This window comes from Vidua macroura, chromosome 1 (assembly GCF_024509145.1).
Source record: "Vidua macroura isolate BioBank_ID:100142 chromosome 1, ASM2450914v1, whole genome shotgun sequence".
In the NCBI taxonomy this organism is placed as follows: Eukaryota; Metazoa; Chordata; class Aves; order Passeriformes; family Viduidae; genus Vidua; species Vidua macroura.
In genome coordinates, this window is record NC_071571.1 from 17,831,946 (window position 1) to 17,904,034 (window position 72,089).

A 72,089-nucleotide genomic window follows, 5' to 3' on the forward strand; every position below is an offset into this window, starting at 1 on the left:
TCCTCACCTTCTTTGGTCAGAAAAGGGCAGAGTTTATCCCAAAGTTGTGCCAGATGGAGCCACCACTGACACTGCTCCGCCTTGAGACCTGTGATGGCTGCAAACTCCAGAACCTCCTTTCCAGGGAGGCAGTGTGTTTCCATCCCACTGCTTGCCCCTTTGGTTTATTGAGGAATTCCCATCTCCTGTGACCAAACCAACCTTGGCAGGAGATAAAGTCCAGTTTTAAAGAGCTACTGCCTTGTCTTACAAGCACTGAAAATCAATGAAACTTGTCCTCGCTCATTTAGACAGCCTGTGTATTCTTTCGATTTTTGTCTGAACGACATTCCTAAATTCCTCTCTGGGAATTTAGGAAACTGCCAGCAATTTGGGGGTTGCTATTTCACAGTCAGTATCTCCACACGGACTGGAACAGGGTGTGGTCTCCACAACTCCTCCAGGGGGGCAGTTAGGGCGCCAATTCTCATGCCCAGCTCTCCCCGTCTCCCTCATCCTCCCTGCCAAGGCAGACAGCTGCCTGGAGCGGGGTTTACACTCCACCCAGAGGAATGGGCTGTAGCCGCACAGCCGCCAGGCACAGCTGGGCCGGGGCTTGTCTGGCTTGTCCCTCGCAGTGCCCAGAGCAGTGTCCGAGGGCAGCACACGGCGGCAGTGCCGGGCATGGCCGGCCATGGTCCCCGCGCTGCCTCCGTCGCTCCCGGCTGGCGGAGCCGGCAGCTGCAGCCCAGCTGTCTCGCTCTGACCCCGAAATCAGGCAGCACAGTAAGCGCCGAGCTTCTTTTTAGACCACACAGGCAGTAATCTGGAAATGACACATCTTTTTCTGGACACAGCCCTTCAGCAGAAGAGAGAAAATCCCTCTCCTTGTCCAGGCCCATCCTCGACCTGCTGTCTGGCTTCACTGCATTCAACGTGATAACAAACATCTGGCTGAATTTCTCTTCCCATCTGGCCTGGTCCTGTGGTTTCCCTGCCCCAGCTGACATTTCCTTCCTCTCTTATTTACAAGGAATTCTTATAGTCCTTTCTACATGTTTTTCAGAATGAACAAGAATTAACAAGCGCCCGTCTCCATACTCTGCCTGTAGCTATCTTTCAGCTTAATAGGCCTGGTGCTTCCAGTACCCAGTTTAGGGGGAAATTAAATAGAAACACAACACAGCAGAATCTTGAGGTATCACACAGAAATTAAACATGCTAAATGGGTGGGGAAGTCCAGCTTTCCTATGGGGAAGGCAAAGCATATTCTCTTTGCTAATGCTTGGGGGATTATTTGAACATCTTAACCTTTAGAAAGCCCTAAAGATATAGTACTTTTTTTTTTCTTTTCTTCTCTCTAAAGAAGAACCCTGCTTTTCTACATTGTATATTAAGAACAGAGGCTGAACTATTTTATTTATTTTTTAAGATTGCTCTGAAAGCATATTTCAGTAATACAGCTGAGAATATAGGATGTAGTATTTAGGGGTTTTTCTGGAATGTTACATAGTAGGAGCATCTGGAAGTTATATTTGGGGAACCGAGTGATATATGAAAATAAGGGACAATTTAGGCAACACGGCATCAGGGAACAGCCAAAGACTAGAAAGTCTTCAAGAATTCAGCACAGAAAAGAAAGGTGACTGTGGTTTCTGACCTGCAAGATTAGCAATAAGGATTTAGTGATCTGGATGCTCTTGAGACCATTATATGAGCACGCAGACAAAATGAAAGATACTTTGATCTACAGTTCCCATTTAGGAAACCCTAAAATTAGCTACAGTATATCTGAGGTGCTGAGTGTATCTCATAGACCACTGAGCAGGTCTGTAATTAACTTTGGTTCTCTGAGTGCTAAAGGACATGTGATTGATTATCATTCAGACAACAGGCCTAGAAAATGCACCTCTGTCATGGATATATGAATATATAATGCTCTCTGTTAATTCTAGTTCAGCTATGTGGTTAATATTTGGACAAATTGCTAAATTTTGGAAAACATTATTTTTAATTTCAGATTTTAATATTAGGATACATTGGATAAAAGTGCTCTGGAGAATGAAAGCTAGCAGCAAGTGCTGAAAACACTAGGCAAAGCTCAGGATCAGAGCCAGGGATTTCCATTCTTATGAAAAGAAACTGACTCCAATCAAAGAACATTTTGGGGAATCATCTCAAACCAGCTCTGGCTAAGGGCCAGAAAGTGGTATGGCCCAGGGTTGCCTGATTGTCTGCCCAGGCTTGTGTCTCCAGTGCAGAAGAGGCAACGGGCTGAGGTGAGGGAGGCACTAAATGCACCCTTCTGCCACATCTGCCAAGCACCACTTGAACACCTGCTGAGTTGCAAAGTCCCCAGAAAGGCTCCCAGAGTTAAAAAGTGGCCTGAAACAACTTCAGCAGAGTTCTGGAGTGCCCCATTGTCAGAAAAAAATCTGAGGGAATGTTTTAACTCCTTGTTATTAGACACCATTGAAAGTTTTACTATATTTCTAATTTTTTTTTAACAAAAGGGACAACATATTGAGGTTTCAATTCACTTTACTGAGCTTAGTCCCATTAAATTAAAAATAGTTGCTGAGAAAGGTTCACAGCTCTTCAGCACAGAAATCTTACCTCGTTTATATTACCACTAGGTGGCTCAAAATGAAAGCAAAAAATACACCACTCACCACTCAATCCATCCCCAGAATGAACACACAAGACTTAAAGACTACTACAAGCTATCTCATAATTGTCATGCTTCAAAACTTTCTATAAATCATCAAGTTCCCAGGTTAGTGATAAATACTCACTTGAGAGAGCAGAGCTGTCATAGCCTCAGACATGTTATAGCTCTTAAAAACAGATGTTGCTTGTGAATGTGTGGGAGAGCAACTTCCAAAAGAATAATTTGTATTTTTCACTTTCTTAAAATCAATTGCTATTGAATGAAGTTACCAAGTGACAGAAGGTGATAGAAGTTGTTTAAATACATCTAAAGAACATCATTATCACATTACTGTATTTTAATTTATTTTAACAAATGATCTGAAGATGTAACTTGTTTTCTTTCATAGTGATTGCCTTTATTTATAACAGCAGCTTATGACTTGGGGTTTAGCTTTCCATTACACATTGGTTTAGATTAAGGTCAAAGCTTGCAAATCAAACCCATCCTTACTTGAAAGTAACTTACTGATAGGCAAGACTCCTGGGTATAGATATATATCTGCAATCAATCAAACCTGCTGGCTTAACAGCATTTTGCTCTTTCCAGGTCAAGTAAAATAAATAGAAAGGACAGTTTCTGTAGAACTTCAAGAGGCAGATTATATTATCTACTACCTTACAGCCAGCCATTATCCTACCACTGACATATGAATTGTCTCCTATTGAAGATAATGGGACTTGTTAAATAGCAGGGTGTCAGACAGAGTGAGAGAGGGACACAGAAAGGATTTCTATGTTCTCATAACTCAAATACAGTTAGTGTTGCATGCAGATCTCCCATTTCTTACACGAGGCAAGAAAGGGTATGAGCCACAACGAGTATCTCCTCACAACCATCCTCTCATTTCCCATGCAAATAAAACACTCACAGAAGCTGTAATCTGGGCAGTTAAAATACTCTTGGACAGTAAACATGCTTTCATGTGGTGGCTCACCAAGGAAGATTTTGGTACCCACATGTGATCATCAGGGCTGTAACTGAGAACTATTGAAAGAAAGAGCTCTCCAAGGGACAATATCCAGGCTGATACCAGATTCCCACCTACCCAATCTTCCTTGGCATCTCTAGGAAAACACAGCATGTGCTTGTTTTGTTCATCTTTCCTGTTTGACCAGGCACATTCGGACCTGGGGCACTGTTGTGTCAGAAGCCAGGATGAAGCTGAGGGCCTTAAAACCTGCATCAGACCTCAAATGGATGTTTCCTTGGGCAAGGGAAGCTCCCTGGAGCACACACCAGCACACCTCTAGCCATGGAAGGATAAAAACTCCCTCTGTCCTACTAATATATACTAATATATACTAATTATATACTAATAATGGAAGGATCTTGTATTTTCCCTCCCACAGAGAAAGACATTCAAAGACCAGCAATACCAACATGAAAGAAGCACACAAAATAACACCCCTCCCCTACAACAGATGGAGCAGTGTGTTAAATCAGATACACCTTCAAAATCTTCACAAGTGCTTTGCAAGTTGCCCCCTGGAGACAACATCCCACTTTCTACCAGGGCTGTTGTCCTCACAGTGCACACCAACTTCACCCCCAGTCTCAGAGGCGCAGCACATTCACATACTCTGGGTCCTGGAACAAAGACCCTGCCCAAAGATACCCCAGATGGCTCTGTACACCACACCCTGCTCCACAGCAGAGGTTACAGGCAAGAAGGTAGGAATGGCTCTTTCTTTAGGGATGCTGAGCTATCCGCATTGCTTTGTTTACCCTCCCAAAGGGTTTCCTTGGCATTTTTCCTTATGAGTGAAATTTAGCACTGGCAAAATGCAAGAGAGCTTAACTTCCATGGTGCAAACCTTGTAGTAATGTCATTGGAGGCAAGCGCAGACCTTGTGCAAACCTGCTACAAGAGGTGATAAGCTACAAGATGTAGCAACTTGCTACAAGAAATAACAACTTCCCCTAGATACTTGTTTTTACTAGCTCTTACATGCCTTTCATAGCTCTCATGTTTGTGAAACCTCTCCAACAGTCCTCGCTGGGGACGTCACTGGCGGTCCCCAGATCCATAGAGGCGGGCATGTGGTCTCCTGAGCTGCACACCAAAGCAGCATGCAGGAAAATCATATATCCTCCACAAAATGACTGCACTTTCTGGCTTCCAGTATGCACATCTGAAAACTCTCGTCTCATCAGCAGTATCCTGATGAGGAATAACATATGCTGGTCTTGTTTTGTATGCTATTGTTTTCTCAAACTTCCATTGTGCCATATGCATGTGTGCACACACTCAGGCTTGCTGTACTTTTTGGTTGTCCACCAGCTCACCAGTGCTGCAGCTTCTGTTGATTGAAAATCTGTCTCACCTTGATGCACCACACACTGGGGCACTGCTCAGCACCCTGCTCCTGATGCAGAGCCCACTTCAAAGTCCCTTTCCTGATTGTCAAAGTCTCCATGCCAACTTATGCCTACAATGACAAATGATTTGTCCTTCTCATGAAAACAAAACAAAACAATAAATTCCATGCTAATTTGCTGAACTGGTCACAAAGTTGTGACCAGAAAAGGCTGAACCACCAGACAAGGTCCAAAACAAGTAGAAATAGACACTAACTGCACCAAATCCAAACAAAATCTGAAATCCACCCGTGCTCTCAGTGGTGCAGCTGTTTTCCAGACCAGGTCACATTGCTGCTTCCCAACATGAGTCTGGTTCTTGTGGCTGAGTGCAAAGGCAGATCCCTATCTTAAAAAGCTTTTGAATGCAGTGAAACAACACTATGGTAGATGCAGATGCTGGCTGGAACCCACAAGTTTCCTTCTGAAATGTGTGCATCTGGCCCATAATATTTGGAAAATTAAGCCTTTACTCTGCAGTTAAGTGGTATACAGGCTGTGCAGACATTCAGGATATTGTACTTGCTGTGTGTCCCTAAAGCAGGTGCTGGATACCTCTGGAGCTCTAGGCCATAGTTTCTGAATCCAAAACCTCTCTGCAATATAACCATGACTTCTCATAGGATGAAGGAGCGGCTCTTGGAAAGTGTTCCTGCCTGGAGGCCAGCAGGGCCACCTACAGCACAGTGAGAACAAAGGGGCAAAGTAAAGGACTGAGGAATAGTTTAGGCAAAGATAATCTGAAGGTTTGACTGGAATTCAGGGAGGGCTGAATAACAACCCCCAAATAATTTTGTGTAACGACTGGTTGGTTTAGATGTGTCTCTCTCTGTGCCCTTCTAGTGAGTGTTAGGGGTAGATCTGTGGAAAGTGTATATCCTGTCACAGACCAGACCCATCTGGGAAAGAAAAGTGCTGTAGTTCATGACTCCTCAGCCTGGCATCAAAATGGCTGGACTTTCACACATCCAGCTGACTGCCCTGCCCATGGTGTGGAAAGTCTGCCCACTGTGGGCAGATGTGTGTCTGCTCTGCTGGAAAGGACAAGGAATGCTCTGGTGCTCTCTTCAAAGCTTTCCCACTCTGAGGAAGGAGAAGGAATAGCAAAATGAGAGAAAATATGTGGGAAAATAAGGTTCATGGCTTACAATTGTGCCTTTTTTTTTTTCTTTTTCTTTTCCTTTCTCTTTTTTTTCTTCTTGTTTCCAAAAGAAAGACTAAGCAGGCATTTACCATCTTTTCTAAAAAGGGAAATGTCTGTTCCTACAGTGCCACCTTCAGTCCTTTTTTGCTTATAGTCTTAATTTTACCTAGACTGTTTAATTTTCTAAAGTTCTATTATTTCTGTTAGTAAAGTCTCAAATAAAATAATTTCTGTGTGTTTCTCTTTGACAGTAGCTCATATTGCTAAAACATAACACTCTTCAGATCCAGGAGGCAATATCTGAACATTTCTGAACAGTAGTAAATGAGTCTCTTGCATTCATACATTTTCTGGAGTGACAAAGCAATCAGTTGTTTGCTGAGAAGGTAATGGGTAAGTAGGGGGAGGGGGGCTACATTGAGCCAGTGTATTGCTAAGAAAGTGGGGGTTTACCCAAAAAAAAAGTGGTAGGTTCAGTGTATGCTGTATGTAAGATATGGACCCATGGATATGAATGTGATAACAGTGATAACAGGAATTAATACAAGCAATAACACAGGTGCTTCTGTCAGAGGATCAAACAATTGAGTTATCAAAAAATTATGGCAAACATACACTGGAAAGGTCATGTGCAACTTTTTGCTAACATGCTTATGCTTGGAACTAATAAATTTTATACCCAGAGCATTCAGTGCAACTATAACAACTGTTTTGTTAACAAATGCATAAATAGAATCTACGAGGAATGGGAAATACATTATTAATAGTTTTTGTAATTGGAGCTCATTTTTTTATGGGGATATCTAGTCAACAGCTATACTTACAGAAGTAATGCATTGTTTCCAGGATATAAAGCTGGCGTCACACTCTTCTCCACACCACACACTGACAAAGAGGTCTGTGGTTAGCTTCTCAGAAAACAGAATTTTTTAAAGTTCATTAAGTAGAAATGTTCATGTCAACCCTTCTGCTGTGCTCAGAGGGTCTTGTCCCTGGGCATTGAAGGTGATGTTGCATGTTCACAGTCTGCATCAAAGACCATGGCTGACAGTGACCACGTGGCCTTCAAGAGGCCACAACATAAGGAAAGCAGAAGTTCCCACTTCATGGCAGAGCCTCACTGGAAGGTTTTGTGCCCAGTGCTGACCATTGCCAGAGCCTCTGTCTTCCCTGTTGTGATGAAAGGAGCCACCTCTTCAACACCTTGGGCTCTCAGAGGCAGCACAAATATTCTCTCATTTGTCTCTCAACACAAATATTTGCAGCACCGTCCTGTGCTGGCATGAGGGGCTGAGGCCAGGGCTCTCAGACTCCCCCAGCCAAGCACCAAGGGTAAGGGTGGAAAGAAGCTGTTGTTTACTCATCTGTGAAGAAAGGAGGTGGCAGGAGCTTTCCAAGGAAGCTGGGAAGGGCTGCAGCTCCATGCCTTGGGCATTCCTAAGGACAGAGAAGAGAGATGTCAAGGGGATGCTGGTTTGGAAGTTGGCTACGAGAAATGTCTTTGTTTCATGTTGTGTGTACATACCTCTGTGTGTGTGTTTGTGTATTATGGATATAAACTTATTCAGAGTGCAAAAATGGCTCCTGGTTCTTGCCAGAAACAAAGGTGGAATTCAGTCAGAGATTGAAGTATCTAAATGTAAGCACCAAATCACAAACATTTATTTGTGAGCTGGGCATCTCAGCTCCTACTGTAGTCAGAGATCAGCTGGGATTCAGCTGCAAAGCTCTGGTGCCTGATGATATTAACATGCCCTGGAGTTATTTGGCTGGCCTCCAGCTGCTGCTCCAGAGGGCCTAATGTCTCCTGTAGGTCCTATGTCACATCTGCAAGCCCCATCTTGATGCCTAAGGTAGCCTCAGGCATCTCAGTTACCACTTACTGCTGTTAGTAACAGAGCAACTAAAGGGAACTTCTCAGTGTCTACCTCACTGTGGGCAGACTCAGCCTCCAGACCCCACCACCTCTGCTGAATGTCCCTCCCCTGAGATTTGCAGACTGGATCTTGACCATCAATAGTGGAAGTTTAGAAATTTCATCTACAAATGCATCAGATGACTAATTTTAGTGTCCCAAGCTGAGTCCTACCCAAAGTGTTTGTCACTTGGCAACACACATTCTAGCTCATGACTCGGTTCCAGGAGGAAGCTGTAAAAATCCAGTTGCAGCATGCACAGGGGAAGGGTCTCACCTTCCCCATCTCCCTAGGGATCTATCACACTGTCAAGTGTGGGTGCTGGGGACCACTGCTGCAACTAAGGTCCAGGGAGAGAGTGAGCCTAAGATGAGCAGAGCAAGGGAGGCACAGGCTGCTGCCTGTCTTGGCATCAGGGAACCTCCTGGAGGCTCAGCCAGCAGAGCTTTGCTTGCTTCCAACTCCAGGTAATCTCTGGGGGAGCAGTGGGACCAGCTGGGAATCCATCCAGGCAAATTAAGAAAGGCTCTTTACCCGTCTTTGCTACTGGCAATCACGAACAGGCAAGAGGGGCCAGATGGGCAGAGATAGCTGGCAGGTCACATAGATAGCACTTCTCTTGCTGACAATGCCTAAAGAACTATAGGATGGGAGATCCCAAGGACACTCAGTGCCGCTTTGTGTGTACACATCTGGAGCGTGTGGGAAGTAAAGACACAAACTGTAGCTGTGAACTCCAGCTTGGGATGCTCTGTCCCCTGCAGCAATCTGATAAAGCAGGACACATGGCCAGTGAGTCTGTGACTTCAAACCTCATGCATGCGGGTTCATTCTAGCTAATAAATGTATGCCTTACTTGTCTTCTGCCTTGAAGCAGACATAGCTGTGTTCATGTGCAAATGAATGTGACACACTGTGATTTCTATTTACTAACATTTTATGCCTACACTACCCAGCATAAGTGGTTGAAAATGGTTTCTGGCACTGTTAGTTCAGACCATAATGTAACTGCATCAAAGCTGACTTCTAATGGACTGAAACACTGAAGTACATATTTTAATTTAAATAATTTAGAAAATTAACCTAGAAATAGAAGCACTTCACCCAAATGCAGCACATATTGCCAGAAGAGCTGCCAAGGCTCAGTTGTTTCCTCCCAGCAGCGAGAGTCAATGCACCAGGGGACATGGCCCCAAATGTGTGTCCACAATCCCTGGACAGTCCCCATCACAACTTCCCAAGCACAATTTTATATTTTATCCCATTGTGTTGTAAGGAAATGTTATTCCAAAATGTTTTAAGGATTTAAAGGAATTACATGGATTCTACCAATGATTACATGAAAAAGCTAATATTTTTTTGCCTGCCAATGAAAAAGGACTTTCCCACAGTACATTACTACCAATGTTCCACACTCAGGAAGGGGTTCCTAAAAAGTGCATCTAACTATCATCAGCTTCCAGAGGAGTGACCTTTCTCTTACTTTGCTTCTCTGTACCATAAGAAAAAAGTAGAACAGATTATTGTTTGTTTCTGTTTCTAAAATATCTGATCAAAATAGCCACATATTTTCTATGAAAATGAAGTTCTGTTATAATATTTTTATCTAAAACATGAGAATAACAAAGTGTCATTCATAGATGGCATCTGGTGTAAACTATTTTAAGACCATATTTAGAAAAGGGACTGAAATGTCTCTATCTACTGCTTTAAGGCTCTCTCATTGATAAAAGGTTTATTTGCATTAATTCTGCCAAGTACATTCTGAACTCCACAGTACAAAACCCCTGCCTGATAATTGACGTGGCATTTGAGCTTCAGATTAATATCCTCTTGATTGTTCTCCTGACAGGACTCCAATTAACCAAACAGAGCAGCTTTGCCTGGGAAGAAACTCATAAAACATGAATTGGAGAGCCAGTCCATAAATAGAAGTAGCTCAGATTGTATATCCAGTCCATCACAGTATTAAAGAAATTCTCATCTAGGAAAAATGAGCGCACCCACTTCCTGCTGGAGACATTAATCCACCTTCAACTCAGCCCACTTGCTTCTTGCAACTGACATTAGTTCTAAACCAAACTGATGATCTGAAGCAGGGTGATTGCTTGAGTTTTATTTGATTTTGGTTTTTTTTTTTTTTTCAAGGAGGCGAATCACGACATGGTGGGAGAACATAAGCCAAAAGTTATTTCCTTAATTTCTCAGTAAAAAGTAAAATGAGTAGAGTAAACACAGGCAAAACCATTTAAGCACAAAAGCAAGGAATCCCAGGAGAGCACAAATGAGAGCTTATATAAGAGACATTACACACCTCATTATGGAATTCAAAATATTTGACAAGGCAAAGCCTGTTGAGATCTGTAAATAAAGTATGAATGTTGGTGCTTCAAGGCAAAAAACGAGAACAAGCAGATACCAAAGGATATAAAGGTAAGTTTAAACTCCTTCATCTAAAGTCTTTTAAAACTCAAGAGGTGCCCAAGTGTTTCAGTGACACCCTGTTCATTCAGTGCAGCAAAATGCTGAGCAAGTAAGAAGCAAACCCGATTGCTCAGAGTGTAGAAACACTGCAGTAAAACAATTACCTTGGTATGTTAATCGTCGCTTACGTGTTACATAAGCGACATAAAGTTATTTGGCTGGTGCCTAAATGAATGCAAGAGGAATTTATTAACACTTTTATGAAGAATAAATACATTTTTGCTTATAATTTACAGCAAGGTGATATTGATAAAGGTCTAGTGGATAGAAGTGTCTCATCAATTGACTTTGTGCAAGGTTGCTAAAACAGGCTGTGCAGTCCTTAGTCCTGCAAGCAGATCTGCTCACTTTGGTGGGACAGCAGAGGTCTGTATCCCTTCCACTTTTATATATATTCAAAGCTCAGAACCCCCAGCTATCTCAGCAAGGAGAGGCGGCAGCACACTCAAGAGTAGAACATTTACACCCCTGCTACAGCCTCCTGTTGTCGTTCCCAAAGACACAACAAACAGCTCCTAATCTCTCAAAATGTAATCAAAGCTGAGTTTCAAGAGAGATTACCTGAATGCTCAGCTCAAGGGCACTTTTTGAAGGTGAAGGGCTCAATAAAACTCCCTTGCTTGCAAAATTCGAACCCGCTGCAATGTAATATGAGCAAACAATTTTAAAGCACTGATAAAGGGCAAACTAACTCATGAAACTGCCTGTTTCAATATTAGTAAAAAAAAAGATGCTATGTCTTTACTTGTAACAGAGTTACACTGGACAGATTGTTTTGTCCTCCTTCTTTCCCTCCCCAAGGCAAGACAAACATCAAAAAAAGTTTCATTCTATCATGAGATCAGAAGACCACACACAGAGGAGAGAAAGTTTCCCCAAAAAGCCACTTTCTTTGGTTTCAGCAGCAATTGCATGTCAAAGGCTTGACTGCAGTTTGAGTATGTAACTGAGCTATCCATTAGGAATGGAGACTGTCTCTGTATTCCTGCCTGCAACTGCACCTGCAGTCAAACTGGTCACAGGACTTTGCACATAGTATTTCTCCTAAGATAGAGCTGCAGACATATCCCCTGGACAAATTTTAACTATTTCAGGAATCAGCCACATATGCAGGGTTTGATACAAGAGACCCAAGGTATAAATTTAAAACCAAACCTTCAAGTCGTTCCCTATAGGCAGCCAGACAGCTTCTGGTTTGGCTTTACTCTCACGCAGGTTTGGCAGACCTGGGCTGTCAGTCCTGGGGCCTCCAGGACTCCAGCACTTCAGCAATCCACAGCACTCCAGTGCCAATTCATCACAGTTTTGCACTGGAGCATAATCATATGTTCTGGTTTGTTGTTGTGAGTTCCTTTCCTAAAAGTTTTTCTGATTCAATCTGCCTTTGACTCTGAACAACCATTGAACTGATGCTTCTAGAAAACTATCCACATTAACTCTTATGCCTCCTTTCTGAGTGGTACTAGAGATTAATCCCTTACTGAAGATGTTTATACTTACAGGGATGGATTTTTGATTATGCATTATATCATAATTATTGACATTGAATTTCAGGTGCCATTTCATTAACCAGTCATCTCTGCAAATCTTCTCAGACAACTTCAGGTCAAGCTACTCCAATAAAATATTCTGTTTTAACATCTGCATTGCTGTCACTCATTTCATTTTTCAAATTTTCTTACCAAATCCTTTAAGTCATAAATGGCATAGTCATAAGTACAAATCAGGTGATAACTCACCAATAACCTCCTTATTTTTCCCAATGTACAGCCATGGAACACCTGAACACGAAGCAGGCTCAGTGACCTCCTCCAAAAGCCTATACCCTACACCTCCTCCCCACTGTGCAGTGTCCCTGCCCTTTGCAATGTGCCCTCCTGCAGGTTGCAACCCTCCTTTCTCCTGTGTGCCATGGGGTGCAAGGTGGGGGTACACAGCAGGGCAGGCTGAGGCACAGAGCCCTCATTAACACACATTAAAACAACACCCATGACATTTCCAACCAGCAGCATGAGCTGACAGCAGCAAAGCTGGCCCAGGCCAGCTGCACAACATCTTTGAAAGAGAGAGGAGCACTTCACTCTGACTGTCCCTATGACTCTGTCCTTAGGGATATCTTCGGTATCAGGTTCTTGGGTTTTCATCTTGGGCCATTGATGAAGACAAGGATCCATGGAAAGAGCTTTCTTATGAGTGAGAAAATTGCTCCTTCCATCTCCCACTGTCTTTTCAATTCTACCGACTTTCTTGGTATGGATGTCAGATTTCTTAATCTGTAGTCTTTCAGATTATTCCTCAACCCTTTTTTGAAGGCCAGTGTCCCATTTGCAGTCTTTCATTATTTTGTCTTTAAGTGCTTTAAACTGTATCTCAGACAGGACATTTGCAGTTACCTAAAGCTCCTGCATGAAGTTGTTCTGGTCCTGGGAAGAGGTTAGATTCAGTTTGCTGGTTTATGCCAATCAGTTTCTCATATTCATCTCCTGCAAAGAATGACCCCAGTGGGCGCCTCGCTGACCTTTCCTGTAAGCAGCACTAATAGAAACACATAATTTAGCTCTGCTGCAAGGTCCTGTCTTCATAGGGGGCCTTTTCTACTCCTTCATCATCTATTGGTCCAGTTGACTTTCTGGGAAACTTTCTCCTTTGATGTTTTTAAAGCAGATTTTATAGCAGCTTTCACACCTTTATACAAACTCCCCCTCTAAACCCTGGCCTACTTTACTGCAGTGGGACACTCAACTGGCTATGGTTTATGATCTTTTCCATTTTCCTTGTTCATATAAGACTTCCACCTTTAAAAAAATGCCTTTGATTTAATTCAGCAATTTCCACCTCCTTGATGTTTGATCATGACAACATTTTGTTTTCCTTTCAGTCTTTTAAACACTCTTCCCTGGTAGGTGGTATACATTAACTCCATGCTTCTAAAGTGGTGCTCTGAAGCAGTCTCCACACTGGCAACACACATTTTCCTGGTTTAACCTCCTGGTTTCCTTACTTATTGATAAGTATCTTACTGATTTATTGCCATCCTACTTTGCTAAAATCCTAAGACAGCTGCACATTTCATCTCAGATTTTTTTGCTTAAGAACAGAAAAGCTACACTAATTTGAAACACTATCTTCTTATGGGAATAACCCCAGCAGCCCTGCACACTTTTTCCCTAAAAAATTGCAACTTTTTTCAGGTTTTCTTTTGTGCTTTCATTGTCTGTCTACTCCCCACTTGATTTTGGATATTTGCACACCATAATAATCATTTGAATTTAAACAGCATAAATTAGGCATAGTCATTTTTTTCAAACTTATGGAATATTTATTCTTAAGGTATTTTAATTTAAAAATTGTTATACAAAAGAAAGGCTTGTAATTAAGCAGAAAATTTAATCTCTTCCTAAAGAGTAAATTTGTTTTCCATATACTACTGAAAGTTGTGTCTACTAAGCACAACCTGAATTGCTGCTCTCATCTCCTCAGGATACAAAAGCTTGCTGTGGACTGGAAGAGGAAAAAGGTTTAGTGAGGCCTGCCTTTACTCCCATGACTCACTTCCTAACACGCATGAAGGCAATGCCCACCCTGAGCTGTTGTACAAACAGAGGCTAGCAACATCCTACAGCAGAATGTGAACTGTTGAGGTGCTCAGTTTTGCCTCTTGGGGTTCTGACTTTAAGAACCATGCCTGTAAAAGATAAGGGGCAATTTTTATCTCCTGAGAGAGCACAGGACCCAAGGCTGTCTCTGAACTCCCATGCCCTCATGTCCCAGGTGACTCCTGTGGGAAGAGGGCAGTTTGTAGCTCAAGTCCCCTTTGGCCCAGAGGCTCCAATCACCTTTCTGCAGAATTCCAGACCCTGCAGAGGAACAGTGCACACTTGCATCTTCAGTGCAGTGTTGGGACACACCAGGACATATAGGTAGTCCCAGATTCTGCAAGACATTGTCAGGTACTATGCTTGTGACCTAACCTGAGCACAGGATCAAAGATAGGTTGGGGCTGCTCTACTTCATGTCACACTGCTACAGCACAGCCTGGAATATCACTCACCCAGCACACAGGAAACAGAACCCAAACCTGATCCACCATCCTGCCCCCAGGCATGAGGTACCTGTGTCTGCAGGGAGAGCAGAGTCACCCCAGCAGCTCAAGGACACACAGGGAGCTGCTGGAAGTGGTCCTGAGTAAGGAGACACTGGTTTTGTGGCTCCTCCAGGTCAATAAATACTGCATGCATGACCCACTCTCCTGATTTTCTTACCACATTGGCATAACTTTGATGTGATTTGTCTGAAATCAGTGAAGTCTCAGTGTCTGAAACAGATAAGCCAGAAGAACTGAAAAGTCACTTTTCCTTTGTAAGCCTTCATTGACCTTTCCCCCATGCAGTTAATGGTTCCCATGGGCTTTGCAGTGGGTTATTGGCTGTCATTTTTCTGTGAGCTGTCCTTCATGGTGGTCTCTGTCTTCTCCTATTGTTTCAACAGAAGCAGAGTCAAATCCTATGTGCTGGTTCCTACTTTTTTTTTTTTTTTTTTAAATAAAATCTGAAATAGCTGCCAATGTCCCAGTGACCATGTGCAGCAATGAGAAACTTCAACTCCTGTTTCAAAATTAACATTGAAACCAGAACAACCACCTCCCCCGCTCATCAAGAGCAGGCATGTAGACCCAACTGCGCAGGAGAGGTTTGCTTCTTTTTTCACAGACGTGTAAAGGTGGCTCATGACACACGCCTCAACCAGGTGTGTGATTCCCATCAACTGTGACAAAACAGATTTTCAGGTGTATGGTCAGGTTCCCAAGAGGCCCCATGAATCTGAGCTTCAGCTTGCAATGACACCTGCTATTCCAAAAGGAAGTGGTTTCAGCTGCTCACATGAGGCAGTACCAGAAGTGTGCCAAAGAGGATTACAGAAAATTTCACTGCAATCCTGCACATCTCTCAGGTCCCTCTCAATTAGGCTTAGTTTGTTTCTTTTGAAATTTATCTCAGCCTTCTACAGAGATAGGAATGGCAGATAATATAACCAGGAGCTGGTGATTTTGTTCAGTTTAAGATCTAAGTAGAGAGGAAAACAAAATTTATCTGCTTGACCTTCAGTGCTTAAGTCCCTAATACAGCACTAAAATGACTATTAAGCAAGGGAAAAAAATTACCATAGCATTGAAGGTTTGATCTTTCTTAATGTACATGCAAAAGAAGTTTAAACTGCATTGCAAACAAGGATGAAAAAAAAATAGCCCAACAAAGTTCTTGAAACAAGGCTGAGTAAGAAGTCTAGCAATCACAACAGATTACTTAATGTTTATCCTGAAAATTCCTTCAGTAAGTTTATTCCCCCACTAAAATAAGCTCCATTAGAGATGCCCTGAGAACGTACATTTCGCTTTTAATCACATTTTCATGATCATTCTGCAGGTAGATTGTCAGGTGATTTTAAGATTAAGCTGCTTTGGAATACCAAATCTATGTGATTTACAGGACTGAAAAATGCTGCAAATTACAACACTTTGGCTCTACTTTTTCCAGAACAAAATAAAATTGCACAACAGGTAATATTTTCAAAGTTCTGTAAATATTAAATCTCAGTAAGCAAATCACACAATTCAAGTTTCAGTGGAAAAGAACCATCTTGTGCTCCAAACTTACAGGCATACTCCAATGAGTTAAATATCTCTGCTCAGAAATTACAACCAAGTTTTGCTTTCTATGGCCATCCTGTGCTTTACTAGGTCTGGCAGGAGTTTTGAATACAAAACATTAGTGACAAATTGTATCGGAAGCTTCAACAGAAGAAAAAGGATTTATTAATGTCTCAACAATATATAAATGTCTCTCTTTTACTATCTACAATGTCTCTCCCTCACTATCTACAATGTCTCTCCTTCACTATGTACAACAGGAAAAGTCCTTTAACACCTCATCCAATCATTTGACCATGATGTTTTATAGAGCTGGTTTATGAAAATATTTACTCAGTATTTATGTTTCATTCCGGTTTGGCATTTTCTGGAATACTTGCAACACTTCTGGAGAATAAGGACATTTATTCCAAATGCATGTCTGTGATCATATTACAGTGAAATTTTGTACAGTTCTCCTACATACATCTTTCCTTTCTCATCCAGCTTCCTCCCCACTAAATGAATGAGGAGAGAGAAAGATGCTCACAAGTTTTATTCTAAAGATACCCTCACAAAGGAGATCTTGCATGTTTCTTCAACTAGCTGAGTACAGATTTTTTCAGCTGATGAACGATCCCTTAATTGACTTCATTCAAACCACCCCAGGTGGGTGATTAAAAGATTGATTAGGGATTTGTCCCCTGCCTGTCAAGTCTGACTGCAGCTCACTTAGATTAATAGTGCATCTCTCCTCGAGCTTGAAATGATAAAGCGCTGCTTGATTGACTGAAGTGTCTCTGGGTCAAATCAAATCGACAAACTGATCCCACAGAACATCTCCTTGGCTAGCATACAATATTAGTTACTTTTCAATGCACAATATATTTATCTTATGTTGCCCTACAGCATTCCTTGACCACTGAATCAGAGAAAGAAAATCTCTTTACAGGTGGGGAAATGAAAAGGGAGGAAAGAAAGTAATCGACAAAAAAGATGGGTTTATTAACACTTGCTTACCCACCAAGAACTAATTTTCCCCTGGAAAGATTTTTCTCTAAACACCCACTGGGTTTCTGCTCTCCTCACAGAAGTTTGGCATCTTTAACTAGCAGTTTCTGTCAGGACCACATGAAAGGTTATCACCTTGCACGCCCTAGTGTTCATCTAAACCTTTCTGGGAATAAAACATTTGAAACTAATGTTGTTTCTTTATTGTCTAGAGTCCAAAACAGGATATTGCAACAGCAGGGAAGGTAGGAGGTTGGTAGGATTAATTTGAACACAGAAAATCAAAGACTTTCTCCCAGGAGGAGATTCCCACCTATCTGTTACCTGCCTTCTGGGGTGAGGCAATATGATGTTTGTTCCCCAAATGAAAAGCTAGGAAATTATGAGAAAAGACTTCTATTAAGTGGAGGAAATCAAAAAGTAGAATAAAAATACTCCTCAGAAGGAGATATCTCTCAAGTGAAATTCTGATTGCAGTTGGTGAAAAAAGGTCAGTGTCAGCAAGGATGGCTGCAGCAGTCTTTATGGCTGGTACCGTGAGCTTCAGTACCAAAGATGACTGCATAGAGATTTCCATATTCCAGTGAAACAAAGTCCCTAAAAGTTGAAAATATGGATTGAGATGAGGGGGTTTGTTTGGAAGAGAAAAGTTATTGACAGCATCAGAACAGAGAGCGAATTCACTTTGCTCAGTTTGCTGGTGGCCAAGGGGTGGAGCAGACATGGACTAAAGCAGAATCTGTAGAGACAGAGGAGGGGATGAAAGGCCACTGCAGAATCTGGTATTCAGGAGTAGCTGAAGAATAATGATCATTAGAGAAAACCCTGTGCTGAATCTCAGACTCTGAATAATGATGTTTCCTTTTCTCCACAGACAGCAGGCCTGGCTGACAGGTTTGCAGAAAGCCATAGCTCAGTTTTCAGAAATCCCTGTTACAATCTGAGCCATCTTGATCCCCTGGGCAGCTGGACTGACCTCTGTTGTGCTGGGATCATTGCTCATCTGCAGCTCTGTGAGGAGACAAGCTGAGTCCTTTCTCATAGGAATTTCTGAAATACAGCCAGCCATCACTGACCTTTCTATTAAAAACAACATTAAACTGATTTCTCAGGCTCAGTATTCCTTGAGAAAGAAATGCAAACTGAACATTTCTCAGGGAAGTGGCCACAAATAAAACCATGTATTTTAACATTTGTCATTTTCAGATCCATCTCCCAGAGAGGAATAGTATTCAAACCACTGCCTAAGTACTCGGGCAAAGATTATAGCACAAGTTTTCTAGTATTGACTCATTACTGAAATATGAAACAAGGCAAAGTAAATGAGTGGTCTGACAAGTAATATGACAAAATACCACTGGACATCACAAGCTGTCCTCTCACATTGCCAGGCAGTAGAAAGCAGCAGCCATCAGGAAAGCAGGGCAAAGAGCATCCAGTACTCCTGGATGAGCAAGTCCACTCACCCCATCCCATCCCATCCCATCCCATCCCATCCCATCCCATCCCATCCCATCCCATCCCATCAACTCTCTCTGCACCATCCCACCTAGCAGAGCCCACTACAGTCTTGGGGAATACTAATGAGTAGTCAGGCTGCCAAATCAAGGCACTCTAAAGAGCAAATAATCATTATGAACAAGAAGATATTTATTTCTCGTCATTCATTTCCTACTGAAAACTTTGCTCTGCTTTCTACAGCAGTCATTCTCTGCACATAAACTGGCAAAGCACAGCTCCACTGCTGGGAGAGGCATTAAAAGACAGGCATGAAAGGACAGGACTGGGGATGGGATTTTTATCCCTCTAATCAGATCCTGATAACACTTCGGTGTGCATACCACGCTACACACAGCAGTCTTTGAAGTATCAGGGATTGTGCTGAAAAATCCCACAGTCCTGGATCTGTCTTAAAACCTTCATGTTTTCTACCATCTGCAATGATCTGAAGCCACTTTATTAGCTTGGGAAGCCTCAGGTACTTCAGCAGTTAAGGAAAAACATTGCAGCAGCTGTTTTGTTTTTTTTTTTTTTTCATTTGTAAAGAGAACAAGTGGTTTAGTTTTTTAAACCTTGTAATATTTTTGCTTTTAATGTTAACTTCTTTGCTTTAAGCAGGTTTTCTTTAAATGTTATGCAAGTTTAATCCCAGCTGGCAAATAAGTACCACCCAGTGGGGAAGAGAATTGATCAGCTGAGCATCTGGAAGCCTTAAGAATATCAGCTTTAGAAGGGTCCTTCTAAAACAAATTGTCTTAATGCCCTGTTACTCTAAGTTCACCAGAGACCAGGTAAAACACCTCTCTTTCAACATGAAGCTGTAGCTTTATCTCTCTGTTCTAATTAGGGCATACTTAATGCCCAGTACACTGCCTATGCTTTTGTAAAGGCAGATATGAAAAGTAAAATGATTAATGACTCATGATTGACATTTCCCCCTTTTCTCCCAATTAACAACATTTTCAATCATTTGTTCAATTTAGCCTAATGGTAGTAAGACCTAAGACCATTAAGTATTACAAATGAAAGCAGGAGTCACAATATGTAGCAGCTTCTTTACATTACTCTAAAAGCTCATAACTTTAATAGACCTTGAATGTTCCATTAAAAATTAACTCAAATAGTCCTTTTTTTTTTTTTTTGTCCTGTGAATTCTATATACAGTGCTTAATTATTTATTCTGCTTAAGAATGTCCATAAATGACATTTCTGTGGTATCAGAATAATTCTAGAAGCAGGGTTCTTTAAAATTATGATAATGCAGTGATGAACAGCTGATAAGGATAGAAATTTAACAATTTACTTTCTTTGCATATGGAATTGTTTCTTTGTAGGAAAAAAAGGTTCCTCTTATATCTTCCTCAATTTAAGCTTGCTATTTACTGATTTATTTTGATTCTTGTTCCTGATGCATGTTTTTGTTTAAAGGGGGAAGCAAATAGCTGAATCTGAGACTGACCTTAGTTTTCCTAATACTAATTCATTATGGAGCACTTCTGTGTGTCTGTCGTGGCCTTTTGTTTAAATAGCTAAGTTAGAGAGATCTTTAATGTTAATAGGAATTTATTTGTGTTGTTTTGGTAGTGTCTTAAATTATAATGCTATTGCATTCAAAATGACATTTTATAAAGAATGTCTATTCTATTTCAATTTTATTTCTGTTTTATCCAGCATTGCCTCCAGGCTGAGAGAGACCTTCAAGCTAAAGGTTAATGCTGACATTTATAGTTCAAGATTTTTGTTTATGCCCATAACCACATAAAAAAAAAAAGAATCTCATTTCCATATACACTTGGTAGCAACAATTTTCACCACCACTTTGTATGTAGCAGACAAATGTTTTACTACTGTTACACAAAAAATGGTGATGATAATGAGTTAAGCAACCTTTTGAGCAGAGGCCAATTGCAGAGCTCTCACAGCATTATGCAAACTTTGAAAATGTAATTTGGTTACCAAAAATCACATTAAGCTGTCATATATATTATTTCCCCTCACAATATAGTTGATTATTCAAATATTTTACAAAAATATGATCTTTTATGATTCACTTTTTCAATTTCCTCATATACTTATCAACTTTAAACTTCAAATCATAACTTTGGTAGTTAGTGATGCCAAAATGTTAAAATACACTGGCCACATTGAGGAGAACAATCTGAAACCATTCTCTGTTAAATTAATAGTCAAATACAATGTATTTTCTGTTTCCTGTTCAAAATCAAGTAAATACAAAAAACTGCTTCTTTATTTTAAATCATACATTTCTTTGATATTGTTCCTTTCTGTAATCAGACCTTTACTACAACTCTTGTGTGCACGTTAGAATAAGAGGCTTTATTACAAGATTAGTATTTCATCCTTGTTCAGTCTGCAAATATGTGCAGGCTTCGATTCATAGTCCTCTAAATTGAACAGACATGCCACAAACTCACTTATCCCATCAGGATTAGCCTCCATATGTAAATGCAATAAAGAAAATAATGAAATTATTGTTTTTCTATGGTTAGCTTATGTCCAACTCTTTTCGGATGGTAAATATGTTTTTTTGCCTCCTACCAACATCAAGAAAAAACTTGCAAAGAAGCAAGTTCAAGTCATAAATCAATTACTATTGCACTCTCATTGCACAGTGGCCAGCCGCTGGATGTGGCTGATCTGCTCAGTCCAACATATGGCTTCAGTCAGTCACAGGTTTCCCAGGGGTAACGTCAATCACAGAGGCAGAAGAGAGCAGCAAAAGGAGAGGAGAGGCTGTCATTTTCCTGACTTTGCTGCTTCTTTCTCTCCTTTCCCTCACCTCAGCTACAGTGCTTGTATTGACAGTCTACCTGCTATGCAAGGGGGAGCCAAATGGGGGGATGCCATGCCCAGCTACTCCTCCCAAAGACTTTGCACTGTCCATAGTCACCCAGGTTATTGTTCAGTAGGATTTGGATGACTGCACTGGGCACTGGATCTGGAGAATCCATTTCTCTTTCCCGCTGCCCTGCCCAGAGCCACTGTGGTTGCACTACTGCAGCAGTTTCAGGCACTTGTACTGTTTGCAACCCCCTGCTTGGAAAATAGAAAGCTGGCATTACGTTAGGGAATAATTAAAGCTGATAGGTGTCATTTCTACATTCAGAGAGCTGAAGATTTAAAAAATTATTTTGCAAGACAAAAGTATGACAATCTAAATGAGTTTGGATTTTCTCACATGTGATGGAAGAAAATCACGCACTGCTTTACCCTATATGTTTCCCTTCTATTAGAGTGAAGCTCTGCACCACTTAGAGATTACAAGTCTGTGGAAGAGGAGTTATCCAAAGAGTAAATAAGATTACCATGATAACACTTTATTTCCATAGTGATATGCAGAGCCACCTAGTAAGAAGCACCAGGCAACCCCACCAGTACTTAGGTTTATACCTTACCTTCCTAGCTGGTTCAAATCCTCTTGGAAACCTCATCTAGTCTTTTTAGAGAGATTACCATGCTGCTTATTTTTCACATAAAGGAGTGATAGCATTTAACACCTATAACTTCCTTGCTGTTTTTCTTTTAAAGGAAGAAAAAAATTTCCTTTAAAACATTTTTTTCCCTCAAAAAGTTCTAAATGGAATCATAAGAGAAGTTTCAGCAGAGAAGCAAAAGGCCCCAACACCAACTTTTGAAGCAAGGACAGCACAAAGGAGATTAAAGCCCCAGGCCCACCCCAATTTGATGCACACTTGGAGTTCATGTTGCAAATTTACAAGCCTAGTTGGAAACATACCAGTCTCTTGCATAACCTCAGAGGCAATGGTTAGCTAGGTAAAATACTTTTCATTGCTGAATCCTTTATACTCCACAGGGTGTGAAAAATGCAGGTGAAACATGCCTTACTAGTCATGCAGGATACATTTCAATTCATGACAAAGTAGCAGACATGAAGAATTTTTAAGATGAAATTTTAGAAAAACATCAGCTGTGCCATAAAGAAATATCATATGAAGCTTGTATTGCACTTGGCTCATGGCTCTACTAAGTTAAAGAAATGCAATGTTATTTCTGAACCTGTAATTACTGTCACAAACATATTTTGACCTGTGACAATGAACTGTTTGTGCATATGTATGTCTGTGTGTGTGTGTGCATTACTTAAATGTTTTGTTTTCAAAAGGTTGGATGCCACAACATTAAAGAGTACCCCCAAGCAGCAAGCTGGTACTTTGACTAAACTGCTCACATCATTATTCTGATCTCTTCAGAACATGGAAAATCATCTAGCTTACTTTATTCATCTGCAACAACTTATTTTGCATTTTTGCAAGCTTTCTGACAGAATGGACTTGTTTATCTGTTTATAGCATGCTGAAAACAATCTTTGTCGGGGCTCAGGTATGTTACTATGATACATAGTATGTATAGGCATGTAAACCACCTATTTATTTGAGGTTGTGTTTAGGCATATATCTACCCTGTAGGTCCTGATCAACCCTGCAGAGTTTGTATTTATCTTCTCAAAGAGAAAGATACACTTTCAAAATAAAAGGAAGACCAGTGGTTTGATTTTTTTTTTTTTTTTACTTGGAAATATTATCCCTTTGAGAACTTGATGAACCCCACAATTTTTGGTTTATGAAAAGGAGAAAAAAAAAAAAAGAAGAACCTTCCAATGAAATCAGACTACCATATGCAGTTTTGGTTTTCAGGTTGAAGACCAACACCTTTTATGGTTCTAGGAAAACTCAGAGGCTGTGAACAAGATCAGATGTAGACATGGAGCATTCCATAGCTCGATAATTTAAAATCAAAGGAGCCCCTCACAATCCAATTAGGGCAGCAGGAAGAGAAGTTGATACATGATGAATATACATGAACACAAAAGCTGGCATACATCAGCCAACTCTGAGACTAATATTCAAGTTATTCAAATAAGTTCTTCAGGAAAGAATCTCAGGGACCAGGATACAGCCTTTGTTACTGACACTTCTGACATTAATTTCTAGCATAATATGGTCAGAAAAAGAAAATACCAGCAATAGCAAGAAAGCAGAATATACAGCTGTGATGTGTTCTTTGAAGGTTTCCTTCATGGCAAAGCTGCACCCTTTTTTGTAATTGTCAGTACACTTAAACCCACATGTCTGTGGTTTTTTGCATTTACATGCTCCACCAGGAAAAAGTGACACTTGCAGCAGAACATCTTCCACTTTGAGACAAAGTACAGGAAAGATTCAGGAGAATTATTAGGCTGTGGACAACCTGACTTGCATCCTGCTTGGAACCACATAGTCTATTCTACAGAGGCTGGCCTAGACACAAAGTCACCCAGACTTCAGTACTAGGGAGAGATGGAGTGAAAAGCCCAAGCACAAAAGACATGAATCCTAAAAATAGTAGAAGAAGAGACATTGAAAGAAAGCCAAAAACTACGTTTCACCCGGAATTTCTCCAGTGCTGAGCACAGTCTGTGTGCAAATATAAATCATAAATGCACTAAACTGCTAACCACGTCTTTTTCCTTGAAATCCGTTTTTAGTTGAGCCAGCTGCAGGATGTTTTACCTTGAATGTATTGCTGGTTAAGCTTTTAATCTATTTCCATTTGATTCATTTCAGTTCTGGGCTTTCAGTGCTATTCAGCATCACTCACTGTATCATATTCCACTTCACTAACACAAGTTACATCATCCTTTTTACATCAAAAAAATAGTGATTCCTCCCCATTGCTATAACTTAATTTTAACTTCTATGACTGCAACAGTATTCAACAAAGTATTGCTGCTTCTCATAATTTGTCCTAAGAAAATGATCACTGACAAAATATAGAACAGAGAACTCAAGCAGGATAACTTTGGCCATTTATTGCTGCTACTAATTATCCTAACCTTCTTACCATAATTACTTATTGGCCTACTTACCCAGTTATCCTAACCCCGCAGCCCTGACTTCCGCTATCCTCAAATTCAGTGCTAGGAGAGCTTAAGTCTTTGTTACTGACACTAAATGCAAACTGAAAATGGAACACAGCAAGCAGTAGCTCAAAAAATACCATTCCTTCGACAGCCATTTTCTTAGTGGTAACCGTGACCACCGTGAACTTTCAATGGCACAAGAAAGGGAGAGTTTGTGGGAAGATTTTTGATAGACCAACTGTTACAGAGGGGAAAAAAGCTTGCAGACAGTCAACCCTTTCTTCAAACAGGGCAGTGACATTCAAAGCTAAATACAAGTTGAAGAAATCCCTGTGATTTTAGATTGGAGAAAAGGTAACTGGAGTCTCCAGGACAGTGCTAATGAGGCCAGAAGGTGAGATGTTTATCTCCTACAGGGAAACAGGAGCTCCAGGTCATTACTGCCTGTGGAACTTGATGGAAAGCCATTTTCTCTATTTACACTGACAGCTGCAGTTCTTCTGAAGGTTCAGCTTCATCTTTTTAACAGGTTTTTTTGCTCAGGACAGAGGGGTCCAAGAGGGCAGTAGCTGGTGGTAGGAAATGCTGGTAGCAGGCAGCCAGGAATTCCTGCCTGAGTGCAGGAGTGATTCTGCTTAATCTATGCAGTTTCCCTGAGGACTGTGGTGTGTGGAGTGAGATGCAAGACATGGAAGGGTGCCCTGCACAGCCAAAGGAAGCTGTAGATGCAAGGGAATTCCTGGGAGACTGTCCATTGCTTGGGACACCTTGCAAGAGAAAGAGTTACAAAACAGACCAACCCTATAGACAATCCCCTTAGCTGTGAGCAATCATGTGTTGTAGCAGTCAGAGGCCCTGCAAGGCCTCCATGGTGGTCACTAGCCTAAGATAAGAAATGCAGAGTCATGATGAGTGGACCAGAGCTGCCCCTCTTCCGCACTCAGACCCCTGTTATCTCTCTGTAAGGCTACAGGTCGTATTCTCCTCGACCCCAGCCATTGGACAATTTCCAATCTCCCAGTAGCCTACTTAAACCCTCACCTCTGCCCAGTTCAGCGGAAGAGCTGTCACTGGAACCCTTTGCAGAAGCTGCCAATAAAGACATCTCCGCAGAACTCCACACAGCCTTCACCTCTCTCCATCCCTGCATCTGCAGAGGCACTTTGCGAGCACAGAGCTGAAATCACTGAGAGCTGAAATCACTCCACAAGTGCTCGCTAAAGTTGCCTGTGGCTGGGAGCTAGCCGGGGGGCCCAGACAGGCTGTGCCTCATCTGCACAGCGCTACCCGGGACACCTACGGCGGCTGCTGCCCTGGGGGCCAGACGGACCCCTGGGACCCCAGGCCATCATAACGTGTGGGGAAAATTTCGGGGGAAATATCACATATGCTTGGCCTGTCCTTAGTGCTCCATCCAGGTGACTACTTACAATTACTACAGGAAAGAGAAGACCGGGTGCTGCTGACTGCTCTGAACCAATACAGCCACTCCTATGTTCCCCTGCAGAACGTGAGCACAGGATCCTCACTGGCACAGTTGTGTGCTATTCTCTTTGCTGCTGAGGCACAATTGGATTCCTTCCCTGCAGATATTTTTTTTTTTCCTAATGGTAAGCTAAGTGACACAGGGTTGTTTGAAGCTGAAAGAGCAGTTCTTGGAATAACTGGAAAAAATCCTGGAATGGATTTTTTTCTGATATAGTTTTATAGGTTATAAAACTTACATTACTTTCTCAACAGCTTCCAAGCTACGAAGGAGGTATAATTTTATGAATATAGCTTGGTATTGAATTCATAGCTCTGAAAAATACAATCATTTCAAAGGGGTGTTGTTACTGGGAAAATACTTTTTTACATTGTAGAACTGAATACTGAAAAAGTTAAGCTTGGATCCCATTCACTTGGTCAACTGTTTGCTGCAAATTTGTTAGGTTTCCTTGAAGTGACTGCTGTTGCAGTAACTATTTTGTAGGCACTGCCACATTGACTGCCATTATCCAAACACATATCCATCACAAGAGGAATGGAGTTGCTTGGTCTTAACTATATGGATAAGAAGTTTAAAAACATTAGAAGTTTTACATTACAATGACATTTTTACAACATGAACAATACAAGAAGCACACTTTCATATAGCTTTCAGCAAACCCATGGCCTTTAAGACCATACCATACATATGGTATTAAAAGCACACTGCTCAGTAAAAGTCTATTGACTTTTTTTATTCGTGTATAATTGAAAATAACTCCAAAAATATTTGCCGTGTAAATTGCAATTTTTGTTGAAATTAACACTGTACTTAAAAATAGCTCACCATATTAGTGGGCTTTTTTCAGTGTGCTGTAAATCTAAACCTTTATTCTCTCCCTCTCTAGCAGCAGCAGTAGGTGCTCCCAGGGTGTTTATAATACATGTCCTGGGTGTGTTTAGGAATTCTGGCACAAATAATGCTTTCCACATCAGTCAAACCACATCTACTCATAAGGTTGGAAAGTACAAACCCACATACCTGTATCTTTCCAAATCAAGCAATGTAACACCTTAGACTGCTTGTGCATTTAGTTGTTAAGAGAGGTTTCTAATCCTTTAATAATGTTCCTCTCAAACTACAATGTAATCTCTTAATCACTTTAAGGAGCTACTGAATTCCTCTGTCATAAGCATCTGTTTGTAGTCACATATGTAACAAATGAAGATGGTGTCTGTTTTCAAGATTGTGGAATTTTGTGGCATATTAACTGAAGGCCACGAAAAAGGAAGGTAACAAAGTTTAGCTAAAAGCACACTTAGCTCACGCTGGCTGTTAGGATTGAGCTGCAGTTCTGCTTGACTAAAAAACCTGTGAGGAGCTCCAAAGAGTAATGAAACACAAGACACATCACAAACAACATTAACTATTATTCTCGTTCCCATTATTTAGGTGTCTGATTCATTTATTTACAGGTTTAGCACGGTAAGGAACAGGAGTTCTGATCATTGGAGAAAAAAGCAGGAATTGTTATCACAATGATATGCAGCCCTATGCGTGACACATTTTTACAGGGGACCAATTTTTCCCCAGGGTTGAAATATCACAGCAGCACAGTATTTCAATATGTATCAGTACTGGTAGAACTAAAAGTCAAAGGTACACAGTACAACTCACTTTTTCCTTTCTATTTTTAAAGGTATTTGTGGTGAAGATTATGCACCTACTGCTCGAGAGAACAACATATCATGGTACTGCTGTTTTCCTGCAAAATTGTTTACCCAGTTACATGACATATAAAAGACTCAATCTCATCTGTCAGAGGAACCTAACATACTGAGGGGGTTTAATCTTGTGTTTTTCAGAGGCATTAAACGAGATGCTACAATAAACAACACATAAGTTTAGGGACAAAAAGGTTTGTGAACATGTTTCTATCTCTAATAGAACATCTTTGGGAGATAAAATATTTCATACATCAAAGTAAAACAAATTAGTGATATGAAATAACCTGGGAAGAGGGAACTTATTTTGCAAATTACTATTAATCAAAGAGCTGGCACATTTTTCTGCCTTCGCCAAAGTACAAACAGCATTACTGGCCCTTCCAGAAATGTATGGCAAGTCTCTGTCTCTTTGAAAGTTGAAAACTTCACTGAAACAAATGTGGATTTAATGATAATTATATGAATTCATTTTAATGTAAATTGAGTTAAAGACACAGTTCTGTTCAAATGCAAGACATTGTTATGGTATTATGTTCATTAAGGCATTTTTTTTGTTACAAATTTGAATATAATATACTTCTTTTGGCTTTTTTAAAGTGTTTCAGCATCCAGTTAGTAACTGGATCTATTCTGTATGTTTTGTCTTTAATCTGCAAAGATCCATGAGAAAATGCTGTATTTCTCTGTTACTAAATTGTTGAAAATGAATGCTGTATTTCAGTATATAAATAGACAAATGCATAAATATCTGCTCAAAAACAAATGCAAAGCAAGTTTGACAGAAAAGGGTTACAGCCTAAAGGAAAACAGCAAAAGGAACCTAACAGAACAAAAAACTAGAAATGCCAAATGTTTCATTTGCATCTATCATGAGTTAGCAATTTACAAGCACAGAAAAATAAGGGAAAATAAAGTGTATGTATTATATCTACCATGAGTCATAGCAACTCTATTGTACTTTCTGCTGTTTATAAAGCCTGTTAGTTATAACTCATAGAATCATAAAATCATAGACTCGTAAGATGATTTGGGTTCGAAGGAACTTTGAAGATCACCTAGTTCCAAGCCTCACATCCCCATCCCCAAGGGCTGGGACACCTTCCACTAGACCAGGCTTCTCAAAGACCCATGCAACCTAGCCTTTCAGGGATGGGGCATCCACAACTCTGTGCCAGTGTCTCACCACACTCATAAGAATTTATTTCTAATATTGCACCTAAACCTACTCTCTTTCACTTTCAAGCCATTGCCCCTTGCCCTGTCACTACATGCTCTTGTAAAAAGTTCCTCTTCATCTTTCTTGTGGGCCCTCTTTAGGTTCTGGGAGGCAGCTGTATAATCTCCCAGGAGCCTTCTCCAGGCTGAAGAGCCCCAGCTCTCTCAGCCTGCCCTCATATGGGAGCTATGCCAGCCCTCAATGACCTTTGTCACCCTTTTCCAGATGCATTCCAGTAGGCCCATGTCCTTCTTAAGCTGGGGACCCCAGAGCTGGAGGCAGAACCCAAGATGGGGTCTCATGAGAGCAGAATAGAGGGGCAGAATCACCTCCCTCTGCCTGCTTGCCACGGTCCTTTTGATGCAGCCCAGGACATGTTTGGCTTTCTGGGCTGGGAGTGCCCATGGCTGCCTCATGCCCAGCCTCACATCCACCAGCACCTCCAAGTCCTTCCCAGGGCTGCTTTGTCCAGCCTGTGTTTGTGCTTGGGATTGCTCCAGCCCAGGTGCAGGACCGTGCACGTGGCCTTGTTGCCCTTCATGAGGTTCTCACCTCATGTCAAGCTAGTTCTGTGAGAAAGTTGTTCCTGGCTTCTCTAATATGCATTATTGAGTAAGAGCAGTTGCCTGACTGTCACAGCTATGAGCCACTGATAAAGCTGTAGACAAAGCTGTGATACTGCAGGAATCATAAGTTACAGTTCCCAGTCAGGATGGAAACTTTATAGGGCGCCATGTAGACTACAAAAGGATTCAAATGAAGAAGAATTTTCAGTGTAACGCAGCTTTTCAAAACCATAAAATAATAAGCACCTCACAAAATGCCACATTTCCAAGGGGTGAAGAGGCATCATACATATCCTGTCAGACCCCATGTTTCCAGGGAGCAATAACTAAGACACAATAAGCTCACCAACTGCTCAGTTTACTCAGGTGTCTCACTCACCTCCCTTCAGATCAAGATGCAGGCTCTGCACCACCAGGATATCTGATGGGCTGATTTGTCAGCAGTGTCTACAGCTTTGATCTCTCTGGCAATTGCTAGCAAAGCAGAACATGATGCTAATATCACCTTTGTTACAGCTTTTGGCCATTACCAGTGACTATGCAATGAACTGAAGTAATTTACAACTGTAGAGCTTTAGAAAAAGCAGGATTTAAAATAATAAAAAAGTCATCAGACCTTTCTGCTGCTGCCTAAGCCTCCTTGGCCCTGAATCAGAAGAGAGCTGAGCTTTGCCAGGCCTGTGCAGAACCAGCCCTGCCACAGCAGCTCCTTTGCTCTGCCTACTCCCTGCCTTCCACTACAGCCTTTCTGCCAACAGCACTGAGATTTGCAGTGCTATGAAGGTTTGTGGTTGTATTCAAACTTGTAATTTGTTTAACCTGCTCATGAAAACAAAAGAAAGACATCTTTGTTCCAAAAGACTGCTAGATCCCATCATTAATAAGGAACGTAGCTCCTACTAGGATATCACCAATAAAAACAAGGCTTGCTGCTAATAAGAAGTGTTGCTATGTCCTCTTGAAAAACAGCTGTCACTCTGTGACTCAGGGGCTTTAGATCCAACATTACCAGGACACATGCTGTGAGAAGCAGTAATCGCCACTGGGAGTGATGGATGCTGCAAAGGAGAGGGAAGAGGCACTGGGATCAGACGACAAGGATAGGTTAGCAGAAGGACTGGGAGAAGGGGCTGAGAGGGTGTTGTGGTTTAACACCAGCCAGCAGCTGAGCACCACACAGCCATTCGCTCACTCCCCCACCAGCAGGATGTGGGAGAGAATCGGAAGAGTAAAAGTGAGAAAACTCGTGGGTTGATATAAAGACAGTTTTATAGGAAAAGCAGAAGCCCTACATGCAAGCAAAGCAAAACAGGGAATTTATTCACTGCTTCCCATGGGCAGGCAGGAGCTCAGCCATCTCCAGGAGAGCAGGGCCCTGCCACATGTAATGATGACCTTGGAAAGCAAACACCATCACTCCAAACGTCCACCCCTTTGCCCTTATTCCCCTCACTTTATATACTGAGCATGATGTTCTGTAGCATGGGATATCCCTTTGGCCAGTTGGGGTCACCTGTCCCAGCTGGATCTCCTCCCAGCTTCCCAAGCACCCCCAGCCTCCTCCCTAGCGTGGCAGTACAAGAAGTACAAAAGGCCTTGATGCTGTGTGAGCACTGCTCTCCAATAACAAATATCTCTATATTATCAACATTGTTTTCAGTACAAACCTAAAACACAGCCCCATATGAGTCACTCTGGAGAAAATTAACTCTATCCCAGCCAAATGCAGCACAGGCAGAAAGAGCAAAATTAGAGGTAATGCAGCAGAGGGAGGTGGGAATACAAACTGGTGGTACAGTGACAGCCCTGCCTGGGACGATGGGGAGCAAAAGACATATTTTTTAATTAGCCACAGCAAAAGAACAATTTTTGCATGTGCATTGGGGCTGCATTTTGACCTTTTGAGTTTACATATGATTTTGAGAACAGTCAAATTCCTCCTAAACCTTTGGGGGAGTGGGGGGGAACACCCAAAAAAACCCTAACACCTTAACAGGACCGAATTTGCATGTCTCACAGAAATATGACTGTGGAACATCCATTATTTTAAACCACCCTTCTGCACTCTGCAGTTGTAGTAAAGGTGGGAGGTGACGATTCAGATTTTTGAGTCCCAAGAACTGGCAAAGCAGGCAAGACATACTAGCTTGGGGCTGGAAAGCAGCTGTTATGTAATTCCCTCTCATCTCCACCAGAACTGCTGAGAAGTGATTTATGTTATTTACAACTGCTATAACATTTTCCTGCTTGTAGTCACCATGGATTCCTATTAAAAAGAAATTTGGTTATATATGGAAGTTTTATATGTAATATAGTATTTTTAGCTCTCTCCCAGGGCTACATATTCGTCATACAATTATTGCAGCTTGATATTGCAAGATTGTTGCATGGCAGCTATGCACCAAGTATACCTTCAAACCAAGTCTGTAGAGTTAAATCCTTAAAAACTGACCTATGCTCCCAAGTGTTGACAATGAACCTTGTCAGAGTGCCCAGGACCCTGTGCATGCACTGGGGGAGAGAGCAAAACAATCCTAGGACTCGGGATCCTACTCACCTCCTTCAGAGACCTGCTTTTTCCTTCTACCTAACAAGCACCATTCTGTGATGCTGCTGCCCCTGCTGAGCTCGATAGCATCTCTGCACAGCACTGTGTTCTGCAGAGCAGGCATTCCCCAAAGGACTAGCACAGTAATTCTCTTTCTTCATCTCACTGGGCAGCATAGAAGGAATACAAGTCAAAAATGACATTTCAAACATGGCACAGATGATGATTGGCCTTCCATACAGCTCTAGCTTTTCCATTCTCCCTTTCAAAGATTTTCGTTCAAGAATCTGAGTAAATAGACTCTGCATTTAATTCCTCATCTGCAATAACTAGAGGCAAGGGCTGATCTTTCAGGAAGGTGACAAAGTTCAGGGGTTTGCTGAGATGAACTTGCCCAGCAGCACAACAGCAAATAGCTAAAATAGCTCTATACTCAATTATTTTTTCCCTGAAGAAATTAAATCTGGAAATTTACAATAAAGTGCATAAGAACATGGAATGTCATATTTTTATAACATCCTATTCACATATTTCCCATTCAGAATTCCCTTACTATTTATCAAAGTGAACCCAGCTATAAACATTTACTTTAAAAGCCAATAAAGGTGAAATTAATGCTCCTTTACAAACATACTTTTCACAGCTCTGTGCTTGAATTACACCACAAAGGTTGTGAAACTGAAAACAATACATAAATCATGTTTCATCAAATGAAAATTTCTACAATACATTTTGGACTTGACATCCAAGAAACAAGATCTCTGTTCATATTTAATCTCAAGGTAGGAAAAGGAAAGATAAAAAAGTAAATAAATGTTAAAAGTATAACTGACTTGGTACAGATTTGTAATTTTTCAGTGAGAACTTCTGAGTGAATAGAGATAGAACTGTTTCCACGTTCCAGTGGTGTACAATTTCTTTTTCCTCACACTTCATACTAGACAGGAGTGATATAAGACACCAATGGGATATGATGGAGCACAGAAAAATAAGGACAGAGACAGTACCTGCCTCTTGTCTGCTTCCTCTATCAATATCAAGCAACCCAAAGCGAAATGATACAGCTGCTGACTGGCAAGAGCTTAATCCACAGAGCACTGAGCTAAAGCTCAAAGGCTTGAGGGAGCACCAAAAGTCTTAGCAGAGATTAACTCAATCCCTTGACTGAAGTAGAGCATCAGCTATTACCTACTTGGTCTCTCAGGGTAGAAGCCCAGTTGGCAGAACGATTTCCTGTAGATGTTGGACTGAGGCCACTGCCAAGGTTCATGTTATATAACCTGTTTCTGTGACAATGGTTCCTCACAAACACAGCCTACCCAGAGCAGCTTCCCTTGGGTTTTTGGTTGTAAAAGTTTACATTTTTTGGGATTTTGTTTGCCATTTTTGTTTGGGGATTTTTTTAGGTTTTGTTTGTTTGAAATTGTCACAAATCTCAGTGTGACAATAAGGAGTTTTGAAGAGCATATCTACTACTGTGTCCCAACAACCCCCTTTGCAATAACATATTTGGTGAATATGTTAGTGCAAACAGTTATTATTTCTCTGCAAATGCTTCTTTAATTTACCTAACAGATCCCAGTGTTGTCTTATTTATCCATTTTGGAACATTTGTCTCTGTACAGAGCTAGAGAAGGAGAAGAATCTGATTACATAAATGCTATCAAATAACTGAATTTTTTATTGTTTGGTATAATTTCTAGCAATTTCAGGTGTTGCATAGCCTCTTCAGGGCCACTGCTGTAGAATATTAACTGAAAATGGAAATCTACCAGGAATCACATTCATGTGAATGGTTCACATGAATTATCATGAGTATATCCAAAAGGACAGCTACCTAATTGACAAAACATCCATAAATATTTACTTCCTGATAAGTAAGATAACATGCATGCAAAAAAATCTAAAAACTAAGAGCAAAATAACTAAATGGAGATTAAGTTTTCAGATAAGTGTAAAGTTTGTGCTGTTATAATGCTGCTTCCCATCCAAGTCCCAGTGGGACTGCAGCTTTGCTGAGCCAAATACCGTATATAACAGGCAGTTTTTTAGCCAACTGTTTATTCACCACTTTTATGGGTATTAATCTGAAGTAAAAAAAACTTATTCTACATGGATTCAACTTACTACTTTAGGGAGAACACAGGCCACATGCACAAACATTCCTTACCTAAAGTCAAAGCTCTCTTTCACTGGCTATTAGAATGGTGGGAGATAAATGGAAAAAAAAGCAATTACTTCTAAAAGTAAAACATTCTTTTCTTTCTAACCTAGCAGTATTAGTCTCTTGTGTAGCAAAGAGATCCTGAGTGTAGCAAAAATGCAACTTGTTGTGAGATAACATCATTACTTAATTAAGAAATAATAAATTCAGGTGCATTAAAGCTTTTACATCAGCAGTAACAATGCTGATCTATAAGCTGACATAACCATCTTTCAGAGCAAAACAAGTCCTTTCACAACCACTTCATTTTGGGCACCACATTTCCCTTGATTATACATAAACAGAAAAACAGCTGACAACTCCTAAACTCACTCAAATGTCCTATTTAATTAGGTTTTGGTTTACAGAGTAACTACTTTCTATGGTTAATCCTGAATAGGCATTATGATTGATAATCAACAAAAATATAATAAATTTTAAAGTTTCAGATAGAGTTTGCAGAAGTAATAGGAATTGTGTTAGTAATTACTGAGACAATAAATTTATCATTGCTCCTACCTTAAACCACAAAAGGCAAGATCAGTCCCTGTGAGTAACCTATTCCAGTGGAGCTGAAGTTTATCAGGAAAGCAAATAAATCATATAAACACATTAGTTAAGTGCTTTATTGTTTGGTTATGTCTCAATCTTTAAGTCATATGGAAGACAGGCAATTTAGATATAAAACATACTAGTTTTGTTTATTTACAAAGGGAGTGCATTTTGACCATGGGCTCTCCCTAAAAAATATCAAAAGAAGCTCAGTTGGAGTTCCAACGATCATGTTATTTCTAAAAGCAGACATCTAAACTTGACTACAGCATCAGCAATGGGAAGAAATATTGCATTTAGTGATATTGGGTTAAATTGATAGACTTTACCAAATTCCAAATCACACCCAGAGATCTGAAATCATTATTTTCTTGCCCAGATATGTTGGTTAGTTAAACAGGTGGAATATGAAATTTTACAGTCAGCAAAAATAGAAGTTTTGTGCAGGAAAAATGCTGGATCCTTGTACCTGTGAAAATAATATGGTTTTGCTAATGTAATTATGGATTATTTTTTTAAAAAATAGGTATTTCAGCATACTTCAGCATTTGACTCTCAAAAATCTGTCAACATGCTTTATGTGATTTTTAAAATCACATTGCCCTTTGCAAACCATTTTGATGTTCAACCGTGCTTTAAGTCTTTGAAATTCAGTAATAGAAGTTCACAGGCAAGGAAAGCATCAAAGTGTCCAAAGAAAAGCCTTTGCCCGTGAAATCCTTCCCATTTTTTAATCAGTGTTGCATCCCTCCCTTCATTTGCAGCCCCCAAAAGCTGGGCAGTACAGGAACTCCATAACTAGACCCCAAGGAGCAGCAGCAATGATCCTGAAGCTGCCACCACACCAACGGCACAGCGAGTCAGGATGTGCCTGCTGGGGATGTGGGTGAAGAAGGGAGACAAAAGGATAGAAGGTGACCTGGGCTCCTTCACAGCCAGATCCCAGCTCCAACTTTCCTCCTACAATTGCCATCTTCCTTGCAGATGCCACTCTGTACTCAGCTTAACTGTGCTGCAGTGCTGAAGGTTCAAACACTATTAACCAACCATGCCTTGTAAGAACTCATTTGTTTGTTTCCTACAACTTCCAGTAAAACTTCCATGAAATAAAATAAGGATTAAAAGCAAAATGGTTTAAAAATACACACTAAAAATGCAGCAAATGCCATTTTTTAAGATCATACAAGAAAGATGAGTTCATCCCCGTGTACGTGCATCATGCTATTACAATTGCACTCACCTTTTCTCCAGAAAAGCTTGATCTTACTCAGTAATTAGGACAAATTTATGAGAAGATGGGAGTAATAACCACTCATGCCACAGAAACTTGGAACGTGACAGTGGTTTATTTCCATTGATTTGCAGTCTGAATACCATGTATGGGTTTCCTTGTATAAACAGATTTTAAATACTAGCTCCAGAAAAAAAAAGGCTGAAGTACAATATATTGCATTGCTGTATCTTTTTATCCATTAATAGTATAAACTTGTTATAAAAAAGACAGATTTTAAATTAAAACTGAACAGGAAATTTCAAAGCCACTTTTCTTTTTCAACTGAAACACACATGTACATGTTACAAATCAGCCTGTATGTTAGTAAAAATTCAAAGTTTAATTTTTTTTGCTTCTTTAAAAAGTTTTGATGACTACAGAATTGCATTTGGCAGACCTGTTTTTTCAGTTACTCACTATCTCACTGGATGCTGCGTATTTTCACACAACCAAACAATTCTGAAATGGGACAATCTTTTTAACAATGAGGCTCAGGAATTTTTTTCATTTCACACCATTTTGCACCAACATCCTAGGAACACTTACCACTACATACCAATAAACTGTTGAATAAATATAAAAGATTATAAGCAAAAAACAGTTATTGCCAGGTACTTGTCTCTGTTGTGAGATAACTGTCATCATTTTCTGCTTGTATTCAGAAGCAATGCATGAGCACGCTGACAAATTACTAAAACAAAATTGAAATTTTATCCTCAAAAATCCTACCAAGTAATTCTGACATCATAAAAGCAAAAGCAGACAGTAGAAATATTTGTATTCAGGTGATTTTGTACATGTATAAGAAATACTGAAACACACCTTTATTTACAAGTGGAATTAATGTAAAATATTTATCTTACACACATGTAATGGATCAGCCAAATACAACAGGACAGATAAATTGCTGTAGCTGGCATTTGACAACTTCTGTGTGTCCTGAGAAAGTTACTAAGCACAAAGTGTCATCCACTTAACTTTCTGAAGAACAAGCCCTTGACTGAAATGGAAAACAGTGATACTTACATAAATCTTCCCTTTCCTACTTGCCCATCACCCATATTTTGGGATTCCTTGCTTCATGTAACCAAGTCTGTTCAACACACATGACAATTTTAACACATCCCTTGCACATTTAGTGACAGAATGTCATAGTCTTGGCAACCTAAGGAACTCCTGAAGTGCAGCATCCAACATGTCAACTAATTCACAACTGTGTTACAAAATAAAAGGAAAGATGTCATCACAAAGCTTATGCTTCCACTGACTAAGTTCACATTAGCTTGGTTTAGAATTAAAGCATTTTCTACCTGATTTATAGAACCATACAAGTGGCATATTGAAAATCAACCTCTTTTTCTGACTTACTGTCAATAATAAAAGGTCTGTTGACCAAAGTCCCCAGATAGGTCTAAGGATTAGTTGGGTTATGTAAGTAATTAGCCAAGGTTAAAATAATCGGGCACTGAAATTATGATCCAGGACAATATCTGTCCTTCCCTTGTTACTGGAATTGTTGAACACAGGACAGTAAAGGAAAACTTGCATCTACCTCTGCTTTTTCTGGGGTCAAGAATAGTGTTACAAGCAGTTTTGTAAAGCTCTGTCCACATTAGGATCACTGCTTCCATAAAATTTGTCCATGAAACTGCCTCTACTCCTGTTCAAACAATACACCACTAGCTTGCATCTGAACCTAGTGTCTTAGCTGAAGTTTAAAAACCACAGCTATTTAAAAAATAAAAACACTTTCCATGTGTCCAAAACACCTGCAATGCCATTTTTGTAATTTCCTTTTAGACACAGTACATAATGCAAGTTGCAAAAACAAGTGCCTTGTTACACGCTTCAGCAATACACCCTCCATGTGTTTGCAAACTAGTTCAACAAGTAACCTAGTTTTTTCAAATTCCTTAAAGTTATCTGCATGCCCCTGTGACTCACGCAGTAGATAAATTGCTGAGGAACTCTGTGGGAACCCATCCCAGAGTCCCACACGGTTGGTTTTTAACACTGCTTTATTTATTTGTGATATTTCAGTATCATTTTTATCACACTATGCTGTACCAATCCTTTTTGCTTAGGTTACTGAGCATTTATGTTTGTGTTGCAAAACACAAACAGAATTTGTGATCACAATTCACGATACAGCCATAAACAGTAATTTTAGAAGACTTAAAATAAATGCATTTGGGGTTTTTTAAAAGTTTGGGATAGTCACAACTTTGAATCAATTAATCACATCCAACCCAAAACCTAAGCAGCCTGGATAAAATGTTTTTAATTAGTCAACACATCATTGATATTTAGTGATGCTGTATTAATATCTTCATTTTTAGAGTCATGTGAGTAGCCATTTTCCCTATAAACTACCTTTGTTCCTTATGAACACATCCATGACTGCATCTTTACCATGCTCTCACCTTAAAACTCAGCTTTCCAAAGATTCATGAGTTAAGCAGCAGTGGACTAGAAAGACTGGGGGTTTTCCACCACTGTTACATATTTTATTAAATAAAAATATTATCTTTACCAATCCTTTGAAAATAACATAATATTTAAATCTACTCTTTGTACCACATAAACCAGTACTAAATACGTACATCAGTCCTGCAGATCTATCACATGTGCTCAACTAAGACTGATGCATTTCAGCTATTTAGTTTCTTTTCAATCATAACTTTAGTACCCTTCTGTTGTTTAAGGATGAAGCCTTTTACCATTTTGAGATCAGGGAGTGATTTGTAAACACATGTGCACATTTGTAAACACGTTTAAACAATGTGGAAGGCATTTCCATCTTGCGAGGGGAGTAGAAAGCTGTATCTCCCTATAGCATTACTATGTTTGAGTAACAAGAGGGTGCCAAGGTATCACTACTGACAGGACAAATTTCGAGCAAGTTTGGGGCTAACTGCAGAATGGAGGTTCCCAAAGACCAATGTCCAAGCCCATGTGTGCACAGTCCAGCAGAGAGCTGGCTCACCACCAACCCTGGCATCACTAGCTCATGAACTGTGCTTGAGAACTCCCTTTCTAAGGCATATTAATATAGAAAATGGTTTCTCACTGGCAAACAGATATACTAAGATCTCTTGCAGTAAGAAAATAATTACAGATATCCAATTGTCTTTAAATGCCAGCCTTTCTTTCTTTCACATATTGACAGACACCAGAATTATCAGTGGTTCACATCTGTAAAGTACCATGCCCCTTCTTCCCACCTCTTAATAGGGGAGACTAAGGCAGAGAAGCTATATAAAAGATCCTGTGAACCCACCCGCAATTCCCCACACCAGGAATGCATAGGGCAGAAAAGAAGAGCACAAGTAAAATTATATTCTTTATTCATTCCATTTTAGCTGTGAATATTCCTATTATACAAATACAGTATAAATTCCAAAATCACAATATATTACAAAATAAAAAAAGTACAAACTGCATTACTTAATAAATATATCTAACAAGTTCATCAGAAAGTAGAAGAGACAGAATCCAGATTGGAGACATTTAAATGTTTGACCCAGCAAACCATACAAACCTCAATTTAAGTTTTTTTTTTTTCCTTTTAAACCATAATGTAGAATACCATTCCTGATTTCTTGATTAGAAAATAAAGTCACGTGAATAAAATGTTGTGATCAGATAATGACTTGTTGGTGAAACACCAGTGCCAAAAAAGAAGCAGGGCTTATACGAAAGACACCATAACCCCAGAAACAAGAACACAAACACTGAGGTGCAGCCACGGCAATTACTGCCAAAGCAGGAGACTATTATCTAGTCACAACATTCTATTGCAAGTTAATGTTCTGTTATTATAGATAAATAATATAAGTGGAGCAGAGTGAGCCAACCAGGCAACAAGAAGCCAGTTTACTCAAAACAGTAATTAAAAACAGAAGAGTCAATTGCTCCCTGCACTGTTCACGTGTAGCTGCATTCCAACTGGCTCAAAGGACCTATTCTGTGCTCCAGGCAGAGAAAGAAACTGTTCCTAAAAGCAGTCTGTTCTCACTTTGCCGCACTTTTACAAAAGCCATTATTTTAATTTAGCAAGAAAATACCCACAATGTTTTCATCAACTAGGGGGGTCAGTTTGACATCAACTTCATTTGGTAAAAATATAAAGTTTATGGGTAAAAAACACAGCAAAAAATAGCTGTTACATCATAAGCCTTATTTACAAAAACTGTTTACAAACGTTTTTGGCTGTACAGCTGAAAGCCAGATACTAATGTAAGATGTAGAAGATGGAGGTAACAGTTTAAAAATAGTGTGCAAAAAATACATTCTTATAGAAAATAGACAGTGGGGAAGGGATACACAAACATACACAGAGAAATCTGCTTGCAAATAACCCGAGGCTAAGTTTTTACAACAGAATATTACAACTACGTCTGTATTTATCCCCCGCAACCGACAGTCTTTCTCCGTCTGGGGTGCTGCTGCTTCATTAAGGATTAAGGCATCACCATCACAGCGAGCACACCTCTCTGTCAGTCCCTGCAGCAAAGCTCCCGGCCCAGGCGGTCTCATGAGCAGGCATTCTGCTCAATGTACATCTTGGACAAGGACACTGCCATGGACTTGGCCAGCTCCTCGTCCCGCCTGCGCTGTACCTGAGTCTGTCTGCACCACGCCTCGTACTCTGGGTTGGGGCACACGCGGTCCAGCACAGCATCGTAGTGCCCATTGCTAAGCCAGCTCAGCCAGATACTGGGCCGTGTCGGGTCCTCGGGCCCCAGGTAGTGAACCATGGTGGAAACGGTGGGGCTCTCGGGCCGGCCGCCCGTGGTGAGGTGGATGTTCACGTTCAGCATCTGCCCCATGGCCAGCAGCTCCGGGTAGCCGGCCCAGGCCCCGTCCTGAGCGGCGCCGATGAGGAACTCTCCCACGTCGCCCTCGATGATGGGGTTGAAGTGGTCCAGGTGGTCGGCGATGTAGTGCACGGTCTGCTCGCGGAGCTCGCCGTGCAGCCGCTGGTCCCCGTACACCGCCTTGCAGACGGCGCGGTACAGGCAGTTCCCGTCGGGGATGATGTGGAAGCGGAACCGGCCCTTCTGTCGCAGGTACTTGTCCTGCTTCTCCACCTCGGCCAGGTACAGCGCCAGCTTCTCGCTGCGCTCCGCTCTGCCGCCGGGCCCCCGCCGCACGTCGGGCCCCGCCGCCTCCTCCTCCTCGCCGTGCGCGGAGCCGCCGGGCTGCGCGGGGGCCCCGCTCCGCTCTGCGGGGCCGCAGCCGGGGACCAGCCCGGACTGGGCACCGGCGGCCGCCGCTTGCAGCGCCTGGCAGTGCTCGCTGAGCCGCAGGCTGCGGTTGCTGGGCTCCTCGGCGGCGGCCTCGCCGTCGCCCCCGGCCTGCCGCACGCTCTCCAGGATGCCCTCCAGCCAGGCGCGGCTGCGCGGCGAGGCCGGCACCAGCTCTCCGGCGGCCTCGGCGCGCTGCACGATGCGGATGGGCACGATCCGCTCCAGCGGCCGCCGGCGGCTGACGGTGACCTGCGCGCAGGAGCTGAACTGCGGGCCGCCCGCCGGCCGCCCGGCCGGGCCCGCCGCGGGGCCGCTCGGCATCACCTCCAGGCAGGACGAGAAGGCGGGCATGGCGGCGGCGCTGCTGCCCCCCGCGGGAACGAAGCTCTCCTTGCCGGAGCTCTCAGCGGCCGCGTTCGGGCCCGCGGCGTCGGCGGCGCTCGGTGCCTCCGCAGCGGAGGGTCCCGGCGACAAGGAGACCTTGAAGACGGCGGCGGAGCTCGACGAGGCCGCGGCGGCTGCTGCGGTGGCGGCCGCCGGGTAGTGGGTGATCACGGAGCTGTAGAGCTGCATCCTCGGCTCCCCGCGGGCGGCGCTTTATAGGCGGCGCCGCCGTCGGAGCTGGGGCGGGGAGCGGCAGCGGGGGCCGCGCTGGGGCTGCCGAGGAGGATGAACCGCCCGAGTAAAAATAAACAAGGGCATCACCGCCCGCCCCGCCCCGGCCGGGCCCCGCGGCCGCAGCAATTCCGACTGCGCCACCGGGCCGGCCCCCCCGCGGGCTCCGGCCCTTCTGGAAGCTGCGGGAGCGCGGGAGGGAGGCGGGGCTGCCCGGGACGTCAGCGAGCGCCGCCCCTGCCCGGCCTACGTGTGCTCGGTGTCACGGCTCCTAATTTGCAGCTCGGTCAGGGTAACAGTGATTACACCCATTCGGTTGGGACAGTGCCAGGCGCAAGCTGCTGTTTGTCCACCTGCAGTCCCACGCTGGGAAATGCAGTGCATGCATACAAAGGTGTGTGATATAAACCGGCACGTATTAACAGGAGACACACGGTCTGAAATATGGGTCTCATCAAGATCATTGATAATTGGTTTATTAATGCCGGTAGCACTTTAAAATTAAGCCATGTCTTCTAGCCGTAGCTGCGGTATAAATAAGGTCATAAAGCCTTTGTCCAGGGACAATGATGACATCTGTACACTCTCCATTTTGATTGTGTTCTGACACAAGAAACACCAGTTTGCACTATGATCAAATGCTAATACAGACAGTCATTCCTAACAAAAGGGGAAAAAGGTATTGACATATGTAAGTTCAAAGTGATACTTAAAAACAGTTCTGGATTCCATCCCACAGCCTCACGTATCTTCAGGAAAGTTTTAGTAATCCAAGCAGATTGTAGAACTCTAAAAACAAACAAACAAAATCCTTTATTTGGATATTCTGAAAAGTTTCTTTTACTCATTCCATTTACATTAATTAAAAAGACAGAATAAGAGGAACAGTTGCAATATACTGCAATGTCCAAAATAATTTTCTTTGGAGCCTTGGTTGTATTTTGTATCAATATTTAGGGATATATTTCCTATCTTCAGTCTCCGCAGTTAATTCCAGGGCTACCAGTAACACAATATGGAATTTCATTCTCTTTAAATGGAAAACATATTATGACTTTCTCAGCTAAATTGCATATTGGAGAAAAAATGCTCAAATCCTTCATACAAAGTCATGTGGATATTTACGGGAAAAGTTTTCACATACATCTTTTTTATTATGGATAAGACACAGCAGTTTATTGCATTCAATATTGGGAACCTTTTAGTAAAATTTTACAGATTAAATATATATCCAAAATTTTTGCCTTCGAAGCTGAAATGTAAGAAGCATATCAGATAATGAATCAAAGTCCACATGTCCTCAGTTACCTGACAGAGCCAGCCAAAAAGTTGATATCTTTAGAACAAATGGTGATGGGCTTTATCCAGGAGCATTTCTGGCAGCCTGTTAGAGTGGGATAAGATATTACAACTGCTCTGAAATTACAGAGTGACTCTTGTATTTCAGAATGTTCAGAACTTTGTTTTAAATATAGTTTGTGAGCCCAGTCAGTGAGTCTTTATTTCTGGACTAATCATTACTTAAAGAGGAATATATATTGACCAAATAGCAGTAAATTGAAATCTTTCCTCCTTGAAATGGAGGCTTGGAGCAAAGGAAAGATTCTTGTCTAGTTTTATTTCTTAGTCAAAACTTGACAATGTCTATTTCCAAGTTCACATGTATATGTTTATATATATACTGATAGGAGATTTAATGTAAAACTACTGGAAATTGCCCCTTCCAAGTGGGTTTTAAATATGCCAGTTGCTCTTCATTGTGTGTTTGGTCATTTATAAAGATGCATAATGTAAATTAATGCTCGCCAGTTCTTTTGCTACATTTTTCTTTTTCCCAGAAAAGCTATCTGTAGTTTGGTTTAGTGAATGTTCTGTCTGCTAGTAAATGTCAGAGCTAAGTACAGGATGTTGGTTTAAAGTCTTCAATAGTCTGGTAACAGAGAGAGGGGAGGGAGAGGCAGCTCTTTCTCTTACAGAACAGTAAATGGATGCAGCAGAATAAGAGCACTTCTAGCAGGAGCAAGTGCTGCATTTTGAATGCTCAGTACTGCAAATTTCTTTCTTCTAGGATATTATAGAAACTCCTGCTAATGACTGTTCTGCCTCTCCAAAACCATAGGTTATTTGGAACAGTGGTACATTAGTGGATGGGCAGCTGTTTAATTCTGATTGTTGGTTACAATGAGGTACGACTTGAAGTTTGCAGTGCTTCGTTTGAGGAGAGAAATAGATTTTCTTATGCCCAAATTACCCTTGTACTAGTATTCTGATGCTCTAATGTAGCATATTCTGGATAAGAACACTTGTTTATCTGAATAGAAATCCAAGGAATATCCTGAAATACATGCTAAATATGCCAGCAGGCTTTTGTAATGGTAGCAGATAGATTGTTCTTTTTTTCACTTTTTTCTTATAAGCAGACATAATGTCTTTCCTAAATTTTCAGTTAAAATGCACATAATAAGCTTACTAATAACCTTAAAATACAATCAAGATGTGTTGCTAGGTAACTGAGAGACAAAACAAACATTGTAACCACTGTCTTGATGTTAATAGTGTACTACTTTTGATATCTTTATTATGTCCTGTGTGAAGTAAATGGAAAGAGAAGCTCACCTTGGTGTGTTTTACCTGTGTTGTTATTAAGTACTGACAATGTAATGCAACCAACATTTTTCATAACTGAGCAGCCAGAGTTAGTCACACATACTTGGCCTGAGGGGAATCCAGTCTCTCTGGATGACCAGTGACAAAAATCCCATTGAGCCTCTGCCACACAAGCATCTTATGGTTAGCTTTCAACTCTCATACTAGGAGTTACCAGGAATCAACACTTCCTAAAGGTAATTTTCTTAGATATCTGACAGGTTTTAACAATGACATCCTAAATCATGGTCTACACCAGGGAGCAATCATAGAATGGCCTGGATTGGAAGGAATCTTAAAGATCATCTAGCTCCTGGTCACATTCTGCTAGACCAGGTTGTTCAAAACTCCATCCAACCTGGCCTTGAACACTTACAAGGGCATGGAGGGACATCCACCACCACCAGGTGCAGGACCTGGAATAATCAAGTGCTATGAGTACAACTCTGGTGAAATATAAATTTCAAAAAAATATTTGAATGCCTTTAATGCAATAGTCTCTATAAAAGCCAGGGGCACATGGTTCTGCCTTTAGTGCCCTTTACAACCAGAATATTGGTCTTGAACATTTCGTTCAGCTGCATGTAGAACTGCTGTTAATTCCAAGGAAAAGCTAAATTTTGCTTTATTATGACCCAGCTAAAACACAACCTATGTATCGATTACTTCCAGAATACTCCTGTATTTCCAACTTCTGTCCATTTTTCCCTGCAGGTCATGGCCTCACAAGCACTAGAGGTGTTTGGAAAGTGAGGAGAACACACTATAGACATGCCCTTCACTGTTTTCCACAAAGTAATATTCCTGAGCTTCTGATTCATTCATTACAGGGTAATGTAAAGTCCTTTGCTCTTACAGAATAGATCTCAAAACAAGATCTGCAGTAATAAAGCATAAACATCTCCTGTGGTTAAAGTTTCTCTTGACATTACTGTTATCACTGGTTACCCTGCACATTCCAGGAATAGTTTAGATTGTTTAAAAGGCAAACCACAATCACAAAAACAGCTGTGGAACAACAGTGGTATTCACTGACGTAAAATGAAATGCATGAGAGTAGAACTAATTTTAACTTTAATGTGCAGTAGATACATGATTGACATAGAAGAAACAAATTAATTACATCACCAGGAACATTTGCTAGTGAAGAAAGAAGTTGGCTAAAATGATGTAGTGAATTACACTGAATAAGAATTTCCTTTTTTTTTTTTTTTGTTTTTGTTTGGGCTGACTTAACAGCCTTTCAGCTAAAGATATTTCTGACTGAAATATTTAATGAATTAATAACTTTTTGTACGTAACTGGAATATGAAATGTTGAATTTATACTAATAATCTGAAGTGGTATACCATGGGAAAAATTTGTAAATTATTAGAAAACAGAAAAATATATCAAGAATCTTCCAATACAGGGAAGAAATGCATATACACTTCAACTAGAAGGAACATACTGACAAAACATCTATTTCATCCTCTGTTGCAGATTATCATATCATCATACCATAGCATATCAATCATATCATATCATATCGTATCATATCGTATCGTATCATATCATCATATCATTTCTTTCATAAAATTACCAGTTACAGGCAACTTATTTGGGGCATGGTCAGTGAATCTATAAAGCTGTCACAAGGCAACAGAACTGCCAAAAGAACCAATGCTGCCCTTTCCTGTTCCCAGTCTCTTTTTTCTACTCCTGATGCCACCTGCTTTGTGATGGCCTAAGTGTTAGTATTTACTAAAGCACCTAGTGTATTTCACTCTAAATGTTAACATAAAAAGGAGGAAAACTGTATCCAAACTTACACTGAGGTGTGAAAATGTTGCATAAAACAAGGGCTATGTCTCAGAGAGCTTTGCCTCACAATTTGTTGTTCAGCTTCTGCATATATTAAATTTTATTCACTGTATGGGCGCACCAGGCATTAGAGATGCAACCAGTGCTATGACATCATGTGGCAAGAGTTTGTGGAAAAAGGGCTGTTGGTGATAAATATAGACATTTGCTCATGTCTCAAGGGCTCAGTTGGTATCCCACTTGATAAGTGAGTCTCTAAATGTGAGCGATGACGCAGATCAAGCCTCACATTTCTGCTCAGAAGTCTAGATGGCAGTTGCAGTGATCACTGTGCACAGGGCCTTAAGATGATACCAGGGAAAAAAAAGGGGGGGTTGGGAATCAAAAATGCTGTTTCCTCTGAAAAAAAAAAAATGTTAATAATGTGGTAATAATGTTACATAGACAAATTTTATAATGTGTATGATGTTTAGAAAGGTTATCTTCTCTATTTTTTATAAACCTTATGAGATAAAAAAGTGTTCACAATGTCTAATTTTTTGTCAACTTCTCAAGGAAATCAGTCAACTTCTCTCCCTTTCATGTTGGTTAATGGCAATTCAGGGTCGAGGAAAGTAGATACTTTGGCTAAGACTAAGAGCAGAACACAGTTCTGACAAGGACAGACTGTGAAGGAGGTAGGGGAAATGGGCAATGCAGAAATACCAGAAGCAGGAAATCACCACTCACAATTACAGGAAATATTATTAATAGCTTAATCTTGATGAAAACTGGAAGCATAAAATAACTGTGGTAGAAAAGAAGGTGCAATACTGCCTCCTCTTGAAGTGAAAAAATGCTCTTGTGAGGTAGCAAGCAGCCAGCACTACCATGTGTGGCCTCACAAGCAAAGGACTGTTTGGAAACAGACTGATTCCATGGGAAGTGTCATCCCATCTATCCTCCACAACCTTACAGTGCACACCTTTCCCTGCCTTTCTGCCATCAACAAGCAGCAAAAGGAGGAATCATCATTTTGCAGCTAGAAGCAAGTGTCACAGAAAACATTTCATCATTCATGCTTTGAGAGTCACGGAATAGCAGGTAATTACATTTACCAGCTTTGTTGTTCCCCTGCCAAGTCCTTCCTGTGGGAAAGGGCTGTGGTTATATGCTACATAACCAGCTCAGCAAGTCATGTCAAATCCCTGATGAAATGTAGGGAGAGAGCTTACCTCATCACAATTAAAAACCTGCTCTGTTTCCATTTATGTAGCACAGAGCTAACTGTTACGGCAAGGTTGGATCACAGCTGTTTAACTCCACTGTCTTAACATGAAAAAAATAACACAGGTAGAGCCATTGGAGAGGAGGGATGACATCAATTCATCCTGACTGATGTCCTAGTCTGCGCAAATAACCAAACCTTTCCTTAACATACTTTACCATGCCTAAGTGTACAATATTAAATTATTTTTTTAAAGTTCTAATATAACAAGAGATGATTGTTAAAAAGCATTTATAACAGTGAGCATGAATCTGAAATATTTTTCACTGGAAGAAATCAGGGACAGATACTCTCCAGTTAGTAGGTTTAGACTGGTAACTCCAATCAGAATGGAATCTTTATTTAGCCTGAAATATAAATTAGTGTTCCTGAGGCTTCCAGTGAATATCTACAGAAATTTTAAAATAGGATTTTAGCAATTTAAGAGTTTCAATATTTATTCTAGTGTAATGGAAGCATTAATATTGTTGCAAAGAAGCACTAGTTATTAAAGCTACATTATCCATACGTGAAAATAAACATTCTTCAAGTTGTGATTTATAGGTAAGCACAATTTTATGACAATTAAGCATTACTCAATTAGTAATTCAGAGACAGAATCCCAAATACTGTCAGCTTACTATATCAGACCTGGATATAGAGGGTTTTCTGCATGACTATCTGAATTTGATATAAAGTCACTATAGGAAATATAGTATATCTAATCTTGCAGTATCTAAATAAAGTTTCTGATACTGCATGGTATGAGTCATTACCAATCCAATGAAGACAGGGATTAAAACAAGAAAAAAAAGATAATGATGGGGAGAGACAACTAAAAATTATTAAAAGAAATGGTTACACTGAAAGAAACTTGCTAGTGGAGTACTTCAAAGATCCATCTTGAGACTGACTTTAATATTTTCAGTAATTACACCAGCACTAGCTGTGCTACTGACTTAAAGATTGAGAGCTGAGCAGCATTTAAATAAGATTTTTTAAATGTCATATGGGAAACATCTGAAGACTAGAGACAGAATTGCTTATGTGACTACCTGAAATCCAACTGTGCAAAATGAAAGGGCATCCACCTGGTGGCAGGTCAGTATTTCTGTTATTAGCATAATCTCAGCTGCTATTCAGAGGCAGAATCACTGTTGTTTCTGATGCGATGCAACTTTCAAAAGGACAAATAGGATCCTAGAACACAGCAAGTGAGGACATATACAAAAAAAAATTCTTTAATAAATGACTTGTGGAACTTAATCTGGAATTCCGTATACATTTCTGTTCACTGTTGCTTAAGGATGTTGACTGGAAGGAGAGCAAGAGGGAATTAGAATGATCAGGGCACTGGTGGCTGTCTAACAAGAGGAGACAACTGCTCTTGGCTTGCATTACCTAACAGGTTGCATTACCTAAGGTTGAGAAGGGATCCTTAAAAATACATCACAGATTAAATACTAGGGAGCAAGAAGAGCTCCTTTGGTTAAAGGTAATGTTGGCCAAAAATAAATGGATACGAACTGGCAACGAATAAATTTAGTCCTGACTCACAGCCTTGGCTTTCAGATATGACATAACTGCAAATAGTTTTATGAAAGGATCCTGGTAACAAAATACTTGCAGCAGCATGGTGAAACCAGGGTGGCCTATGAATATGAGGACCATTATAGTTTAATTATAACAGAGGACTATAGCTTGGTAAAGACTTCGGTCTTCAGGTGCAATCAAATCTTACTCTACTTTTATGTCTACTCCACTACTCTACTCTACTACTCTACTCCATTTATGTCTGTTCCCTTGTTTGCTTTTTTTTTTTTTCCTGGGTTTTTTTGTGGTGCCACAGTGTTCCCTGCACACAAAAGCAGAATCCCCAGCCAGTGAAACAGTAACACTTCTGGAGAGATGGGACACAAACCAGAGGCAAGTAGGATCTCATTTTCAAAGATTACAAGTAAAGTCACTTTGCAAGGTTAAAAGCAGTATTTTATTAGGCCATAAATACTATTCTTTTAGATTTGGCATCAGTATACCATTCCAAGTCCATTTTCAGCAGCTTCCAACTGGGTTAAAATTATCATAAAATTCATTTCAGGGAATTTGGAGAATGAAGGTTATAAACAAACAGCTTTTGATTATTATCTAAAAGAATCAATAGGTGTCCTTGCCCAGGCTAGAGAGCAAAGACATTTCTAAATAAACAAGATTATTATGAGTGCTGTAGGTAATTAGGGTGTGCAGCATCGAGTTACTTAACATAAAAACATTAGTTAGAATAGTTAGGATCAACAGTAATCAAAAATAAGAAAGGAACTAACAGCGTTAGTCATAATATGTAATAAACAAAGTGTTGAGTTCTTCAGTTCATAAATATATGTGAATCTTCTGATCAGAGCGTCTAATGGATAAAATTTGCTCCTTTCATATGTATCAAAGCAATACATGGGATAAATAAAAAAGTTTGCCTAATCTGTGATCTGATTCCTATATGTCATAAAAACTTTGATGCAATCTTTGGCAGTTTTTTCCTAATACATTTGTGATCTGTTTCAAATGGCTAATTAGATTTTTTCCCAAACCAAAATGCACTCTTCTCTATAATATTAGTGTTGAAATGTGACCTAAAAGACAGGCTTTACAAATGGTCTTTTGAAGCCAAGTAATAAATTCTGCCATTCACTCAATTACCTTTATTTTTCTAACCAAAGAAAACCTCTGAGAAGAATAGTTGAGTTACAAGTATCAATTTAAACCATTACTCAGCACATCTGACTTAATGATGAAATCTCCCTTTTATATTCATTTAAGTAAAATCTGTCAATGTACTTATGATTTATCTCTTGCATTATATGTAACTTCTTAAACTTCTCTCTTTCTACTATTATAATAGAGATCACTTGTTTATCCCTTTTTCAGCTTGAGCTCAAAGAAGAGAAAAAAAATAGAGCATTTAATTGTATGCTGGCAGTTTGTATCACTTTCCATCTTTCTTCTGTAGATGAAATGAAATAATGCCCAGAGCTTGCAGAAAAGGTACAATTAATTAAATTATTTTCATTCTTGAAAATAAAGGCACATTTTTTTCTAAAAGGCATATGAATCCCTGGCACTTCTGTGGACTCACAGAACTCGAAATGGCTTTATTCATCTAATTATGGTGAGTTATGAGCCATACAGATTGTATGTCACATTGAATAGGCATTGAACTAGCAAAATTCAACTCCATTAGAAGAAATCATCTTGTTTAAAACTCCTTACATTATCTATAAGTAATTATTTGCTTTTATATTTACAGAGTTGTGTTATGTTGATATTTGATATTAAACATTTGACATCTCTCCAGGTGTAATCTAAGTTCAAAAAAGTTTAAGGAATTTTTAAAATAATTTTTAATGCAAATGCTAATAGCTATTGAGGTCAAAGAGCACTATAGATCAAACAGTGCATTCAAATTCACATTAATACCTTTATAGTTTTTTTCAGCTAGTCCATACTTTCTGACTGACTTCTATCAAGGGAGAACTATGAGAAAATTTTGCCTAGCTCTGGGCCATCATACTGTTGTCTCCTAACCACACAAAATCTAGAATGTCAAAGTCTAAGTTTATTTATTGCAATGAAAGAAAACTGGCCATTCATAATGGCTTGTACTCGTTTGAACCACCTTCCTCTAGCCTGCAGCCACAAACTGCCCAGATGTTTTTCTTCTTCTTCCTTCAGAGCCTAAGCCACTACTCTGTATTTCTTCCACATTTTCTTCTTATTCTTATGCAGCTTTAAAAATCCATCTAAACTTCATCCACCTCTCTCCCCCAGCCTGTTTGTAACCAGAGGTGAGAAGTTCAGGACAGTCCATGTGTAGTGGGACCATTGCATTGGTGCCACGTTATGCGCAGCATTGTCTGAAACATGCCATCACGCAGGGAAAAGGTTTCTTGACCTCGGTTACCTGCAGTGCGTGAACTCTCATCAGACGCTCTCCTCTGAGGATCTAACCACTGGTATCTACAACTTAGCAGCACTTTTATCTTAACTAGGAAGTGTCCAGTTGGACAGATGCTCCAACAGCGAGTACGCTGGCTTAAGGTGGGGAAAAGGCTATGTATCAAATGAGAAGAACACTTAGAAGGGAGTGAGGGTATTTGCGGAGCAACAGGCGGCTGGCAGCAAACAGGAGAAGCGCGTTCTGCCTCTCGGGAGAAGGGCGCTGGGCCGGACTCATTTTCTCCGCTCGGGCACGCTTTGCGGGGCGCACCAGCCCGGGGGCGCTGCTCGGCGGCCGCCCGGGCCAGGAGGCCGCGGGCCGGGCCCGGCGGGCGGGGCGGGGACGCGGCGGCGGCTGCGGGAAGCGGCGGGGCCCGGCCCGAGCCCGGCGCCGCCCGCGTCACTTCCTGCGCTGCCGGCGGGGCTCTGCGGGCTCGGGCCCGCGCCGGGGCCGTCCCGCCGGGATCTACGGCTGCAGGGCCGGGGCGGCTCCCCGGCCCTCTCCCATGACACCGGTAACGGGACCCGGCCCTCTTTGTCCTGACTCTGGTCACAGCCTTCTCTCAGGCATCCACCTGCTCCGGCGGGGGCTCCTCCACGGGCTGCAGGTGGATCTCTGCATCCCCGTGTGCCTCCGTGGGCTGCCGGGGAATCTCCGCTCCGGCTGGAGACCTCAACTCCCTCTTTCTTCACTGACCTGGCTGTCTGCAGAGATGTTGCTCTCACGTATTCTCACTCTTCTCCGAGCACAATTATATTTGCACAACAACTTTTTTTCTTCTTAAATCTCTTACCAGGTAAGAGAGGCGCTGCCACCATTTCTGATGGGCTCGGCCATGGCCAGCGTCGGGTCGGTCCTGAAGCCGGCTGGAATTGCCTCCGTGGGACAAGGAGGACGCCTCTGGCAATTTCCACAGCAGCCCCCCTGTAGCCCCCTGCTGCCAACACCTGGCCATGCAAACCCAATACCTCCGTCTATCTTACAAAAGTAATTCAAATTAAATTATAAAAGAAATACAGGCAGTGCTTCTGAATTTCCATTACTAACAGAAGATCGATTAATAATGCAATTACTCTAATATTGCAAGTGGTTTTTTTTCAAATCTTCTAGGTTTTGTATCCCTTGCATTTCAGGTGACTTAAAAACAGGGTATTACAGCAGTGATAGTGCTACATAAACAGTTACCAAAGAAATACCAGAATAAAGGAGCTACCTATTTCTATGCAAGCTTTAGTCAACATAAATTAGGAAAGTATCATAACAGATTTTTTCTTATGCTATGAAAAATACTACTGTCACTGTCATCTCTGTATTGTGTAACCCTTAAGGAATCTGTTTTGACTTTTCTTCTGTTTTCATATACCTATTTCAGCTACATTATATAGATCCGTATTTTCAAAATAGATTAATGTGCAAGTATTAATACCTTAATTAGAGACTGGGTTGTTTGACTACCTGAATCAGAGAAAATTACACAGGAGTTAACAAGACTAGGTACAAAAAAGACATGTGAAAATTCTGAAAGTTTAGAGTAGCAGCAAAAAGCATGGAAGTAAATGCAGGCCTGGCAGTTCCATTGACACTTGCCCAGTGTGAGCTCCAAGTTTGACTTAGCTGATCTCAAACATCTCAGGAGAATAAATGAAATAGTGCAGTGCTTTGGCAAATCACATACAAAAGCAAATTGGAAAGAAGATCCAAATAATATAGCCTACTCTTGTCTTGTGCAGTTATGTGTATCCTGAGCAGCGTGTCTCTGAAATGTAAAGCTCAGACTTGGAAGGGAGGGTGCAGTCCTAAAGGAGGCACCGTGCAGTCTGCTCAACCTAAGTGCCTTAGGAATTTTGCAGGAAGACGGTGCCTCTAGAGACCTGCAGAGGGAGATGTGTTCCTCCAAAGTGAGGGCTTTCTAGCTGTCCCTTTACTGTGTAAGAGATTTCACCAGAAGTTGTCTAGGGTTATAAAATAATTATGCACACAAAATTCCTAGAAAGAATGAGCTTTTCTTTTTAGTTCTCAGTGGTATACAGAGATACGATCTAAAATAAAATTCTCTTGGTACTATTTTTAGAAGCAGTATCTCATTCTACCTCTAATCCCTGAAAGACTCCAGCGTACTTTGCTCATCTGAGCCAGGGGCAAGCGTAATGTATTTCCTTTAACCCTTCACCCATTCTTTGCTAAAATGCTGATACTTAATTCTTTTCATTAAGAAACACTTTGCAGGATGTTGAATTAGGATTTATAAACAAGCTTTGTTTATAAATGTGAGCTTACTGAGCTTACATTTTGATGTCTGTATTAATACATATGTGTGGGTCTCATTTGCAGGTTTTGACTAGTTACCATCTGGCAGATACTTGAGTGTTCCCAAGTTAGTTATTTTTTGAGAAAGCTGAATATTCTTCCTGCATAAATATTCTCTCCCTGTCAAATAGTGAGTCCAAGTATCTTCTAAATATGCAGTACTGAAGGTTTGGAGGAGGAGTCTTTAGTTTAACAGAGAACATTTTGTACCCCAGTATATATTTATATATTTATATATATATTATATATATATGTATATTTATATATTTGTATATTTATATTTTTATTTATATTGAGGGTCAGGTCTCATGCTTTCCGTGCATGGGACTAATGAGATATGTGTTTCAATATTCAGATCTTCCGTTTCATAAGTTACAGTTTTCTTAATGTTATTGTTCATTCTAAATTTTTATCATCCCCAGGAGTGATGGAATGGAGCAATGCTTACAACAGGCATTAAAAAGATGGCATTGATACAACTGATTTGGCAATATATGTTAATTTGGGCTCATTTTTATAATCTATTCTGCAAAAACAAATTACAGTTTTTTTTCATGTAATTACTTTTTAATGTTTATCAGACAACATTATAGTGCAATATTTCTTATTTTCTTTACAGAAGGCTCCCTGATGCTTTATTTAACAGTCAAATTTGTTGTTTTGGGTTGAGAATCAGATCACAGATGAAGAAAAATACATTTAGGTGTCTCATGGGAGGGTCTTCCCAAACAGTCAGTACAGATCTGTCTTTCTGTTTGGTGGAGATGTCTAAAGATATTCGAGCTGGCCTCTGCCTCTGGTTGCAGAAAGGGACAGGTTTCCATCAGCCCCGTGTGAGATGTGTTTCATACCTCACTTCTGACACTAAACCGTGTGTTCATGAGCAACTGAATCAAGTTTCATTTGCCTTATTGCCTGTGGCAGAAACTTACTCCCCAAGTTCTTAGGCAGACACTTAAATTCTGGTCTTTGCTATGCAGATGACATTCCTGCTGGCAGCCTGAGATATCCAAAGTGTGGATATGAAGCTGTGAGCTCTGACAGGTGTAGAGACCCTGCCCAAGTGAACAGTAGGGCATAGAAATGTGTTCAGGTGATTAAATCTAGTCATAGGCATATTGAACAGAGTAATGGAATAGCCATACTTTTCTTTTGACCAGCTTGCTTTCTATATAAAAATTAAAAATTCCAAGATTTTGATTTTTAGCTCATATGCTCCCTCTAGCCAGATTTGTTCATCTGCAAAAGCATTAGTCAAGCACAATATGAAGAAAATTTTGAAGAGCAGGCTCCAAACCTTTGTAAATGCATAAATGACCCACTGACAGACATTGACTTTTTACGTAAATGGGTAAAGAAAAGATTCTTTTTCACTTACATGTTAATCTTCACTAGATACTGGGTTTCATTCATATATCCTTTTTGTGCAAAATAAAACAATATTTTACTTAACAAAAACTAATCAATGGAAGTACTGGAAATAAGGAGTATATATATATATATAATATAGCTTCAAAATTTACTATATAAGGTGTCTTTTGCATATATACAATTGAACAGAATTACAATGTGCTCGGCATATTAATAACCATATCTAGAAAAAGATTCTTAAATTGTCTTGTGGTATCTCTGGTAAAATACTTTATAACAATATTTTAATAGGCAAGAAAAGTAGCACACTCCCTATGCATGTAATTTATTTTCAGTTCTTTTCCCACTTATTTATTTGATAAAATACAGTCAGTGAGTGTTGGGCAGCAAATTACAGCCCATGGCAGCATTAACACTCCTTGGCAATCATGTTGCAATCAATGAGCCCTCACTGCAAGAGAAAAATATATATAAATCCTCAGATTCAAGTTTCTTATTTGAACATTAATAAAAATGTTTTAATGATGCAGAAAAAATACAGAAAAGGAACATGAGCTTATTATTTAAGTAGAAGAGTTTGAATTTAATTTTCTTAAACAAAAAATAAAAAAAATAAAAGTAGTTTGGTTTGATTTTGTAATTGTTCCTGTCCTTTTACTGTACATCAAAATTATCAGTAATGTTTTACAAATTGAATTACAGAATGAGGTCCAAATTCAACAAAGCAACAACAACAGCTGTTTGATATACTGGCTGTTCTCAGGGCCAACTCTGAGGGACGTTTTCATCATGAGTGTGATAGTAGACTGCTGGTCTGGGTTTTAATGTGTCATAAACTCGTTACAGAGTATAGCTTTGTACTTCAAAACCTGGAGAAGGTATTTGAATTTTTTGTGAGGACTAGGCATTTAAACTATATTTAATAGAAATAAATCAACACACAAAGTAGGGTATTTTTACAAATACTGTTTTTCTTAGGCAGTTTAGCATTCTTGAGTATAGTTTTAGGTAAGTAACATCATAATTAATGCAACATAAATGAGGTATGTTAGTAGTTTTTAATTTCTTGACTCATGAAGATTGACCATAAAATACTCAAGCAGTGTAGGATTAGACCCAAATATGCAGTCAGTGCCACTTTTCCATGATACTTAGGATAGGCAGATCATGAAGGGATGAGCGTGCTTTAATTCACAAGAAATTAAGGTAACCTGCTTCATTGTCAGTCTGTGATAGAGTCTGTTAGGAGGCAGAAAATAGTAATCACATAAAATGGAGACTGGTTCAATTTGAAAAAAAGCAATGTTTTGATGAATTTGGTAGTTGAACTCTTAGGCTCCCAAGTAGCCAGTGGTGACTAATCGTGGGCACTCCACGTGGCTTCCTAGTGCCCTCTAGGGCCTGTGCCACAAACCTTCAGAGTAACTAATTTCAGCATATGACTGGAACAGCAAAAAGAATCCACATTAGGAAGTATGGAATCTAAATTTCATCTTTCTTCCCCTACATGCAAACACATGGTTGTACTTCTTGACAAAACAAAGTCAGTATTTTAAAAAAGGATTATTAAGTTACTTTACTTATGTGGGTAGTTGGGAAAGGTGTTGGGTAAAATATTTAGCAAAAGTATTCTACTGCTTATACATAGCACAGTTAAGGGGAAATATATACTGGGAAGTGTGTCCAGTATATGAACAGCATCTCCTGTGTAATACAGCATATTAAAAAATCGTAGAGAATCTTGGAAGGAAAAAAGAATGTGTTTTTACAGCATGAATGATCTCCTAGACATGTGCAGGGACAGGAGAACAGGTGCACTTCTGAATGGGTTTAAACCAGCATTAATCATGTGGCTGTTTCACAGAATAGGATAGAAAAATGTGAAGCAAAGGAGAAAAGTTCACAGAAAAGATACAAGGAGCTGTGAGGCTGAGGAATTTTAAAAAGATGTGAGAGGAAATCAGAATGCACTGACCAAGTGGAAGAAGGTGGTATGCAGTTCAAGAATGTTGCATAGCTTCAAGTGAGTGATTAGAAAGCAAAACAAAGGGTTTCGCTTTTTATAAGGAAATGGCAGATTGTGTCAAGAAAGAAACTGCAAGATTTTTTTAAACTTCATAGAGAGTAAAGATGTTAATTTTTTACTTTTGTTCTTCATTCTTGGATAATGGTCTGATGGTAGTACCATTAGTTGAAGAAATTCTGCTCCAAAACCAAGTTTAAAATAGGGGGTTTTTGTGAATGTTGAGGAATCTTCTTGCAATTGCTTCAAATGTTTTAGGCAGAGATAGTTTAAAAGAGCACTGCAGACTAAAGAGACTATTTGAGGGATAGTCTATGTTCCCTTTTACAATTAGGTAGTGAAACACTGCTTCTGGGAATTCTAAAATAAATATTTTATTTTTTCATTCAGAATTGGGTCGTTAATCATTTAAATCAGCATTTCAAATATATAGTGAAGGTATAACTTCATTTGAAATATAAAAATGTAATACAAAATACCTCATTTGAGTTTTCTTAACACCTGCAGTAGAAGTTTGTGGAGTGTAACAGCTACTTGGATACGACCAATTGAAAAGAGAAGCTCTTTTCAATTATGAATCTTTTCCCCCATGCACATGCAGACGTAAATAGCTAGTTATAGTGGCAAAGAGCTCTCCTGCTTATTCAGTCTCTGGTTTTCAGATAGGAGACATGATTCAGTCTCATTTGCCCGTACATCTGCTTTGTATCCCTTCTGCAACTTAAACATGTCCTTCTACCCAAATTGACTGTACTTGTCTGGAGTTCACTGAAATGTGACAAATCTGGAACACTTTTTCAAGACTTCACGTATGCTTTAGGCTGGTGAAAGCAGTCTCAGGCTCTAAAGAGTTTCCAGAGTGCCAGCTAAGCCTGGCACTCTATTGCTTTTTCTTCCCTGCTCTCTATGTATCACTGAGATGTGTAGTACTGCTGAGATCTAAAAATTCCATCTCACTGTGCTTGCAGCCACCTAAGGTAGAGGGTATGTGAAATTCTAGAACTACAAAATCATCTCCTCACTATCTTTTAAAAGTTCTGAGTTGGTGGGAGTATTTTAGAACCCCCAGCTGGATCAGAAAGCCTGTAACGTTTGTACGTTGTACACCTGAGACGTTTGTAACTTCACTGGAATTCAAATGTTAAACATTTCATTGCTGTTAGGGTTCAAAATAGTTTGGCAGCGATACTTAAACTGCTTCACAGCTTTTAGTGGTACAAGGTCAGTTAGTTGTAGATTTTAATGCTGTAATGCTGATTTATTTATTGAATCATCAGGGATTTTGATACAGTTTTTGGTCTCGGCCTCTTAGCTCAAGGGCACTTGTATTACCACTGTCATGCCTGTGAACCCACTGTAAAGAGACAGGCTGGGGGCATTGACCACCTGTCTAGGAAACCTCTTGAGGTTTGTGACCACACTCTTGCTAAAGAAATGCTTCCTAATGTCCAGTCTAAACCTCCCTGGCACAACCTTGAACCATCCCCACATGTCCCATCACTGGACACCAAGGAGAAGAGATCAGCACCTGCCTCCCCACTTTTCCTTGGGAAGACGTGGAGAGCAATGGGGTCACCCCTCATACTTCTCCAAACTAGACGAGTCCAAAGTCTTCACTGCTTTTCACAGGACATTCCTCCCAGCCCTTTCACCAGCTTTGTTGCCCTCCTCTGGACATGGTCAAGGACCTTCACATCCTTCTGAAATTGTGGGACCCAGAAATGCACTCAAGGCTCAAGGGGAGGCCAAGGTTAATGAGAAGCTAGTAAGTTATGTTATGAATACATAAATGCATTTGTGTATGCAAGTGGGTTTTGGTGCGCATACATGCAATATTTCCAAAGCTTTTTATAGATTGGTGAGAAAAACTGACCAACAGTTAAAATCTGAACACAATAATATGAACAAAAAAGCTGAAATTGCTAAGAAAAGAAGTGTTATGTGGCTAAAAAGGCATAGTCTCATAACTGAAGATGAGAACAGCTATAGCTAAAGACCTCTCCATAAAATGGGCAATGTATCAATGAAAGAAATATAAATGGCACCATTAAGGATAAAATAACCAATTTATTGGAAGCAAGGGAAGTGAATCCAATTGTATGACTTTACTCTTAAGTAAAAATTGTAGAAACATTAATAGTGAAAATCCTTGGGACAAACACAGCACAACTAGCTGGCCCAGGAGGAGATTGTCCTGCTCTATTCTGTGCTGGTGTGACCTCACCTCAAGTCCTGTGTGCAGTTTAGGGTGTCACAATATAAGAAAGACATAAAGCTATGGGAGAGTGCCCAAAGGAGGGCTATGAGAATGGTGTAGGGCATGGACGGAAGCCGTGTGAGGAGCAACTGAGATCACTTGGTCTGCTCTGCCTAGAGAAGAGGAGACTGAGGCAAAATCTGCAGCTTTCTTGTGAAGTGGCAGGCACTGATCTCTTCTCTCTGGTGACCAGTGACAGGGAATGGCCTAAAGCTATGTCAGGGAAGGCTTTGGTTGGATATTAGAGAAAGGTTCTTCACTCAGAGGTTGGTTGGGTACTGGAACAGGCTCCAGATACATGCAAAGAGGTACTAGATCTGTGGAGTCTGTGAGTACTGGTACTAGTTCTAGCCTGCATAGATAGGGAGGTGAACAGGAAAAAGTCAACACATTCTTAAGAGCCAGAGAAAGTGCCCTAAGTTGAAAAACTCAGCTTAAATCTGTTTCTCATATAGTTTGAGATTAATTAATTATAGAAATCTGAATACATTGCCAAAGAGAAGATTTGGAGATATTTGCACAGTGTTTGGAATCTCTCTCTTAAAAGAATGCTTAATCTCTTTCCAGGTCACAAGAAGCATTCTAGCAACAGTTTACAAAATTTCACTAATTGGTTTTCATCCCAGACAAGCTCCTGAATGGATGGAAACAGCTGGTTGCAATAAACATTTAGTGTCAAATTGGCTGGCTAACCCTTCATCCATAGGCTGCACTACAAGGATTACTTCAGGTTCTATGTAATCTTTATCTAATCCATACAGCAAAAGTTGTGATCATCAGCTTCTCTGAGAATTCTGCATTCTCATATAAAACAGGAACAAGAAAAGTTCACTGTTTTATTCTGTCAAAGAATTTGCAATGAAAAGGCTATTTTCCATTCAAAGCTGTGCTGTCTTTACTATTTGCAGCTCTGACATTACATTAGAAGGTAAATGGAGCTGTCTGGGCCAGTCACCACTTGTTAGTCCCTCCCTGGGCAGCTTTGTTTTATTTAAGAGGCCTCCATAAATGACAAAATAGAATACAGTGGCTATGAGATGACGCCACTATGTGAATGTTTGATGATTAGAGCGTGTTGTCAAAGGAATGATGACATCCTGTTCTCCTTCAAGACCTTGGAAGCCCTAGTAAAATATATCCATTAACTGAAGATATGTGTTTAATAACAGGGTGGATGACTGTAAGGTAAAAGCTTGTATCCACCCAGTGCCCATACTGCAGGTTCCTATGTTAAACCTTAAGCTGCATTTCTTTGAAATAGACAGTTATCAACTGTGAAAGATTTAATATTATAAACATGGGAACGCAAGATGTTGTGGATAATAAAAAGAAATATAAATTAATATTGAAATTATAATTTCCCTTGCCACTCAGAACCGGGTGTGTTTGTAAATGAGTATTTTTAATGACAGCCTGGGCAATTGCACCCCCTGGTGTGCACACAGCATGGCCTGTAAATACCTAAAGTCGACTTTGAAATGGGTTTGTTTTCAAAGAAAATTACCAATGTATCTACAACAGTAACAACTTTAGTTTATAATTTTCACTGGAATATTCTCAAATATGTTCTTCCTTCATATCATAGGATAACGCCAGTAATTCACATCATATGTCTATGCAATAAGAGTGCAAATGTCATAGCAGTTATTCGAAAGGCCAAATTATTATTTTGAGTGTACATTAAATACTGCAGCGCACCAAAATGGAAGTGCACATTTCTCAATTGCATAGTGAATGGCTATATTCTTTCACCTTTACCTGTTTGGCTAAAATACTGTGAGCACAGGTGAATAAATCCAGTTGAAGCTCATTGTGCTCCAAAACTATGCGTGCATATCCGTCTTGTGTTATCAGAAAAGCTATTGTAAGTTTACAGTACAAAACCTTAGCAAATATAGAGTAGAATTAAGGCTGAAATATGCTGCTTTTTTTTTTTTTTTTTTACTAGAAGTTATAAAAGTGTTGGAATAAAGGCAATACATCAGAAAAGGTGAGAAATCCTGAAGTCTCCAGTCTAAGCCATGTTGTGTAACCCGTCCAACCTCTAGCCCTTTTTTCTTGCAACTTAAAAGTTCCGCAGTTTAAGCAAGCCAAACGCTACCGCTGTGGGCAGATGGTAGGGAGAACATTGCTACAAAACCTGCCACTCAAAGTGTAACAGATGACTGTAGCTACAGAAAATTGTCCCTTTGTTCATTTTGCTAATGAGTGTCCTCATTGCAGCAGGAGACGGAATAGGTAATGAGCTGCAGTTCCCGGCCGCGGCAGGCGGTGGCGCTCGAGCTCAGGCTGTCCGGGGATGGCGAAGGGCGCGGAAGGCCGGGGAAGCCTTTGTGCTGCTCGTGTCCCGTCCCTAAACGGGACCCTCAAACGGGACAGCATCGAGATCCCGCGGAGACGCCGTTTCAAAGTCACTCATAGGATTAATTTAAGTCTTTTACTCTTTTACTCTTCATTTTATGTAAAGATTCTTCTTCGAGCATCTGCTGTTGATGCTCAAACACAGCCAGAGCCGAACAAATACTTAAGCCTTTTAAGAGCTATAACAGTTACTTAAAAGGTCTTTTGAAATTCTGAGCTTGTTTTGCGGTGGTTTAGAGCTGCCCACTGCCAGAGTAGAGTGTCAGCTAATTACCTAAATGTCGGATGTGCTGTTTTCTTAACACTCCTGCTTTCCCTGCAGGGTGTTCAGCTGTCTGCAGGATCAGGTAAAAGTTTTCAGTAAAAGCATGCACACTCACAGTTATCTCAGAGGAATGATTTTAAATCTGATACTGCAGAAACCCTGCTTAAAATGAAATATTGATGAAGTATTTCACTAGAATTTTTTTAAAATATTACATTATTAAAAATAACATTCTTCTTACTCACACTTGGTCTTTATGTAAGCTGCTACTGTTTCTTCAGTACAGGAAGGGAAAGCACAAATTAATATGAATTAATTTGCAAAGCACTTGACATTTTATTTACACAATTTCTTATAAAATCAATGAAAACTTTGCTGTCAAAACTTTGTGTACACTGGTAATTTCTTCTGGTAAATTGGAGACAAAAAATGTCTTTTTCAAAGAAAAATGAATAGTTATGAACTATATTTTATCCATCATTACACTATAGTTTAAGTTTACATGCCACTTCAAAAACTTGAAATTTAATTTTTAAAGGTGTTTAAGATTTTTTGTTTGGAGTAATTCTTTTTAAAATTCATATTTTTACCAAGCAATGCAAATAATATCCTGAATTTTCCTTAGCTAGCAAAGCAACTGTTGTCTGAGTCTCCTCTTTTGTGTCAATATTTTAAATGGTTTCAGGAGTTAGTTAATATTCTGGTATTACTATAAAGATCTGTGCCAGCTCTGAAAGCTTTTCTATAATTTTAAAAGAAATATGTGGCAGTAAAATCTAGACAGCCATAAGACAATATATTCAAATGTTTTCAATAGCTTTGAAACCAACAAGAAAAAAAGAGTAGCTGTCCCAATAAGCTTCAGTTGCATAAGAAGTCTTTTCCATAATGGACGTGGCAAGATTTAAACAAAGGACACGCATAATAAAAATGTAAATGAGTTTGCTTTACTAAAACTATAACTTTAAAGTCTTTTGTTGCATGTTATCCTGGAACCTTCTTACAAGGTAATCACTGTTTGCATAGAGATTTAAACCGTAGTCTTCAATAGCATTAAACCCCTGCACGGTCTATGTGTGACAGGCATGCAAAGCCATGTTAATGTTCAGAATATGAATTGCCTCTGGGTGGCTCCGACACCAAGTAGAAAACCAACTGTGTTGATATCAGAAGGCCTGATGGACTCCATGCGGCTCCCAGCCTGAAAACTTCACCGCTTTGACATGTGATGTGCTCCTCATGACACTGGCAGCACTGTCACTGAGAAATGACACAAAGGCAACAAGCCCCCCTCCTTAGCCATGCACTTTGCAACCCCCTGGTGTTGCCTGTCCACAGTCCCTCCTGCCTGCCTAGTTACGGACAGCACTTCATAAACACGGGGGGAAGTGTGGGTGGATAGGCCCCAGCTGCCTTCCTGGACACAGCCTCCATAATAAATTGACCTGAATGATGAGGGCACACAAACAGTATGATATGCATTATTCCTGTCAATAAAATGTCCCCATGTGTTATGGGCTTTGTATATAATGTACTGCAGCCTTTCTTCTAGCGGGGACCTATTTAGAGTCTTGACTTTTTTTCTATTCATATTATGACTCTGTAATAGAATTCAGAAATTATATGATACTGTGATGTATACTATTACACCAGTGCAGCGTATTTAAATCCCTGATTCCTTCCTTATAAATTCAAGGCATCACAATCTTTCAGGTTGTCTTTGAAGACAATGACCATGCAAAAAAAAGTGCTTGAAAAAGAGAATGAGTCTTTTAAATTGCACAATGAAACTTGTCATCTTGAAAATGCTCTGAAACATGCTGAAAAAGAAAAATAGTTATTAGGTTAAATTTTAAACTGATATCAGATCAAGATTATTAGTTTAAAAGCATATAAGAAATGTCACTAAAGTTGGAATTGTTTGCTCTTCACAAGTTGTTCCTGGACTGTTGTCTTTTTCTGGTATCAAATGCTAATTTTGTATGTATTTGTAGTGAAATTCATACATACTTATTCTAATTCTAATGCATATATTTACATATTTTTAGTTTATGACAAAGGGATATTTGCTGTGGCTTTTGAGACTTCTAATATTGCCTAGCAGTGTGACTAGACTGCTTATTTTGTGACAGATATATACTGTAAAGTTACTGATACAGAAAAGTGCCATATGTAGATAGATATGTTTCTAAATTATGAACGACTATTTTATCTTTAAAATATTAAAATCTACTCTCTCCCTAGAATAGTTCTTGAGCTTCTGCAAAATGTACATTTCTTCATATAATTAGTTTTGTGTTTCTGGTAAAGTTTATAACAGAATCAGTTTCTCTCAAATAAGCTAACACTACTTTTGATACCTGTGCTTAATTATAGTTTTAAAAGAAGGTGTTTTTCCAGATGCAATGCACAGTCCTTACCTGCAGGATACTTCTCATATATTGCCAGAGTGAAACATTTAATGGAGGATTAGAAACTATGGCAACAGAATCAAATTTGTCTGCTTAGCTTTGTTATTTCTGTAGAGGTTAGACTCAGTATCACCTTCAATAGTGGCGACATTGATTTGATACGGACAATACTCCTCATTCCTGTTTATCATCTGATCCCGTGCAGCCTCTTATCTTTTGGTAGTTTTATATGAGAATAAAGAACCACCTGCTAAAACACTTTGTTTGGGTGTGAGGAGCAGCAAAGGTGTCCAGAGATGGAAAGCTGTGGGCGCTCAGTCACACTTGAACTTACTTCTTCATATCTCCATGCCCAGCCAGCAGAGCAGCAGGGAGGAGGCTGTGAATGTCAAGGGCAGCACTGAAGGTCACAGCTCTGCCAGGACTCCCATCCCAGCGCACTCCACTGGCTCCGCACACTGACCTGAAGCAAGCATTTTGAGTATATTCATGTAGGCATGTGATTTCAGGGGTTTCCTCTTTCCCCTCTTGTTTTCAGCTGAGCAAGTTCAAACAATGCAATTAAAAATGGAAAGAGATGAGCAAGTGCTTCAAAGGGTTCAAAGTAATTTTAACTTCTGTAAGTGATGCTCTTGGCAGAACAGTAACAATCCAGGAGTGTATGCAATGTATAGTCCAAATGGTGTTAGAATTGACTTACATTACATTTTGGGTTATGGTACTCATAGTAGAGTAATAATCAATTGGTATTCCTTGAATGAAAATTACTTTTAAAAACTGAATATTCTAAACCTCAATAAGCTACAGTAAAAGAATTGAACACTTTTATTTAAAAAGTAACACAATCAGTAAGACTTTGAAGGCAAGGAAAGAAGATTTTTATAGGTGAATAGCTAGAAACTTCAAAAAAGAAAATTTATAGTTTTTGTAACCTATGACTTGTTAAATATTTCACTATTCCTGAACAGAGCTGTTAGTATATCTGAATTGTTATTTATATGCTATCTGAGCAAAACACTATATGATCAAGATGTAAAAGCCAACTTTTAAAGAAAACTTACAATGCCAATATTTATTAATTAAGAATTGATCTCAGTAAAAGCTTGACAGCGCTCCATGTTTTCCTGATATAACATCTAAATATCTACCCAGTGCACTTCCTTTCTTATGATAGTTCTCAAAGGACCTTTTTCTACTGCGTTTAGTTCTCATTCAGAAAATTAGGAAATAGACATTAGAAATTAGGACTTATTTCTATAACAAACATTAGAAAGGTTTGTGACACATTTCCAAAATGTTTTGTAGATTACTCACTTCTCTGTGATGAAACATACAGGAAATAGTTGTATTTCTATATTTGAATTCCACTATTAATAAGTTTCCATGCAAATTCATATTTTTAAAGTATAGATATATTGTTGGGGTAACTGAGGCACTGGATTTCTAAAATCATCCCTTTTGTTGCCTTTTATTGTACCTTGGATGAATATTCCTGTGACCACATTTCCCATTCCTAAAATAGTGATACCTCTTTATCTTTACAGGATCATTAAAAGGGTAAATTCATTAGGATTTTGTACATGAAATACAAAATCAAAATTGGAATAGTAACTGGTGGATCTAATGCACTAGTCTGTTGAAGGAGGAACATGTCTTCTGTTAGCTTTTACCTTCTTTCTGTGGCAGTGCTCAGGAATCTCCTTAGGTTTGAGGACTCATGCTCAAAAGAAAAGGCCACTCATCCGTTCCTATCCCGACTGGTCCTTCTTAGTTCATTTGTAAAGTTCAAAGGGTATTTCTAAAGTACATTTTTTCACTCTTTCACTCACAGGAAATTTTTCCTGAAACTTACTGTCTGTTTTCTTTCCCTTCCCTTCATCTCCATACAATGGAGGGCATTGTCTAATATTTAGTATCTTCCTATAGATCCCACCTCAGTCTCTGGCTTTGAGCAGCAGCACAGGTACTCTTTTCTGTGGGCCACTCATGTGATCTGCAAGCACATATCTGTGTCAATTTGGACCACACAGCTTCCTCCCTATTGCCTCCAGCACAGCTGCCTGTACAGGAGGCCCTTCAGAGTCAAGGCGCAGTCTGTCAGGTGCCAGGGTAGGAGAAGTGCTGTGAGATATCTTTGGGGCAGTCTTCATAATTCTGATAATGAATCTAGTTATGTTTCAATTCTCAAAAGAAAAACTACAATTCTTAAAGATTAACTACATGTCCTTTGAATTACGTCCTCCAGATAGCCAGAATGTGCATAAGTTCTTCTTTGGTGAAAAAGTTTTGATTTTAAAAAAGAGGAGCTGGGCATGAAGGCACACGCTGCTGCAGTACCCAGCAGTTGGAGATTTTATTCCAGACCAGGAATTCACAAAGTTGATACTATATACACAGTATAAGGAAAGATAAAAATGAGATTCAAAGCAGACACATCTGGTCATAAGTGGCAATGAAACGTGTTGGAAACACTTGGGCTAACGAGAAATTACTGATTGATTTCTTACAGGTGGGACTTGGAGTCTTGGTCTTCCTCCTGTGCCCAGGCAGCCAAGCTGTGCACTGTCAGAGAGCATTGCCTCCCTCATTTTTCTCATCAGAAGAGCATAGTAAGAGATGGAAAGGACTGAGTTTCTCACAAGGACTGGAACATTTGTCCAGGGCTCTGATCATTGGACTTGAGGACCTTTGAACCTGTAGCTGCATATGCCAACGAATTAACTCTAGTTTACACCATGTTCCTCTTCAAAGCTGGTTACAGGGAGAGCAAGCACAGAAGAGCCATAATCTCCCTGGGAAGCATGTTAGGATACTTGGCATAAAGGAAGACACTTTTCTGTAGATCTGATTTTTCTTTTTTTGTGTTTTTGCTGAGTATTTTTGCTTGGGCAGAGTTGCAGTGTGTGAGGAAGGGGGCATATTTTGTATATTGTTTTCTTGTAATTCATAGTCTAACATAAAATGCATAAACAATCTATCGAGCCAAAACACAGGGTTGTCCCTTTCTCATGCAGTCACAGCTTTGGTATGTCGTCAAGCTCATGCATGAGTTTTCTGTATCTAGTCTCATGAATTTCATATTCTTTGTGTCCAATGGCACAGCTTGAACAGAACTGGTGGCTTATTCTCATCATAGAGGGGTACTTAGGCTACTTTTCCATGACTTGGGATATTGTAATCAAGCCCCATAAAACTCACAGCGGCATACAATGTCAGCTGCCCTGATTTGTGGCTGAGCATTCTAGCTTCTAGGTTATTATGCTGAAGGGGAGCATTTCTCAGTTTTTATGAAAGAAAATGAATGTCAGTGTTGTACTCAACATTGTCTGCTTTTAAATATGTTCAAAATGCAAATTCAGTAAGTAACAAACTGTTCCTGGTGACACTGGGAAATATAGATGTTTAACTTGTGAGTCCCAAGTGACAGTAGCTTTGACAGACAGCTCCAGCCCAGCAGAACCGAGGAAGCTTTGCCATGCAGTGTAACTGTTTAAAGGAGTTTGATTCTGGAACTTCTAAAGAATTCATAAAGAATTTTGCGTAAATTGCTCTTTAGGCACAATCCTTTGTCCTGGGTGAGAAGAGATGTGTAATTTGCCTGACAATGTTTGTCTCACAGGGACATGTTAGAACTTGCTGCAGATGATACAGACATCTGCTGATCTTTCTACCATGTACAACACTGCAGTGGAACTGCTCCTGCAGCTCCAAACTGCCACTGCTGTCTGGCTGGAACAGGTTTCCACAAATACCCACTTTTCTGAGGGTTTCAGTCACTGAAGTCTCTGTTTCTTATTATTTCATAATTTTCCTGCCTCCTGTGACATCACACTCTACTCTGCTTTATATGTGTGACTCCTGTGGCATTATTAAACTCCAATAAAGTATGTAGATCTAAGAGAAGACATCTATGTGTTAGCAGTTACCACACAAATGCTTGTGTGTGTGTCAAGGTTTAAAGTGCCTGTAGTCTCTTTATCAGGGAGACTGGCCTTTGAAAGGGTTTTTAGAAATTTATGCCTGTTTGTAGTATGAAATCCAAAACTACATCTCGCATGTATGTATTTTACTTGATTGAAATTCAAGTCAGAACTTGAAAATGAAAGACCATCAGCTAAAAATTTGGTAAGATACTGGTGTATGTATTTTTGTTTGTAACCATCATTTATTATTGCAAGTCTAAAAATATGCAAATGTCTTTTGATATCCCATAGATTCAATAAATTTGTTTTAAAAGTAGGAAGGCTATTTTACATGTGAAAAAAGACAGCAAAAATACTTTACAGTTTTATTTTGTTCACACCATATTTTGAAAAGAACAGAGGCAAACATTGTGACTAGAAATATCTTTTTTTTAAAACTACTATTTTAGTTTAGGAGGATTTGGAAAATATTTAATAAATGTGACATTTGAAAGGATTTGCTGCTGCTGTTTGCAAATGTCATACAGAGTTTTGTCTTAAAATATTTTTGTATTCTGCATTAGTCTCATAAGAACACTGCCTTTTATTTTCTTTTTACATGATCCAGGAACTTTCCAGACGGCTGGTCCTTTATTTTGCCATTTGACTTTTTTTTCTCCCCAGCCTGATTTCGTACTGCCTTTCACACTGATCACTGCTAGTACGTCTTTGTTACAGTAAACTGACTGGGTTTATTATAATAAAAAATAAAACACAGCTTGACTTGCAATCTAAATGTCCTGGAAAAGAATATGATACTGTTTAGAAGAGAAAAGGTTGTGAATAGAAAAACAGTACCACTTCAGTTATTTAAACATTTGCTTTTCTGCAGCTTGTCAAACTTTGTGCCAAGTCATAGCTGCTTTACTTTGTTTTGTTAATCTCAGCACCATGTGTCTTGGGCTTTTTTAATAGAGGACCAATCCTGCAGTACTTACTCAGTTTTCAGTTTCAGTGAGTCTGGGTAAGTACTGTAGGACTGCATTTTTTGTTAAATTAGGGGGAAAAAAAAGTGTAGTGTTGTAGAGTAGATCTTTCAAAACTGTGAAGGTTAAAAAATCCTACAAAGTAAGTTGCATATTAAATAAATTTTAGTCTGCATCTTCATAATGAAAATAGTTTATAATTCTCATCACATTTTAAGAAAATTTCTTTGACTTGAAGGTGTAAGCAGGACTGTATTAAATGGGAAATAATAAATGAAATATTTTAAAACTTGTTTGTCTAAAGTCAGGCTAGAGTATAGGAAATAATAAATAAAATAGGAAATAATAAAATATTTTAAAACTTGTTTGTCTAAAGTCAGGCCAGAGTATAGACTTTGCTTTTTCAGGGAAAATATTTTGGGATAAGAATCTGCCAGCATAGAATCCTAGTTAGTTCTAAAAATTACCAACATATATTTACCAACAGCATTTGAAGGTGTAAGATGCAGTAACTGAGGGTTGATTTACCTTCATCATCTGTTTCTGAAGTGATATGTAACATGAAAACAGCTCAGACACATTTCTGGATCATCTGTGAGGCACCTAGAAAAATAGTTTTAAGTGACAAATTGAGTTGTGATAATTCTGGAAATCCCAGTGGGACCTTTAACATCAAAGCTTTAGCAGTCTGGTTTGATGTAATCTTGATATTAGGAAGCTTTTATTAATTGAGGAGAAAAATTCTCATAATAAAAATGGTTTTTAAACTACATATTTATTATTAGGCAGCTCCACTTCTAGTTTATTATTAATCCAGAGTTAGTTCAAAATTTTGCCTAGAAATGCTTCTTCTAAGGGGCTGTTCCTGAGTGAACTGGGCAAACCTCTCTCTGCTCAGGAGTAGTAATAGTCGGAGTGCACAGGGGTCCAGCCTTTGCAAAGGCAGTTGAGTGAGCTTTGGTCTCACTCTTTTCCCTCCTCCTAATTCTCTGATCAAGCACAAGCTGTCAAATATCTAGGACATATTTTGGAGTCTGCTTCCAAGGTCCCCAAAACATGGAGAGTGTTCACAACTGATAGTGAAAGGTGATGAAGATACCTTGACTGATTGCAACCGCTGAATTATTTAGCATTACATTTTTGGGACCTTGTCTTTTCATTGCGTATTATCAAACAGGTCAGTATCAAGCACAAAAGAAATACAGCAGTAATGCAGCCAAATGAAGTATGTCTGAGCAGTAATGTGCAGAGTGGATGGGAAATATTATTGAACAGGGAATGCTGCTCCTCTGGAAAACGGCGAGGAACGAGAAGACTCAGTGAGAACTTAAAAGCTTTGCTTTCTGGGGCTTCATGTTGGTACTCTGCATACAAATGTGTAAATTAAAGATGGACAAGAACAGGAATAAAAACACTCTCTGTGGACACCGTGCTCGTGAAGGATGAAGTTGGAACATAAAAATTAATATGTCAGTAAGGTTGAATCTGAAAATATCAATCCTGGAATGTGTGATTGGAATAAAGCATTTGTACTCTCAAAAGATCTTGTATTTTAACAAGTTCTTAAAGCAATTTCATCAATATTATTACATAAATATAATATTTTCTGTATTACTATAGAATTCTGCATATTTTTTACTTCATTTTAATAAATAAACATGTTGGTGATAGAACATGACGTTTCCTAATGGCTTAAATCCTGGAAAATGTAACAGTGTTAGATTAACATTTAAAAATTAACAATTACAAAACAGACTCAGGAACAAAGTACTGAATATTCAATCAGTAATAAAATCCTGGAAAAATCCTATGGGGGGAAAATATCAATTCATTATATGTTCTCCTTTCGTTGTCTTTAATGATTCTATCAATATTCTGTTTCATTTAATTGCCTATAGACAATATTGTTAGTTTCCCATCATCTGAGTAGTACAAATCTATGAGCAATGTTGAGCACTACACAGAAATATCTGGCTTTGTTACAACTCAGTACAAGCAAGGAGCTGCTGTCACTTTCTAATGTTGTTGACAGTCCCAGCTCATATTCAACAACATTTTCAAAGAAAAAGAGTGCATATTTTCCCTCTAGTTATTATGATGTCCCCCAGATGATGAACCGAAAAACAGTTTTCCACTGGCATAGATCAAAGTGCTAACACAATTAGCTTTATATCTGAAAAAAAGTCCTATGCTTCTTGAATACACTTATTCACAGATTAACTCTTTGTTACTAATTTTAATATAATTTTCAAATAAACTATAATGCTGGTTAGTATTAGACTTTTTGCAAAGGTTTCTGGCCATAGTTTTGTTCCTATTTCTTGGTGGTTTCTTTTAGCAGCAGAGGAGAAGAGAGAAGATGACAAGGGAAAAGTGCAGAGTGCCCTGCGTGTGGCACAAAAAGAAGAATGCCATTAACTTTAACTCATAAGGAAAATACAGATTTTATTACTTAATATTGCAAAGTGTTCTGTGTTATACTTCTATTTAA

At 39.9% G+C, this 72,089-nt stretch overlaps 1 protein-coding gene and 1 long non-coding RNA gene across 2 annotated transcripts; one reads left to right on the top strand and one right to left on the bottom strand.

The window, feature by feature from the left end:
- Positions 1 to 39,495: 39,495 nt before the first annotated feature.
- Positions 39,496 to 42,295, bottom strand: OTUD1 (OTU deubiquitinase 1). Its single transcript, XM_053989693.1, has one exon. The coding sequence runs from the start codon at positions 41,988 to 41,990 to the stop codon at positions 40,701 to 40,703; it is 1,290 nt and encodes a 429-aa protein (XP_053845668.1). The 5' UTR covers positions 41,991 to 42,295; the 3' UTR covers positions 39,496 to 40,700.
- Positions 42,296 to 47,406: 5,111 nt separating this feature from the next.
- LOC128819673 (uncharacterized) lies at positions 47,407 to 48,993 on the top strand. Its single transcript, XR_008440736.1, has 2 exons — positions 47,407 to 47,564; positions 48,656 to 48,993. It is a non-coding gene; the product is annotated as an uncharacterized LOC128819673 (long non-coding RNA).
- The last annotated feature ends 23,096 nt before the right edge of the window (positions 48,994 to 72,089 follow it).

Bases quoted from the DNA above. Each gene is read 5' to 3' on its own strand.
- OTUD1 (XM_053989693.1), bottom strand. From the start codon at position 41,990: ATGCAGCTCTACAGCTCCGTGATCACCCACTACCCGGCGGCCGCCACC.